Genomic DNA, 72,089 nt, shown 5'->3' with positions numbered 1-72,089 from the left:
GCGTAGTGAATTATGTGACATGTGAAAAACATACACAAAGGCTCATTGACTGATGCATTTGTTATTGCAAGTTGATATCACGTGACCAATTGAACACAGGGCTCTGTTAGTAAATGAACTTCAAAATAAATAAAAAAGATAGAAGAAATAGGACAGAAACAGAGGGAATGATTTATGAATACATTTATGAGTGTTTAATATAAACATACAGGAAGGGATCATCAGATTAAACTGTTGAGTTCTATCCTTGGCATTCAACCACAGATGTGAACACACAAATAAATGGACAGGCATGGATATTAACAAAAATATCCTCTTAGCTAAAACACAGGATTTGAGGTAATTCCCAGGATTATCGTACTTATCCCATTTTAATCTTCAAGTAGGAGTTTTGGGCGCTTTCTACTTTTCTGCGTGTTTGTGGAACATGGTGGCATCGCCCTGAGGGTGCTGAGACACACAAACACACACAGTTGCCCGTCTCCATGTGTCCCCTTTATCTCTCCTTGTCATGTTTTGCAGCAGTGTTACACTGACTTACTGTAGGTCTTAGATGTTAGAGGGAACCATCTAATCTTGCTATCACGCATCCATCTGGAAAGGAGGAAAATAATCAGGGAAATCAAACACTGTCATGACTGGTTGAAAAGATGATAAGGATTATTTGGAATGGCACCATGTGCTTTGTGCAGTAATGAGGCAAGGGCCACAACTTGAGGTCATTTGAAATACAGTTGTGCCATGTGGCTGTTGTTCCAGGAAGCTGGGGTGAGTGCAGAAGGAACGATTGGTCCAGCTAGTTGACGATGGATGTGTCTCTCCTTGTTTGAAGGCAAAGACTCTTTAGATTTTTCACATCTTTGTTTTATTCCCATTCATGCCTCATGCAAAGCGCTTGTGCACATATCATAGAGCTGCTCTCCCTGCTGCTAATCTTCATGCTAGTGTTGCTGGGCCTTTTCTGTCTGAGTTCAGCTAGAAAAACACACAGCCATCTCGCTGCTCCTGTTGTGCAAGTCAGCGCTTCCCCAAGGAAAGAGCCTAACACACAAAGACAGAGTTTGTTTTCACTAGCAGAGGTCAATGAGGATGAGGACCACATAGGCAGACCCAAGAGAAGACAGGAGACCTCAAAGAAACCTGCAATGCAGCAATCTGCCTGAAAGGCACCGGCACCAAAGCGACTCTGGCTCCTAGGCCAAAATCCCCCACCCCCAAGGGAAAAGGGAGACTTTCAACCCCCCCATGCTCAGCCGTGGACATTAACCTGTAAAGGCTGTTCCCAGAAGAGCCGACACTCCAGGTCCCACTGGAGCAGAAGAGGCAAAGAGAGCAAGGTGGAGACCTGAAGAAGAGGCAGGTGGAGAGCAGCTCAACATCCTCTCTGTCCAGCAGGAATTACAGGCTCCCAGATGAATTCTTTGCAGTTGCAACTAATTCAATTGTTTTTCCTCTCAAGCAGTTAATTGGGCAACAACACAAACACACATCTCACAAATACAATTGATACTTCTTAACAGTCAGTTTTCATTATATATTACTTAGTTAAGAATATCTATCTTGCTTCCACGTCCATAGATTTTGGCCAATGCCCAGTTGTAGATTGTTGACCTTCCCCGAAATGTTGCTGCGACTCAACTTGTGACCATGGCAACCAGAAGAAACGTTTAGAGGGAAAGATATAGGACCAGAATATAATGGTATCTGAGTACCAGCCAAAGTCGAGTAACATTACCTTTAAAGTTTGGGCCAATAAAATGATTTATTACATTATCATACGGTATATTAATCATGCCATAGTGCTAAAAAAAATAATTTTCTTTAAGCTGTAACCCTTTTTAAAATATTATGGAATGAGATAAGGAGAGGTGGATAGCAAAGTCAAAGTTACTTATGGTAAGTCTGCACTATCGGCTCCTAAGTAAAGACCATCATGCTGTTTGAAAGTTGCCTCAATTTAACTTTCTTTACCTGAATAGCACCACAGCTAACTTAATCATGCTTTGGTTGCAACAAGCAGATATCACAGGAAAACCAATGTCACAGTCTCCATGCGAATTTTGTTCCTGATTGCAGTGATGAAACATTGAAAATAGGCTACAACTCTGATTCTTTACCTCTGCTGTCTTTTCTTTAGCAACACCTGCTAAGACTCAAGGATGATGTTGTATTTAGAGCCCTCTGACATACCATACTTCCTGCGAAAATAAAAGTCAAGCCTTTGTAACCAGTGGCCATGAAATAAATAGAGAAATAGAGGATATTATGAAAAGAACCTTCAAATGCAAATTGACAATAGGGATAGGTGGCCTTTAAATACAGTGGAAAAAAATATCAATCTGTATGCAGAAGAAATGTGAAAAACAAGGCGAGAGTGGCTGTAGATTCTGTCAGTTTTTAACTCATATTTGGAGGGAAGTTAGCGTAGCATGATCTGTGGTCTTTTCTTCTCCTGAACTTCAGTTATCATAACTCGATTCAAAGGAAAGCTGTTAAAAGCGCCACAGGATAACTCTTCCATAACAAAAGCTCCAATTTTTAGTGTGCAGAATGTGTTTACTCTCTCCTTCTGTCTCTGCCACCCCCAGCTGTCTCTGCAGCCCAGCATTAGTGGTCGATGCTAACAGGAAGCCGACTTGTGCTGTATCCAGCTCTGTGACCGAGCCGCGGTCTGCACAGATTGGAAAATCAATTACCAATCACACACCAAAGTCCCTGAGAAACACACATACTTGCATGCACGCACACAACAAATCTGCAATGGTTCCAACCTACGCAATACACACACACACACACACACACACACACACACACACAACATCCTGGCCTTGTGCACACACACACATTGGTGCACAAACAGAATGGATCCACTTCACACACACAACAACCTAACCTTGTACACACACTGATGAAACACAATGGGACCAGCTCACACACATACATGCTACACTCCACAGCGGTTGCTCTTCAGGATGCTCTGATGTGCCAATAATCAACACTGTGTGTGTGTGTGTGCATGCGTGTGTGTGTGTGGGTGTGTATGTGATTAGACGAGGGGAGATGTGGTGTCGTCTCCAGCATAAAGATATGGAGATGTATGCAGACATCAATTTATCATCCTGAAACGGAGAGCAAGAAGGAGAGGAAGGGAGAGAAAAACAGAGGGAGAGGTGAGGAAGAGACACTGAAAGAGATAGATGCCTGTCACGTTCAGAAACTTAAGCTGTGAGTCAATATCAAACTTTTTTATGTATACAAACACACAGACACTGAGACACACCTCCGTCTCTTAAAAATGTAAATGGAATAGATTTTGTGGCTGCATAACAATCGGTGTAACCCATTGGTCATCATCAATCATTCGGCGGGCAAACACACTGCTGTAGGCTCCTTCATTTGTTTATTATAATGCTTTTTTTTTAATTAATACGTTGCTAATATATTCACCTGCAGTACTGGGGTAACACATAATAAAAGAAAAGCCTTAAGGTACCGAGTAAAAGTACAGTACAGTACTAGACGTGTTGAGTCTGACACCACGTTTGTATTTCCTCACAATCAAGCGTATCTCTTTGCTGCATTTTCCAAAAGTTACAAGGCTTGATTCAGAATGTCAACCGCTTTCACATCTTTATTGTAGTTTGAACATAGTATAAAATATTAAATAAATATTGCCAACATGCTGAAGTTTACACATTTAAACTTCAGGATGCATGCATTGTTTACTTCCAACTTAGAATCAGTTTGGGAAAGGTGAGGTCTATAAAGATGGTTTTCTGAGTTTGGCGAGGAAGACCTCGACTGGCCAAACCTTATGGTCGCTGCCCAACTTAGCAAATCCTGCAGCCAGTTTCCAAAATGCTGTGGGAAGCCTTCCCAGAAGAGTGGAGGCTGTTGTAGCCGCATACAAATGCCCAATGTGTTGGAATGAGGATTTTCAACAGTTGCATCTGTGTGTAATGTTCAGGCGCCCACACATGTTTGGCCGTGTAGTGTATTTGCCTACCTTCATACCAAAACCTGCACATGTCTTAAGCCACTAGATTTCAAATATGGTACGTAATGGATAAACGACATAATGGATGTAATGAAAAGTGGTAAAGCACTGTTTCCATGTGAGAGTGAGGTAATTAACACTGGAAATTGTGTTTGTGTTTGGAACATACACTATATATTGTAAGTAAGTTCTTTCCAAACATTGTAAACAAGCAGTATTGTAGTTCTATTCCAGGCAGTGTGATTAAAGGTGGAATGTATTGGATCAACTGCCATCAGCCAACACTTGTAATTAAGTTCTAATACAGTATCTGTCAGGGCTTTTTATTCCTGTGTGTTCATGAAAATGACCATTAAGGTTGGTCTATAAATGCATTGGTCTATTAAAGTACTATACCCTATAAATGCATAATTATACTCTTTTAGCCAACAATGTATGTAACACATCTAACATGGTTTATTGTTAAATAAAATATGGAATTTAATGTAATAGTGGTCTTGTCTCATATGAACCATTAGATGCTTATAAATGAACAGTCTCCTGTTTTATGACAGTCTTTAAGGCATCTGCCATCAAACTATCTTAAAAATGTGTGTCAAGAGTCACACATTTGTCACCAAATAACTTAATTTTGACGTTTGAACACAACGGCACAGCAGAAATAGAATTATATTCAAGCTGTGTGTTAACATCTGAACACGCAGTGATGCAGAGAAGGTAGAACAATCTTCTTTGACTGGGTTGGAATATATCAAATAGCACACGCACACACTTCTCTGAGAACAAGTTCAAAAATATTCTCCACGTATTTCAAGCAGTGACATTTGGTGCACAACACAAACACTCATTTGAATATCTCTGAGCTCTGGAAATATAGTTCTCCGTGTTTAAACCAGATCAGATTTCTTTGAAGTTTATCTCACATCGCAATATTTGACAACGCGGTTTGCAGGAGGAGGAAGATTAAAACATACAGCCCTCAATGCCATCAAATAAATGTCTCATTACAGTGGACTGAAGGCGCACTCTGCCTTCAAACACCATTCATGTAATCTTGTTTGTATTTCTACGACTAGAGAGCGACAGTGCGGACACGTCTAGTGGATACCAATGTTGGCTTAGAATAAATATGCTTTAAAGAGCCTTGTGAGAGAATACATGCCCTGACAGAAGTGCTAATGTGGTTTTGTTAGAAAAATTGTGGTCATAAATAGACACGTAAACTGATTTCCACACAGATTTTATATTTCCACTCATTTAGCGGTTGTTTCTCTCTTATTATGTCACTATTGATAGTCCATTGAAGTTGGGAAATGAGTGAATATGTGATTAAACTGCAGAATGTTTAGGATCATGCCCATATTGAGTACCTTTTTCCGTTTTATGAATGTGAATCGTTTTTTCTCACTAAAAGTTTTGATGTGAAGGAGATCAAGTGATTAAAGCAGCTGTATGTACAGTGGTATCACTTTCTACCGTGAGAAAGGTTGCAGTTAGCATGTGTTAGAATATGTGCTTTGCACAGGTACACCCACTACGGCTCTGTGTCTCGGGATGTGACATCACATCACGCTGCGTTAAGATTGTACACGACACGTCACTGCAGTCGTCAGTCCAGACTGTGATTGGCTGCTTAGTTCAATGTATTTTGAATGCAATTACTCTCAGAATCCGAGAGCGAAACGCTAATCTGCTCTGATTATGATAAACATATTCCATCCGCACACCAGAACCACATTTATTTTTAAATACATTTTAAATATATCATACAGTGATTATGGTGCAGCTCATTTTGAAGTATGAGCTGAGTGCCAGCGTGCCCCCCTGCCAAAAACAGAGGACCTGTACTGTTGAAAACCATTCAGGAAACTGGACAATGCACACACAACCTTGCACACTGACCACTGACAGCAATAACCTCAACCTTTACTGCCAGAAAAACATACATTTTTTCTTGGGAAAAAATACATTTCTACCCAGAGTCGGAAATTTAACAGCTTCATCAGTTTATTGTTTCTTTATCATAAAATAGGGTTGGTTCTTAATGGAGAAGGTTAAAGCAAAGAAAAACATTGTCTATTCATCCAATTAGAGGGTGAGTGTCTAGAGCGCATTTTGTTGTGTGCAAAGGTCACGTTAATGAGCAGCAGAGGGCCGAGGCGACAGACCCGTACGACTGTCAAACACAATCTGTTGGGAAGTGAGGGGAGCGAGGTTATTGGACTCTGCAGCTCTGACTGACCCATCCAGTTATTTGTCAGAACAGATTAGTAGGTAAAAAGTACACCTCAACCTTAAAGGGATTAGTTCACGCAAATCACAAAAATAGATATTTTCTCACTTATGGCGTCTGGCCATGCAGATACCACAAGGCTTTGAGATAAGCATGTGTAAACCCTTTTCAGGATCTATTTCTTTGGTAGAAACTTCCAATAAAAGCTGTTCACAACAAGCTCTGTGGATTATCCAGACTAATGAAGACATTGTTTATGGGAAGAGATGTAATGTAGTTTTTCAGTGACTTGAGCAACGCAAACAGAATTTGATTCACCTCCATTGTATTATCATTTTCATATCTCAAATGGATTCTTGCGATGAGGTGAAATGCTCTCTCTCACAGTCCAGCAACAGCAATACGCTAGAAACAAACAGCCGTCTCCCGTGTTAAGTCCACCCATCCACCCCGATGCGGACTTTGAAGCTCACCTGACTTCCTCCTTTGCTCCTGTCTTAAGTTTTGAATAGTCTCATTTTATCTTTGTTGGAGTTTTTATGAAGAGGTTAAAGCCATGTGACAATCAGGGAAACGGGGCCACTCTGGACTAAGGAGGACAAACTTGTGTTGTTATGAAAATATCAAAAGTAAACATAGATAAATGTGGACTGAAAGTATCATTCAGTCTTGAGCAACAAATGCTTATCCTGTATTGTGCCATATTTATTTAAACCTGGTAGTCAATGGAAAAAACCCATCTCTTTCATAAAGTTGAAGTGTTTTTCACTATCGTCAGTCCTGACGTTTCTGCAATGAAAAAAGAGATGAAAACAAATAAAATAAATGAATAAAGTGAATCAAAATTGAATTAAAAGATGGCAAGTTGCTTCCATATAGTTATTTAGACCGTTAAGGAAGTTTGTGTCTGATTTACTTTGGCTAAAGTACAAATGTTCAGTCAGTAGATTGATTCAGCTGATTTCATGCAAACAAACACTTGCTCTTTTTTAAACGCTGATATAAGTAAAATATACTATAGTATTAGCATGCTTCCTGAGTCACCCAATGTCTGTTTCACACTAAAAACATTGTGCTGCATATTTCACATCATTCTTTTATGTGAAGTCAATCCAACAAAGCCTGAAGGAAATACACAAATGGATTCCACTTTTCTCTGTGATTCTCTCCGTCTCGCTCTCTCACTCTCTGTGTAATGTAAATAAAAGTTTCAAAGGCATGTAGCCTATACAGCCTGCAGCCTGAAGCATACAATAAACATAGCATCGGTCCCACAGATACCTCTCTCTACCGGTCTTATGCCTTTATTCCACTTTACAATGTAAAATGAAAACGAGTACCAATGCATTGCTCCACTGCGTACAGTACATAAAGTACAGCTTTGCATACTATTAGTTGTTGCCTGAGACTTACAGGAGTTATTTTATAACAGGGGCTGAAGCTCTGTGAGAGCATTAAACTGACAGTGGAACCCGATGACTCCCCCGATCTTTTAGACTTTTAGACATCTTCATACTGTCAAGTATTAGTTTACTAGTTGTTACTTACAACCCAAAGTTGATCCTGCATTATATTTAAATTATTCCTCCCTTAAGGATAAAGAAATATATTTATGTGGAACTAATAACATCAACAATCCATGCCATTGAGCCAGAATACCAGGACCCTGAATCTTGAACACCAAGAAGGAATGCAGCCGTTGTTAATGTTATTAATTACACTTGTGCTTTACCTCCTATGACATATCAAAATGTCTGCTGTGAAAAAGGCCTACACTGTAAGGCACATCAGCTCACAAGCCAGAGCGGTTTTTTTCCCCTTATCCCAGAGCGACGATGGAGTCTCTCCAAAGTGTGCAGAGAGGTCTGACTGTGTGAGACCAGTATCTGATAGACAACAGTAAAAGAAGCAGAAGTGGCCTACCACTGCTCCGGGGTGACGTCAGACAATCTGTTTCCCAGCAGCCTTCATGATGTTGTCTCCTTTTTTTTCACGCCAGGTTTTCCACCTCACGCACACACACAAAGACTTTTCAGTTTTATGCACAAATGATGCATGTACAGATTTTATATCCATTATGACTTACTAGAGTGCCAGTTCTAAAGGGTTTGAGAATTGTTATTGGAGGTAGAAGGTTAGAACATCATGAGAAGCATTAGTTTCAAGCAATAAGAATAATCACCACCATTCAGGAGCTATATGTAGTGTGTGGGCTGCCGAAGTTCACCACGCATGCATTTGTATCTATCTTTGTTAGATTTCGGCCTTCAGCTTTGCCTATCTTAATGAGACTTTTGAATGTGTTGTTTTACCTTTTGTGTGTGTGCGTGTACTTTGACTGGTTCTATGTAGTATATATAGTAAAGGTATAGTAAAGGTATTTTGCTCACACACACACACACACACACACATATACACACAGGATGAATGGGACATTTGACAGTGGAGCCAACAGCCGTCGCTCTTTCATTTTCTCTTTCAAAAAAAAAATACACAAAAACACATTCTCTCTTCATATTTATTTCTCTGCCTTCAAAGGCGGCCATCAACAGGCAGGAAGAAAGAGAGACAAAGAGAAGGGAGGATGAAAGACATGGACACTAAAGTGCTGAGGCTTGGTTTTATTACAGGGGGTTGAAAGCCCTCCTGGCAGCTAAAACATGATGAAATCGCCCCATCTGATTTGATGAAATCTACAGTGTTATTTAGAAAAAAACACAGAAAACAACCGGCATGTGTAAAAAGGCGAGTAAGCGAGGCTGGAAAACCTTCCCATGATTTTTGTTCATATTGGATGAAGTTGTAATTTACATCCAATTGTGCCAATGTAGAACGTAACTTTCATATTACCACGCTGAAAATTGTCACCACAATCCTGCGCTGACTTCATCCAAACTATTTACAACCATACATTAACCAGCGTTGTTGAAGAAACAGTGGTTGAAAAACAGATGGTTTCCAAACAATGCCGTTGATGTTTACTGTCAACATTCTGTTTGACAGATGGTTGGTTATGTTTACCATGTTTCAATCTGACAGCTGGGCCACATGCCTCCCTTAACTTCCTGTAATCATCATTCACACACAGAAAAACATTAGAAAGGAGTGATTAGTACTGGCAAATACCAAGGGTAGACTAATCCTCTGCCATTATTTATTTGATGAATGTTCTAATGCAGATTTACATCAAAAACTTTTGTCCACTTTGCAGAAGTTGTTGCACTCTCCATTGACTTTCTTGATATCAGGGCATCGTCATCCCCGCATTTGAACACACTGAATTTAGAGGCTAGCAAAGGTGATGCTATGAAGTGCATGTGTTAAAAACAAGAAAAAGTATATTGATATTTAATCATTGTATGTCTAAACAACATCATATTATAAAATAAAACATTTCATACCACAATTTTCCACGTGTCTACAAATGTTATATTGTTACAGTGTCAATTAGTAGACCGTCTGCAGGTGAGCAGGTCATGGATTGTATATGGAAACATCTGAAATACCATCAAGTTATTGTGTCTAGTTTAGTTTCAAAACTATGTCTCAACTGTTAAGACTCATCTATTTGTCTGCTGTGCTGAAATATCAGGGATCGGTTGGTAAACTACCTGTCATCCTTGGTGGCTGCTAGCAATTAAAAATATTCATTTATCAAAGTATTTTATAATCATTTATTAGTTACGGCCAGTTATGCTCCTGTTGACATTTTCAAAGTGCAGACAGGCCAATCAAAATTGATGCTTTTTAAATGTTTTAATTAGATGAACTAATGATCTGTAATGCAACATTTGGGTGAGAACACGTCGCTAAAATCCCATGTTTTTTCAACCCAGTTCGCCTCTACTTCAACACGTCCTCTGAGAGCACTTCAAACTTTGCGAAATGTTCCACCTAAGATTTTATCCTTGCTTCTGTTTAACTGGCTGGACACGTTTTTAATTTAGTCGTTAAATCTAAACCTCTCTTTTATCTGTTTACCTCAAATGCTGACAACTGGTTTAAATGATTTCCCCCTGAGGATGTTTGTGTATGCTCATACATTTCTTGTGTTTGTATTTATGGTTTAGTGTGTTCACATGAGAGTGTGTGCGCGGCAGATAATGCAGCACTTGATGGCTCTCACTGTATGTGCATCTGAATGTGTGTACAGTATGTGAAGCATGGCGCTAACATGCCATTTCCGAGATACAGCCGGCAGGCAGGGAGGACCTGGCTAGCATCAACACCGTTCAATAATTCATATTGCACAGGCCTTATTACATACAGTTCTAGCACACACTGCTCGCAGGAACACTGCCATTATCTGCTCGACTCACATCCATGCACTTACCAAGGCATGCGAGTGTCATCACGGCTGCTATCATGGGTTCAAACAGCTGGAGGAGATATGGGTTGGAGAGGGATGAGGGGGCGGGGGGGGGACCAAGGGAGAGACAACAACATCTATATTTGCTCATAAGGGAATTGGAAATGCTGCAGCCAATTTTCTGCTAATCCATAATATATCACCAATTACTAATTTTCTGTGAGTCGATTGGTTGGGGTGGGGGTATAAGGAGGTGGAGAATAAATCAGAGAACAAAGCAGAGGACGACGGGTAGAGAGAGGGAGGAAGTAACAGAACAGAGAGAGATGACGATGGATGGACAGGCGGATGACTGACATGATATGACTTAGTTCAGTCTGGTAACTCAGCCATAAAAGGTATTTATGGTTTATCTTTACTGTGTTTTAATGCACTTAGGTGCACATGAAATAATGTGTTGCCAGATATTTGTGTTTTGCACCAGTGAGCAACTTTTTCTTCCACAGTATCAAGGTGCAGATCAGTAATTCCCAACCACGGTGGTGAAAGATATATCTGCGTTTGTGAGGGGATTAAAGGGATAGGACCGAAATAAAAAACAAGTTCTGCTACTTGGAATTACACTCTTTTTTTTCCCTAATCTCCAGTTTGATCTTTTCAAGACTCTTAATTACTTAAATTTAGCAATCTGAATGTAGAAAACTGCTGACTACTCATAGGCATATAAGGTCTCAAGTATTATATGTGTATTGTTGTGGTTTTGATTGTACTTTGATTGTACTTTCATGTTGCGTTCTTCATTGCTATGCTATATTTTTACTGCATAAGTGTTTGCCTGATTTTCTTTCCTTTATCTATGAGGTACAGTTAAATTAGAAATTGGGATTGTGGAATGAATGTCAACAGCAGCCTGCGGATGCTGGATTTCAAATCTCTACATACCCCACATGTGTTTTCAGTTATTTTATTAGACCTCCAGTCAGGACTGTGTGGGTGTTTACAGACTGTGCTTGATTGACATCTCCCTGACTTTCCTATTAGTTTTATGGCACCTGTTTGAATTCTTTTAAATCTATGAACAGTAGTTTGGGGCAGACTCCCAGCAGAGCTCTACCCATCTTCCACCTGAGAAGACGTCTAATCTCAGTAACTTAAAACACCTGTGTGGGTGTGCAGGGCCTTTCATGTATCAGCGCCCCTTTCCTTCAACAAAAAAGGTTTGCGTTTAGGATATCTCATTTGCTCAGAGGCTTTACGGTATTGCATTTTAATATTAAAGTTATATCCTCTCAAGGCACAGTTCAAACACTCCCGCTGCACTTGTGATGTACATGTTGACAGCGGCAGCCGACAGCTTCTGCATTGTCTGACTATGGTAGACGGCATTAGATAGTAGCAGATTTCTGGTGATTCAGAAAGATGCTGGATTTATTGCTCATTCAGTCACAGTGGGATATGGACGAAAGGATAACATGTTTGCCGGAAGGTATTTATTGCAATAGTAGAAATACCCATACATAATTACAGTAATAAACATCATAACAAGTCAAATTAAGATAATTGCTCTGGGCAGTGTGATAACAGCAGCAATGTAGGCCTAGAATGGCATATATATTTCACATCTGTTAGTACTCACCCACTGATTTTCCCTTTGCCTTCTTACCACATATATAGATAGCAGGGACTTTCACTACAAATGTTGAATTGAATTAAACAACTCATAATTATTTTATTGCCGGACAGGTTTTGGCATGAAAAGCCCAACACAAGTGGATGATGTGAGAATCCATCCAGATACGTTTCACTGGTGCTCAGATTTTCCTGGGCTGAAGAAAATGGAAGCATTTAAATTGCCTGACATTCTGCACTGCACAGCAATACTCTGTGAGATTACTGAATCACCCTATTTCCCCCCATAAGAAGACATTTCAGCCTCCTGCAGTTTAAAAAGTGCAACAGTCAGTGCTACGATTTGATGTTTTTTTCGATTAATTGTGAAGCCCTAATGGATGGACGGAGCGGGTTGATGAGCTACAATTCATTGTCTTATTGACTGTCACTGTCGGTAGCTGAATGACATCTGTTAAGGACATCTGTTCCAAGGAGAGAGGGCCATTACTGTCACAAACACACACACACACACACACACACAAACGCACACTAAAGTGTGTGAGGTAAGCAATAACAGCAGACTCTTGCCAATGATGCTCCAAGATAGGATCGCCTGCGGGTAGAGAGTGGCCATACTTGTTCTCCTCTGCTGTCTCTCTTCCCTCTTGTGTAAATAAAAGTGAAAATGGGTCATTCATTATGAATAGACATACAGATGTGACCACATTTCCAATATCCCGATTATCCTTGCTAATATAGATATTGACTCCATCAATTTGCAGCTTTAGTAAATTGCCATTTTCTTCCTCTTTCTTTCCCCCTCCCTCCCTCTCTATCTCGACAGTGTAAATTGGTCATGCATAATGGATGAACAGATATAGATGGAAGCAGAGCTCTTTCCATAGATACTGAAAGAGAGGTGGGAGGAAGTGGGGAAAACATGCCAGCCGTGTGCACGCCCTCATCTTCTTCCGCAGATCATCATCCCATCCGTGTATTTTTGGAATGTCACATTTGTTTGGTTTTTTTGATGGACGGTTACAACATTGGCAGCTCCAACCATCACATGTGACACCCTTCACTGTCACCCGGCTTTCAGATGGCGCGAGAGATCATAACTTTGCATTGCTAACAGACACACAGGTAGACTTTAGCTAGGTATCTGTAAACAGGTAAAATCACAACTGGACTGCAGACGTAATGCAAATACTTGAAAATCTGTTGTCCTCACATGAAGACAAGATCATTTAAAGCTGTCCACCTTACCAGCACTGCAGATCTACAAAGCCGTTTAGCCTCTTTTAGCTTTTCTAGCTGTTTTGGTTTTATGATGCACATTGAAGTGAATGAAACATCTTGCAGGTTCACAGCCGCTTAACTTTTCTCAGTAGTTTCCGGAGACCAAAAGGAAAAGTATTGTTACATTAAATATTTGACTGTAGCCAGAAAACATCACTTCATGTGTTATAATATCGGGCTCTGTATCTTTCAGCTTGTACGGTTCTTTTGCACCTTGTTTCTCTTTTCCAAGCAGTTTCCTTACTCCAATCGGATAGTTAAGAGTGGCAATTTGTCATCCATGGCTCAGCAAAGGGAAAAAGGATTGCTACCTTAACTCAAACTGCATCAATATATAGGAAAAAAAGGGGAAAGGGACATTAATTGTTTAAATTCGTGCAGCTGGCTGAACCAAAGTCCTGGATAATTCCTCAGTTTCTTGAGTTCCTTGATGTCTGGAATAATTCTCCCAAGATGTCAAGATATTCAACATGTTGATTCAATGAGCATTTAGAGAAGAGAGACAAAAAAAAGAGAGACTGTAGTTGAGAATCGTGTACTATAGCAACCGGTGGGAGTCAGTAAGCAACAGGTTCCTGTCTGTGTTTGATGATGCGTTCGCATAAGGCTTTAAAATTGTCTTCTGCTGAAGATTATTCAGCTCAATCTGCTGTATTATCAGCAGAGCAGAAATAACTTGCAGGCATTTGTGTGTGTGTGTGTGTGTGTGTGTGTTAAGCAGCAGGATAAGGTGCACATCAAAAAGCAGTGGAGGGGAGAGATAATGAAACACACCGATGAGGAGCAGCTCAAAGGGACGACAGTATGGAGGATTGTTATCACCGGTCATTTGACAACATTATAAGTATTTAGAAAAAACTTTACCCTTTTATATATGAAAATTCAAAAAAGCCTGGTCCCTCCAAAACATGTTGAAACAGAAGCAGGAAGAATTGATTTTGTTTAGATATTTTTATTCTGGAAATCGTGAATGAAAAGATGTATTTTCCAGAGCCATCGCTGCTTAACACACGGTCACATCGATTCACCCGCTGCTTTGTTATTGTTAGCAGCTTTCCATGATGCTTGAAAAGATAAGTTGTGTTAAGTTCAATGTCGTTCTTTTACTGTAACTGTCATTATTGCTCTCTGCACATATAAAGTGTATATTCTAAATAAGCTTATACCATAGAAATAAGACTGCGTCTTGATGTGTCAGTGGCACCTTACTTCCATGTGCACAGTAACCTTTTGAGCTTGCTGTGACACCATAAAGTTTTATAACCATCACATCTTGTGCCATAAATGACATCAGGCAGGCATGACAAAGATTTCTCCTTAACCACATGATTTGTTTTGGAAAGCACTGGCTAACAACCCATTTTGTCGAGGACTTGCCCAGACACAGCCAGTTTCTGTGGTGTCTTTCAGTAATTAAATCCCCCACTTACTCCTCCCCTTTTCTTATTATTTCTCAAGTCAACCTTCAGTTGATAGACAGAGATTGTTTGGGGGCTGTTTGTCTAGCTGACTCCTGAGTGACGGGAGGCAGGCTAAAGTTCTCTGCCTATTACTGACATTCACATATGAATGACGTCGTGTCATGTAGGACAGCAGGCAGAGCAGCTGTGTCACCCGATGCCACTCACACGTTGGCACATTGATGCGTTGCCCAAAGACTACACAACAGCAGTGGGAGACAGAGAGTGTTTCCCTTGCATTTATTAGTGTGTGTGTGTGTGTGTGTACCTGCATTTCTGAGCAAGAGACTGAGGGCTTGTCAGTGTGTGTGTGTGTGTGTGTGTGTGTGTGTGTGTGTGTGTTTTTCCTTGTGTGCATGTGTGTGTCTGGTGTCATTTGCATGCAGGTCATGATGACCCTCTCCTCTCATCTGAGATTCTCATTAATTCAAAGACCTGCGAGTGCACACACACACACACACACACACACACACACCAGTACGCCAGGCTCTACACAGGCCATCACAGTCTAATCACTGCACCCTGCCCCTTCAATCTCTCTTTCTCCTCATCTTTCTTTTTTTACTCTGCCACTCTCCACCTCCTCTCCCCGTCTTTGTTTCCCCACATATGTCTCCCCTCCCTCCCTTTTTGCCCTCTCTTTCTCCCTCTCCCTCCTGTCTGTCTCTCTTATGTCTAATTGGGGTAAACACTCAGAGCAGGTTATTAGGGACACCTCGGTATGCAGACACCTCGTTGTGACACCCCGCCATTATGTCCCCATTATTGTGACACCCTCTCATGCCCGTGTATGATGAAACCCTGTTGACCTCGTTATGTCCTCATTATGGTGACCCCTTGTGTAATGACATAATGACGTCTGCTCATTAATACCTTGTTTAAGCTCAGGTTATAATGACACCGTTCCCGCCTGCATTATTTGGCAAACCAGCCCCTTTTAGCATGTGACCCACAGTGTTGGCTGCTGACACTGATACTGACTGACAGCGTGCTGATGGACAGTGGCAGACTGGTCGAAGTGACTGACTCATATTAGAAAGTTGAGAAGTTTGATCCCCATAATATCCATCTGTCAGTGAGTGACCTTGAACAGGCACCTAACGCTCACCCTGAGAGACCAAGCCACTCAGTAATCTGTAGAAAAGGAGATAAGCAAACAGGAAAGACACACATTTTATTTTATTTAATCAAATAACTATAAAACATACATTATTTCATTGAATGTACAGATGTAGAGACTACGGTTGTCCATTTTTCACTTCATATTTACTGCACTACTGCTTTTCATCGTCTCCCTTTCTTTTTTCAGTTTATAGATAACTAACAATGTTGAACAGATTTTCTACTGTGTGATTTGACTTGACAATCAGTAATGTCAAGAAGGGCTTTAATTTGACTTTTCATTTTAGAAATCAGCTGCCCAAAATGCTGATTTATTGATTTGTACAAACATTTGGTTATGTATTCCCTTTTCATACCAATCACAATAGATCACCTCTACAATGTAATGTCATGCAAAACAACATCCATGCAATAAAGGTTGTGATACTATTAGATATTACTAATAATCAGTATTTACTTCCATCATGTGATGCATCTCTTTTTGAATTTTAAACTTTAAAACACTGAGGTGTCGGTCTTAAGTGTATTAGTTAAGGAGAGAGCGGTGGTTTGAATTGATAGAATACAGAGAGATGTGGCATGGTTTAAAAATATGTGATGACTTTATACAATTTCAGGGCAACAACACCACAAGCTACAGCACAGATGACCACAGTGAGAAATCAGCACCTGTCAGACACACTAATGCATATACCATGCTTCACAAAAGTAGAATTTATTGTAGGACTCTGGGGCTTTCTCACTGCGGACATTTTGACTTGTCAAAGCAGGATGTGATGTGCACCATACAAGGGCCCTGCTTATGGAAAACCTAAATGAAATACAGCTATTGTTAATAATATAAATTACACCTGTATTTGACAAGTCAAAGTGTCCACCGTGAGAAAGGTCTCTTGTATTGAATTGTCAAGATGCTCAGTCATTGGGTACCTGTAATACAGGTTATATAATAAGGACATGACAATGACAGTGTTCCTCATAACACACCATGTACAGTACTATATAATAACATAATTCCTGCCACAGAGTTTAGTCGTTACCCTTTTGCTCTGATTCAAAGAGACCAACTGATTCTGGGCAGCTTCATGGCCTTGTTATGTTTTCTACCTTACGGACTGCTGTTATGTAAAGAATAATTTGCACAAATCGCACATATACCAAGGCAGACACTGTAGAAATGACCCCTGCAGATCCATAAGCCTATAATGAGCTCCTATGGAAACTCTGCCTGTGAAAAGGGGCAGAATTATAGATGATTAACCGTAAAGTAACCCTATTCAGATCTATTGTCATAACATCTGTCTCCTCTCCTTCTTTGTCCTTCTTTAATTTCCTCTCCTCCTCATCCTCTGCCCCTCTCCTCCTGTGATGACGAATTTATAAACCTGTCATCTTCGCCTTTCTCTGGTCTTCTCCTCCCTGCCTCGTCTCCTATCCTCTTCCCTTCATTTTGTTCCTCCTCCCCTCTATTCTTCTGTGCTCATAATGTCTTTGATAAAGCCTGTCAGATTAATTAATGTGATTAACTGTCGGCGTCGTCGCTGATAACAGACCTTCACATTTCACTAAAGGACATTAGAGTGGCTGACTAGCTGGTTGGATGGATGATTGACTGACTGGAAAAGGTGATGAAATGGATGACTGGCTGACTCACGCTGTAGGTGCCTGTTTAGTTGGCTCATGCGCTATTTGATCTGTGTAGCTAAGATTGTGCATATAATGAGTCTTTCGGGACGGAGGCACAAATGTAGCAGAAGGTCAGAGAAAGAATAAGAGCATGATGTATCACAATTTTTCAGAAAGTGTACAAGTGCATTATCAAAGAGTAACTGAACACCCCCGAAAATCTTGTTTTTGCTGACCTCCAGTGGTTTAACTTCTCATCTTGCTGCAGTGATGTGTAAGTGTACTCCAGGACACCGTGACATCATTGTTGGGTGTGGTTACAGGTTCAGTGGAGCTGACCACACCCTAAGTTACTCTTTAAAGTAAGGAATGGATTAGTTGAGAGGTAATAAATATTGCGTCTGTTTGTTAAAAGTAAAGCAAGTATTAGATTAGATTTTCTTGTGATTTCTGTGGACTACAAAAATTAACTATTAGTCATCTGTTTGTCTATTAACTATTTGACAACTATTTGTCTTGTTTTGAGGGCAACTCAATATACATAGATTTTACGTTCTTTACTCTATCTGGTATTATATTTGCTAAGAACTCTTTTAATCTAGATTGCATTAGAAATTCTAAAAATAAGATCACTATGAAAACAGACTTTCTTTCAAATATAGTGAATGCAACAAACAATGTTTGCAACACAAAGTGCTTAACATAAAAACAATCATGACATTTACAATACGAACAATAAAGCAAGGAAACAGTGACATTTAATTTAGTTAAAAACACTAAACTAAACACAAATTCTTAAAAGACGTGTTAAGATTGTAAAGTTGAAGATGAATTTTACAAACTGAAAGCAGTTGAAGTGTCAGCTGCAGTGAAAGTGTTGTATGGAGTCAAAGTGTACTTCAAGTTATAAGCACTGAAAAGAGTGGAAAGTCAAAGAGTAAGTGCTGAAAGGAATTAGTGTCAGTTGAAGTGTAAACACTGAAAAAAACTAAAAGCTACAGAATTGAGGAATCAAAAGAATAGGAGCAAGACTAGAGCTGGATATAGAAGTAATGTGCAAGAACAACCGCCATCTACAGCAGGTGAGTGTGTGGGTGACAGCCTTCACAGACAGAGGTGATGTTCTGCATATTCATCCTAGCAGGACGCAACATTTGATCAGACTTCATTGCAAAAAGGATCTGATAGGAAAAGATCACCTATGGTCTTTCACATTATTCTTTGAGTCAGTCCAGAGCTTCCTATCCCATTAACCCTGGGCGACCATTCCCCTCTGCCTTGGGCTAAATACGGCTTCCTACTGTTACATTTTAAATGGCTTTACCTGGTATCAGGCTGAGGCGAGAGTGGTGTTCGTCTCAACTTTGCAGATTTAGTAATAGGCCCCAAAGCTACTTGGTGCATTGTGAAAAGGGGATGAATTCGCCCTGGGCCTACTCCCAGGCTGGCGCACAGATATCCAGAGGCTAGGAATGTGAAACGCGTGGTAGGGTTAAAATTCAGCTCTCCAGTGTAGAGCTCTCATGTTCATTGTCTATACATGACAGGTGAGTGTGTGGGCAGCAAACAGAGGAGATGGCTGACTGTGCGGCAGACAGAGCAGTTGGGTGATTGTCAGGTTTTTAGTGTAGAGCTCTTATCTTCAGTGGGTGAATCCATAGGTGACTGGCTGTTGAATGCAAATCTGTAATATTCAAGCGTGGGGGGCAACTGCCAGGTTGACTGAGTAGTAAAACAATGGTTTAATACTGAGACAACCAGTAAGCTCACAAACTTAACTGACTCTTGAAAAGACCACATATATGTACTGTACAGTACTGGGGGTAAAGCCACTCCTCTGTTCACTTGATGGACAGTTCAGCAGACAGAGCTGACTGTTTAATTTGACCATGATTTAAGTGCAGTTGAATTTTTACTGACAAGCCGACTCAGTGGGTGGATTACTGTTGGTTTCATTATAAACACTTCATCAAGCAGGTGAATGGGACTTGAATTCTGGCTTTTAAAGCTATAGATCACTCATCTTTAACACAGGTCTAAGAGCTGTAACATTTCAGGTGCCAGTAATGAAGGATAACTGCACCAGGTGGTGGGAAAACAACTCACACGAAACTCTCAGCAGATTTGACCCAATGAAAAATGTAGTTTGAGAATGAAGAAGACTATTTAAATGGATTGCTCCCATCAGTTTATTAAACCAGTGCATTCCTAAAAATCATGTATAATTTCCTGGGAATCAATTAAGTATTTCTGATTCTGATTCTGATAACTTCCTGGTGTTACATCTCACCTTGAGAAACTCATGAGAGAATAACAAATATGGGACAGTGTGCCCAGACACTTAATGAATGGAAAAACATTTTGATTCAGTAACTTGACTGAGAAACATTTTGAATACACATGCTAATAAGATTGGTAGCAAGACCTGTAGTCCTAAAATCAGGAAGTATTCCCTCGACAGATATGCAATTTTGTTTTTTCCCCCCACAATTTATTAAATACAACATTGGCTTACAAAAAGCACAATTGTGTGTTTTGGTGCACTGTCATGCTTTTTCATCAGCTTGCAGGAACCAACAGGTCGGCCAGCACTGACCCCTAATTAAGAAGAAAAATGAATAGTTCCAAGAAACACAATTTCCGTTCTTCATTAATACAGACCTTCTCCATCCAAGACAAGGTTAATCATTTCCTTTTGTCTCTGGGACACAGTGGGTCAGTAAGTTGGGTATTAAATCAGGAGAAATTTGTAAGAACTCAAAAGCTGGAGCCGAGTCAAGTAAAAATTCAAATTGCAAACTCTCTTCTGGTAAAATGTCTGAGTGCTTTACCCGTTACTACAAAACACTATTCGGTGGATTAGAATCACAAAATTTACACCAGGAAGAGGCAAGCCAAACCTGCAATAATACAATTTGTGTAATCACAGGCTCCTTTCTCCTGCATGCTGCTATAAAACAGCTTCCCCTCTCACCTGGCACTTGTACTGCATTCAGTACTTACACTGTATTGTGCCTCAAGTGTTCTAATTGGAAAATAGCAACTGGCTTGATTTACATAAGTGGTCTTAATAAATCAGGCACTGAACTGGGGTAAGCTGCTTGTTAAGTTTTGCACACTGGAGTAATTAACATGCCTCTTAAACACATTCCTGAGTGATTCGCTGACTGATGAAACCAGGTTTCACCGGTCCGCGCTTATTTACAAGAACGTGTCTTTGTGCATGTGTGTGAGTGTGTGTGAGTGTCTATGTGTGTGTGTGTGTGTGTGGCAACTGACCTTTTCAGTTTAGAGCACCACATCTATGATGGATGAAATTGTGGATGACTGGGTGATGGCTATAACCAGGTTTTCAGTGCAGAACACTCATATATAACATGCGTGTGTGGGTGTCAGTCTGCAGAGATGTGCTGAATCTTAAACACAACTACTGCTCCTCATAAAGGCTGCATTCACCCAGGAGGAGAAAACACAGTTCAGTTGCCACCTAAACTGCATCAACCAGATTAAATGTTTTATTAAAAGTTTAGTAAACTAGTGATTTTATATAAAAAAATGATAATTTGATAAAGCATAATTTCTGATGGCAGGTGTCCCTTAAAACTGTAAGAGAGAACACCTCAAACATGGTGGTAGTCAACAGTTTAACTACTGTACTAAATCAACGTTAATGCAACACTATAAAGGTTAACTAAACTAACCAGTTAACTCTCTCTGGAGAATAAATGCAGCTTGAGTGATGCCCAAGATAGCTCGCTTTCTACTGGAAAAGGGAAGTCTGCCTCACTACATTCTGTGGACTGACTTCTCATTTACTCCTGGAAAAAAAAGTTGTAAAATGTGAGACATTCGGTATCCTGGAGACCGCCACCATCAACAGCTTTTACGGGTGTTCGATAGGAACATTTGCACCATCAAGAGTCCAACAGAGATTTTTCTTCTGAGGGAATGGAGGAAGCACAATGCCTTGCAATTAATCCTAATTTTACAGATCAGTAATTTAAAGTCTAGTCATTTAAAGTCCACCAAGCAGAAAGTATTGGCTCAGAAGTTGTTTCTTTGTCTTCCTCCATCTAAAGACACTGTTGGCCATTAACAATGCAGCTTACAATATAATACATAGATGGAGTAGAACAACTGTAAAATGTATGTAGTTATAGTTAAAATAATGCATGGAACTTCTCTCTGACATCGTACTTTTTCTATTGTTTAACTAAAATCCGCTGCTAAGGGTAACTGTTCAAACCCTGCAATGCAAACCGCGGCAGTTCACACGGTTCAACACTGACAAGACTTTACTTCAGTTGAGCAACGGCACCCTAGACACCTGAATTCCTGTTTCTTTCTCCACTGGGAAGCTGCATACACCTCTGCTCTTCTGCTGCCTTTTACCAAAGTCTACAAAGACCCTGAAAGCCTTTTAACAAGTGAAAAAAGGCAGAAAGTCTAACGTCTGTTTTTTAAAGTTGAACGTGGGAGCGGTGTCAGTCAGTTGGTACCGTGCGACTTGTTCAGAAAGAGCAAGGGAGCGTGGGTGACAACTCTCTCTGTCATACTCTTTCACTCTCGCTCATTCTCTGTGTCAATTTCCCCTCCTCTCTCAATCTATTTCTCTCTCTCTCTGACTAAACCAGGGTGTGATGACTTTGTGACAGCTCCACAAAAAAAAGGCCCATTTTGAAGTTGAAATGTGGGGTTCTTGTCAAGGGGGACAGAGTGGGGGGTCTTTGTCTGGAACGAGTCCATGTGTGTGTCTCTGAGCGTACGTTTGTGTGTATATTTGAATGCGTGATGCATGCTTGGAGTGACAGGTGGTGGGCCGAGGGAGGGGAAGAGGAAGAGAATTTACAAATGGCATGACTGATGGCTTGATTGCCAAGGCTGATTTAAGCCATAGAAGATATAAAAAGCGTATATAATCTTAACTTTCTCTTCTCAAGAACTTTTGTGTTTGACTATTTTTGGAGTTGCAAAATTACTCACTCAGTCGGAAAGCTTTTGAAAAAGAATCCGGAAACAACCTCTGATTCTATTCTGATGAAGACAAGATTGCTGGAAGCATTTAGGGAATAAAGGTATGGTATGTTGCAATGACTTCCTGTGAATGCATGAAAAAAAAACATGATTGAAAGGCAGCCCAGCACCTTCACACACTTAACTGCAGTTCATGACGTCATACCAGGACCACTCAACACCGCCTCCTAGTGCCAAGCTGCGAACGACTGGGTTGACAAAATATGTCCACTAGAATCCGACAGTATCTTTCAAATTCAAAATGGTACTTTTAATTTAAGGGCTGAAGCTTCAGCGCAGGGACACCGCTGATGGGGATTAAGCGCCTTGCTCAAGGGTACTCGTCCATCCAGCCAGCCATCCGTCCCTCCACGCCGCCCGCCAGCCAAAGAGCCGAGCAGTCCTTGAACCAGCTCGCCAACTAGTCATCCCTCCATCCATTTTGGCCACAGCTCCAAAAAGTAATTGAACTGTATTGTAAGAGGCCTGAATGGCAAACACATGCACATACACACTCCCTCTCTTCCTCTCTGTTTTGCTCTTTTTCACTGTCCCTCTTTGTTTCATCCTCCCTATATATTTCTCTTCTCCCAGTCACTCTCACGGAGCCAGCAGTCAGGATCTGCTGTACAGTCTTGGACTAAGAACCGTCCCCTCGTTCCAGTGAGAAAATGTGTTAGTGTCCTTCTCAATACTAGGAGGCTTTTTGTGTGTGTGTGTGTGTGTGTGTGTGTTTCTGTGATTTGTGTGTGTTGCAGAAACAGATGTAATATCACAGAGAACATCTGTCTCTAGTGTGTTGAAGGGGGGAAAGGATATGCAAAGCTCTGCACTTGGCGGTGTTATGATGTGTGTGTGTGTGTGTGTGTGTGTGTGTGTGTGTGTGACTGTCTCCGAGAGATGAGCTTTTATTGCTTCATAAATCTGCTTCTGGGAACCGGGTGGAGGACTGTGAGTGTGTGTGTTTGCATAGATCCCATACATACATGACTACTGTAGGTCACAGATAAAAACAGTTCATTATAGCACACACACATCACTGGACAGAGAGACTAATGAAGCCTTCAAGTGAAGTCTGATATAGTATTTTTGACAAGTTGTGACATATATTAATGGCAGTTGCATCTTGTTTAATAATTACTTTTGGTGGACAGTGTACACCATTTTCTTGCCTCCAGGAACAGTGTTCTCACAACTGAATGCACTTATGGCAAACATAATGTGTGTCCAGCTTTCCACAGTGAATATTCAGTATCTTGTGTGCCATTTGAAGGGCGTGATGCTTTTTTCCATCTTCTCTTGGGGTCAGAAAATCCAAATTTGAATCGAGCCATTACAGCTTAATGTCCTCTTAATGAAAAAGTAACTTTTGAAATCGTCACTAAGTCACACATCAGATGAAATGAGGAATGAGCTACTACCTGCAAATAGGATAACTCCACCTAAAGCACCTCATGTACTAGACAGTTACTTGATGACTTTCATATGACTGTATTAGACGTCACTGTTGACTTTGTCTTCATTAGTATTTCTATGTTGAAACAATGTGACCTGACGAGTCCTCTCAGCCCACAGTATGTTTGGTGGTGCTGTAAACAGATAAACGATCAGGATTGAAATCTCAAGAGCTATAAACAGAACAACCATTCAACCTACTTTTCTCTCAGCTATTGTTGGCTATGTGTCCCTTAACGCACTATAATTAGAATGCAGGTGGTGAAAGGTTGTTTTTAAATGCCATTTACTGAAGCCATTGTGTAAAATGCTGTATTTACTGCACATTCACCGCTGTCACTTTAAAACGTTTAAAAGAACGTTACAGTAAGTGATGTGATGTGATCAAGCTTCCCACTAAAAAGAACCATCAAACGTTTAAACCTCAGTGTATGATTTTAAATGCGTGGTTGCCAATCTAAAAATAGCAGTTTAACCTAATTTCTGGAATTCATTTTTGTACTGTGTTTTTCATCTCACAGCTGTAATATGTACGCTGATGATTTAAGTACGTGAGATTATGAGGTGGTTTTCAAGCCTGTCTATTCTTGTCCTTTCAGTATAATTGGTATCATGCTGTGCTTCTTTTGAACACGATTCAGTTCAGTTTCTTTCATATCCGAGGGTTTCCCCTCTTGAAATGCTAGAAACACATTAGTGGCCAAGAGGATACACAAGTAAGCTTTGGACTGGAAGGTTGCGGGTTTCAATTCTGGACTGGCTAAGAAGATCTTAGTATTGAAAGGAATCCAGAAAACGTTTCCCCTTCACCTTTAAGCAGTGGGGTTGTCCAGTGCACACAACACAAGACTTAAGTTGTACAGGGAAACTAGAAAATGGTGAATCTCTGTGAATTCAAAGTATTACATTTCAGAAAAAGAGCAGTCCTCCCTGGAGAAAGTGATACAATGACAGTGTGACACCAAAACCCTCCACAGAAACAAATCCTTTGAAACAGCATTTGCAGCTCATGCCTCTAAAACTCTCCTACGAAAGCTCTTGTGGTGCAGTGGTTTTCACTCTCTCTCACTGTCTCACGTTCTCTTTCCATTTAATTTTCCGTGTCACTTTTTAGAATATGATCTAATAAAACAGACACCACAATAAATATTAATCTTAAGTCTTACATATTACGTCCAAGAGTATGAAAAACCTTTGATGCAGTGTACTTTTCCCAACGTATCATTTTCCTTCCCACATTCTCTGCAGTTTCAAACATTATGCTACTTTAAATAGCAACATGCATTTGCATCCCTGCACAATTTTCTATATGTATTTTTAAAGGTAATTAAAACAGCCAGATCTGATGTACTGAGACTGTACACGATAATCTGTGTTTGTGTGCATGTTTGCGCAAATAGCAGCATGTCCCTTACTATTAACTTTGGACGTAAGTATTCCCTTCAGGTGTATTTTCCCCTCCTCATTTGCAGTGAGGCCATGCATCTGGCCATGGTGATTAAAGCTCCACTTCTGTAGGATGATTATAGCTCTAACTGTGTCCTTTACTTATAGACTCACCACAGAAGCCAATCACAGGACGCACATCTTCAGGTAAAAACGTCCGTTCACTCCCTGCTTCGCGAATATATTTGAAGAGGATATTAATGTAATATCTGATAGCTACTGATGTATTGAGATGGTAGGTTTATACAGTCAACACACACACATTTCTGAAAGGTACAATGAATTATCTGTTCTGGTTTTTGACAGATGTATTGCAAATTAACATACCTTGTGATTCAATTCTGCTGAGCTGTGTTTGGGTTGTCTCATTATACCATTTTTACAGACAAGGCAAGTATTTTTAAAGTTGTATACTGAATCAGCATACTGACTGGCAGGTACTACAGTGCATCTACACCTGCAGTATTCAGCATGGCAGGGCAGCTTACTGGTCAGCAGGTACGTGGGGTTGTAGTGAAGCAGCAGATGTGCTGTTTTTTTATCCCCTTTCAGGGTGAGAATGGTAAAGGAAAGAAGAAAAGAAATATAATTGAAATATGGAAGAGAGAGCAGATGACAGCAAATGAATGGAGAGACATGCAAGGACAGATATACAGGCTAGAAGTGGAAACGGAGGGAAATGGAAAAAAAAAGAAATACTTGAGGTTGTCACAGTTTGATTGTATGTCCATGGCAACCATTTGATTTGACAAAACGTTGTAGTCCTTAAGAAACAAATCCTCCATCAACCCAACAAAGCAGATTCTTGGATTAAGTTTGGAAAAAATGCAAAAGTGTTGTTATGGTTGGGCCTCTGAAATTGTATCCCTGGGGACATGAACACTACCACGCTGCTGCTGGTCTACCAAATGTGCTTGAGGGCTCTCCCTCGTCAGTCCAGCAGTTGCTGACTTTACACAGGCTGCTGGATGGATAGATGGTCTCTTTAAATCTGAGACACACTACAACATGTTTCATTTCACATACGTGTTGTACAAGACAAGGGCTTATCTCATGAGGTTTGCATTGTTTGAAAGGAAACATCAGATTTAAGAGTGATGCGTCATCACAGCTCTGGTCCCCTCAGTCTGAAAATATAGTACAAAGAGTACAAAGGAAAACTGAATTATTTAGCTGAGGGGATATTTGGGTATTCTGAATTACAAACTATTGTTTGTTAAGCCTCAAGCTTGTAGATAATTATGCCTTTAGGTAGCAATGAGGAATGTCAACAACCCAAACTGTTTTTCTCAGACTATACATCTTTCATCCTGTTTTTCCTGGTTTTTGGTTGTTTTTTTTTACAAGAAAGTATCAAAAGCAGCAGCAGCTTAAAATACAGGCCATTAGCCGAAATATACCAAGGCTGAGCGGGAGAGAAAGGGGCACAGAGACAGAAAGATGGACCAGGAAGCAGCAGTTAAAGCCATTTAGGATCCTCTTTTAATGCCAGTGGAAATCAGACCCCCCTGTTAGATGAGTCTTCAGTGTACAGCCTATGAAAAGCACAGAGAACATTTTGTACTGTAACCGCTGTGAGCCTTCTATCAGCATAAAGCATTATTTCCCCAGCCGGCTGCTTGTGATGTGTAAGTTACCGGCCAAACAGAACAGAGTCTTTGGGGTGTTTTTTCCCCACACAAAGGACCGCGTGATTTTTTACTACTATGTGGAAGTGTAAAGTATAACTAAGAGGCACATTTAAGTGGTGACAGATCCTTTCTTCAGCTGCTAAGAAGACCTGTCATTACAGCTACTGAGATACAGGATAACAATACATACAGCATCCTTATAAAAGCTGATGTTTCTGCTGCTCCCTTGCATTTGCTGGTTGGTATACAAGATGTGTCCAAAGAAAAAGCTTAACAATGTAAAGGTTTAGCAAGGTTTGAATGTCACAGATTGGTAAACAGCTTTGAATTTATATTAGAAACTCGTAATCCTGAACTTTAACAGCAGAACAACGTTCTTTCATCTGCTGGAATATTAAAATGTTGAGAGAGCACTCTGGCAATAGCTACAGCTGCCGGCTACGTTCAGGTGATCAAAAACACAAATCTTAAATTTAGCCAAACTCCTACTGCTCCTCTAATGTTCCCCCAGGATCTGTAGGATCAAGTCCACAGGAACAGGAGCAAATAGGATTTCCTTTATTTCTGTGGTTAATAGTTCAGTTCCACAGGCTTGTCTCTACTCTCTTCTGATTGGACAGCAGAAAAAAAAGACAAAATTAAGGATTCAACTCAAGGAGGTCAGGTTGCTCTTCCAAAAACATTAGGTGTGCTAGACGGATAGAATGGCAACCAGGGTACATGAGGAACACACAAACCCTTCAAACCCATTGACATTAAGTAGAAAAGGAGCCCTTGACTGCTAAAGTGCACACAGTGTGATTGCCATCCTGCTTTTATGTCTCATGAAAAGCACTTTGAATTGTCTTTGTGTATGAAATATACTACTACAAACTAAAAAAAACGTCTTTCCCGTACAGTATGATACTTTCAACAGGAACAGAGAGTGAATAGATAGGCCAAACATAAACGTCTGCAGTATTTCATATTATTACTGGGAGTTTTGACATAAAGTTTGGATGAAGGGGGTGGGTTAAAGAGAGGCACAGAGAAATGTATTGAGACTTAATGTAAAGAGGAAGGAAAATGCAAATACAGACTGGGCGAGACAGACAGAAACAGAGGGTTTGCTCCCGCTGCCCATCATCTAACTCTGTGGTTGAGAAGCTAATCAACTTAAATTTAATTGCAGTGCGTGCATGCATGCGTGTGTGCGTGTTACCAGTGTAGAACTGCAGAGATAAGGAGGACTACAAGAGAAAGTAGGAGAGGAGAAGGAACATGCGAGTTCAAGAGAGGCAGGAAAGAGGGAAGATAAGAGAGAAGGGAAGGATGAGGTGATGGAGGGAGAAAGGGCACGGGGGGTGGGGGGGTGGGGGGGGGGAGAAGAAAGGGAAAAGGGAGATGGTGCCAGGAACGGATTAAACTGAGAAAATGAGGACGAGTAGACAGGAGAAGAGTGAGGAACCTTGTTTTCACTGATAAGCACATATCAAAGCTGTCTTGGCTGTCAGATCAAAGACTTGGCATCACCAAGGAGTTGACCTTTTTAGGTATCGTATGTCCAGTTGGGCCACTGGGATCAGCAATCAGTGATAAGGGGTGAGCTAAACCGACTGGGGTGTAAAACAGAGTTCTTTTGGACTCTCTGGGAGATACAGGCAGATGGGTCAAGAGCTAAAAAATGATGTTGAGACAGTACAACATGTTTTTTCATCTTTGTATTTCCTCTTGCCTCCTCTTCTAACCTCTAAGTAAACCAACCATTACAGAAATGTCCCACAGGAAAACCCACATCAAAGCTCAAACTGGTTTTCATTTGAACTTTTGTTGTTTTTTTTGCATTGTCATGCTTGACAGTTTTCTCTCCAGCTGTGAAAACATCATCTCATGTGCATTGTCATTTTTTGTCACATATGTTGACTGAACCACAAATAATCAACGATCAACAACAGTGAAGATGACAGTGTTACCTATCCTAAGGAGGTGTGGGACCAGGACCGGTGTGGAACAGGTAGAACCTAAAAGCACTGAGACAGAGAAGAGTAGAAGAATCATCAATCCAGGAAACAGGCCGGGGTTCAGGCACACAGCATCAGGCAGGCCGAATAAACAAGGCTGGAAAGATGGGGCAGATGCAAACTAGACAATCTGGCAGAGCACTAGTGGGCACGAACCGGTAAATATGCTACTGGGCTGATTTGAGGAAATGGGAGTGGGTGAGTGGGTGGAGAAGGTCTGTTGGTGGAAACAGTGGGAAAGGGGTCACTGCAGGGCAGGAGGGAGTGGCTGGATCTGGAATAACATGAGAGTTAGTACTTGGCAGAAAGAATGGAACAATAAACAGACCGAATGTTGATGATCTGGCTGGAGTTGTGACAATTTCTGCATTTCTTTAAATTTCTCGGCAGGAAAATTTAAAGAAACCCATCGTTTCATGCAGTTGTTGCAGTTTCCACTTTTTAGTGATGACTTATAAGTTGTTATTTAAGATGACATTTTTGTAAGTGGCACTTCTTTCTTCAGTTGTTCAATAACGTTGTGTTTCGCTGCTCATGCTAACAACCAATCAATCAGTTAATTTGTCGATCAAAGGTGTTTGAGAATGTGTGTGTGTGTGTGTGTGAGACAGAGAGAGAAAATATAAGAGGCCTCAAATTAATCCAAAACACCAGCTATGTAATGCTTTAGAAATGTTGTCAGAGGTTCAGTTAATGATTAGCGAAAACACTTCTCTGCCCCTCTGAAGCTTGTCTTGGATTTGATGTGAGGATTTAACTACAAAAGACCAACAGACAGACCAGTTAAAAGAGCGGCCCTCAGCTCAAATAAGCCGCTTTCACACGACGCCAGATTTATTACATTTCTAAAATAAACTGAACAAGAAATGGAGCTCAGATGGTGTTATTGGAAATGATAGAGGTCAGTAAGAGTAATAGAGGCAAGGCAGAGAGACTTTGGTAGAGAAGGATTAAAAGAAATAAACACTAGCTCTCCATGTTTTATAAGGGAAGAGACAACCAGCCAGCAAATCAGCCACCATGAAATGATGGCTCTCACCAGCGTGGCAACTACTGAGAAACTTTCTTTGGTTAAAGTCTAGTGACATCTCAGTCAGACATTAGGTTGTTTTCAGTGTTTTAGACCATTTTCTCTACAGCCAGAAGGTGTTTTTGTGGCAGGGCTACCGATGGAGTTCAGTGACCATCAGGTAGCAATAACAGTAAAGAACCATGATAATTTGGACAAATTACATCGATGGCTGAGTTAACAACAAGACATTCTCTCCCATTTTATGGGACAGTTAAGGAAAAAGTAATCACATGAGAACGAGCAGTAAAGCTTACACAATATAACAACAGCCACAACATCAGAAATTCATTATTATTTCATAATGTATTCCTCTAGATCTCACCCTACAAATGGAAGCCATTATTCTCTTCATCACTTTTGATCGGTTCACCTACGTAGTCTTTCAAATAAAACTGTGAAGTAGGGTTTGGGTTCATCAACTTTTTGTCCATTATGATCTTGCAGCAAAAAGTGTTGTTCATAAAGCTAAATCACTCAGTAGGAAAACAAGGTTGAATAGAGATGTGACAGGAAGGCTGTGAAAAGTTCAACAGCAGCCAACATTTCTTGGCTGCTGTTGAACCTCAGTGTGTTTTAGCATCCAGACACTGAGAGAGCTTCCCTGGTAGCCCAGTGAGCCCACAGGAATGAATGGACCTCTACTGACTTGTTGATTGTGTTGCTCACAGTGTGAACATAATGATACAGACTCTGCCTGTACTGTATAGTGATCAGTGTGATGTAATGGTGCTGTAATGGCGCTATTCTTTCAAGACAGCTGAATACATTTGTTTAGGTTGAGGTTTGTTTACAATCCCAAAGGCTAAACATTACCAAAAAAGGAAGACAACAAAAAGAATGAAAATGCAAGCTGACAGACACAGAAAACAAATCTTAAGTTAACAACGTGGAGAACTGAAGAAAAACAACATGCAGAAATAATGAAAGCCATAAAACAATACAGCCGCAGTAGAGGGAACGTGATTGTGAAAGATCAAGTGATGGGGAGTCACAGCCACTGAATAGAAATGGTAATTGCCTCAGGACCCTTTACAATATTAATCTTCTAATAATCTGACTACACAATGACTAATCTCTTGACAATTACAGTATGGTGTGTAAATCATTATTATAAGATGAAACCAATTTTAGCATTTAGATTGAGATTTTGAGAAAACTACCGCAGTGGAGCTCGTTTTTCAGTTGGGGATTTATTTTGTCAGTGGATCAGATGCTGCTGCCTGCAGGTCTGGTGTAGGTCAGCCGTGCAGAGGAGCAGCCACGGGGCTGGTGGGAACTCAGTGTTTTACTTAAGGGTGCTTCAATAGTTTGACAAGATTGAAGCATTATCTCCCGGTTGACTATAACTGAAGAGCTTCTGTGCCCTTCTGTTATGCATATTTTCATCTTGTTAAAACAGATTTGAAGCTTCAAATCTGTTTTAAAAGAAAATGCAACTGATACTTCTATGTAGCACTGCCAGGGAAAAGGAAAGTGAGCCAGAGGGTAAGACAATGAGTGTGTGTGTGTGTGTGTGTGAAAGAGAGAAACATGGCCAAATTTTATGTGTTTGAGTTAGCCAACCGATTTAAAGAGAGGGCACGAAGGGGCCACATCCACAAATGAGTGAAATGGAGAGGCATAAACAATGAATACAAGACAACGTGGTCTTTGTGTGTGTGTGTGTGTGTGTGTGTGTGTGTGTGTGTGTGTGTGCTTCTACCTCTATAAGAGTGATATGTGAAAGCCTGTGTGTAAATGGCAAAATGGGGAGCATAAACAACACAACGTGGCTCTGTCTGTGTAAATCATCAATTTAGGGTAGTGAAAGTCTGTTTATACATGCAGTGACCCACATATGCTCCCCAGAAAGGCCTCATCAAAAGCCTCATTGTCCTCCTCTCGCTCCCTTCACCTCCCTCTCCCTGTCCCTCTGTCCTCCCTCCCTTTTTTTCTCTTTTCCTCACTCGCTCAATCACTCTCTCCGACTCTCTTGGGGTCTTTTTATAAGCCGGTCTTGACAGTCTCAGACAGCCCCCCCCCCCCCCGCCCTCCGCTTTCTCGACTTCCTGAACTCCATGGTAAAATGAAACCCTCGCTCCAACACATGCACAGTAACGCACAGCAGCAGCAGTAAAGTGAGAGTTTGATGTCTGCAGTCACTCAGCATAGGGACTCTACTCCATCTCAATCAACCTGCTCAGAACTGAAAGGTGCCCCTAAGAGCCTTGGATCAAGCAGAGTTCAGGGGGGAGGTGGGGGTGGGGGTGGGGTTACAAACATACAAACTGGTTAACTAACCTTGGTTTGGATTATAATCAGTTTTCAGATTTGTCACAATGACACATCTTGGGACTTGATCATTTCTGACGAATATTTTACACAAATATTGGTTCATTCATACAAGTTGGGAACATAAGAGTTAACAAGGCAGTTTGCACTTTACACTTATGATGTACATACACTTTCATCCCAAGTGGATCCATTAAGCATTGATTTGATTTGCAGGTCAAAAGATGTAAAATACCTGGATTAAAAATGTGGTTGAAACATTGAGTTTTTGAGACATCTACATCACATATTACTATTGTTTCTACAAAAGTTTCATGACTTTATTTCAATGTGAAGCAGGTCAGAACTACATGTTGACATGAAATGATGGTTTATTGTAACCGGAACCTCTAAAATACTTTTACTTTTACCCAGTTTACTAGACATCTAGCCATCACCCAAACTATTCTTACCGTGAACCAAAGTTTACAGGGTTTAGGTTGTCATGATGAAATCAGGGAAAAAAGTATTTTGTTGAAGAATCTTGAAAGTTCTTGTATGGATTTGCAATCTTTTGTCTCCATCTGGCTTTTCCAAAACAAATCTTCACATTTTGTCAATTTCAAAAGAAAATAAACGTAGTTTGGAACGTTTGTCTGCCTGCTGTGATTTATTACTTACTCTCTTGAACTAATTATGTTGCCAAGGAAACTCGGCCAAAGCCACCGGTTTGGCTCAAGCTAAAGGTCTGATGTATTAATGAAATTAAAAAGGCCTTTCAAAATAACTGTGCAAAAAGCCCTCGTCGTGGCTGTGATTGTATTTGTTGCCAAGCATCAGATTTGAAAAGTGCTGAAAATTACAGATGCCTGTGACCCACTGGGCTCTGGGATATATTTGGCATCTGCTGTACCAGTGTGGGTCTAACTGTTGTGGAATTCCCATAAAATAAATCATACTTTTTGTCACACTGCTATATACTGCTCTTTTTCTCCACATCGGGGGTGGAGTGTGAAGAAAATTCAAAGTTTGTTCCATTGAAGGCTAAAAGAAGGGTTTGGCAACAAATATGAAAAAAATAAATGTAATACATAAGCTTCAGGGAATGTAACAGCCTTGACAGGACAGATGCTGGCCTGAGGATTTTTCTGATAGCGGCTGTTTTGGGAGTCTCAGCCGACTTCGGCTGCACTATCGAGACAAAGGGCTCGAGCCTGACAAAGTGTATGAAACTACCTGACAATATAGGATTGTCTTGGTTTACAATTTTCCATAATGCAAGTCAGCTGTGGGGGTTTTTCCTTTCAGGAGCGCCATCAGTATGTTGTCCCACCGGGAGGCAGTCCAGTGAAAACAGAATGACAGAGCGAGCTGAGGAGGGATGGAAAAAGAGAAGGAGAAATGATGGTGAGGAGGGAGTCCAACAAAAACACAGTGGATTAACTGAGAAGTAAGAGGGGTTTCTCATAAATAAGAGTAAGCAGTGTGATCTTGTGAGGAACTCTTTTAATTCACTACATACCGAATAAAAGGAGTCAGCATCTAGCTGCAATTTGACTACCTATATCTCAAGGCACTTCCGTACTGGCATCAACAGTAGAGCCAGTATTCCCTGGATCCCTCAGGAGGGAAAGTAGGCCTGAGAGAAAGTACAGTTAAGTTCTGGATACTGGAGCAGTTTGTTTACATTCTTCCTTGTGGCGCATTTACATCTAGCATCCTTCCTGACGACTTAGCTTCTCCCCACTGCGCCCACCTGATGAATCCTCATCGCTCCGGGAACACGTGACATGCTGACTGGGATGTTTGGCGGCCCTGCCTTTGTGTATTGTCATAGGAACAGCTTCAGTGCAGTGCTCGTCTTCAGGAGAGCTTGACAGAGAGTCCATTCATGTGGTAGGTCACCGCACTGACTCACCAACTGATCAGCCTGTCTTTTCTAACAACACCCCCCCCACACACACACACACGCCATCAGGTGCTGCCTTGCCACGGCTGGCCTCAAAGAAATTTCATGTACCTGAGAGCTTCTATTACTCAACTCGCTGAACAACAAGAAGAAATTACCTCTCTGCCTGTGCTGTGTACATGGTCCATCACTAAAGAAGTGGATCACTGACACATCTGGATGATTTCTCTGCACATATCACTGCAGCACTGAGTCGAGATGCTGCCAGATGGCTGCAAAGCCTTTTTGTTTTAATGTGAGGTGGTCCACTTATAACCACTCTGCAATGCCTTCTGTTAGTTATAAACTGATAAAAGAAACTGAAAAGCTTTAGACTTCTCTTCCCTGCTTGCAGGAGTAGTCTACATAATAATCAACACAATAATAAGAAATAAGTTAAAGAGTGTAAAAGTGTAAAAGAGCCAAGAGCTGGTAGGACCTCCACCACAAAACCTCCCATTTTCTATGCGGAACTTGTGAATTCTTTATCAAGTAACTTCACTGCTTAAAGAAACACTCCACCCCCAGCATCAAACGCGTAACCCCCTCTGGTCTTGAACGTTGGCTCTGAAGCGTTTTCGTCAGCTTGAAAAAAACAGCAGTAACAAAAGATTGAAATGGCAACCACGTTGCATCATTCGTTCATAGAAACGCCCCATGCTGCAGGAATGGTTTGAGAGGTTTCTGTGGACGGTTTAATACTTTTTTTTTTTGAAACTTGGATGGATGCCATACGAATCCATTGTAACTGTTAACTGTGAATCCAAGCTGACTTCAACTGCTGCAACGCAGAAGCTACAAACCTCAGTGTTTGATACTCCAAACATAGACTTTTGGTGGAGAATGTCTTTAAAGAGGACAGTTGCTTGTATAGAAGTAAATCCAGCCACTTTCATGACTTTCACTCGTCCGCTTTACTTTACTTTTACATTCTACATTTATACAGCCACTGCTTTCATAGTTTGCAGCAGCTTCATTTGCTTGAGATTCCTCACAACAAAGCTGGGTTTTGATGAAACTTGCTCATGCAGTTATCACTATGGCGGATTGTTGGCTGCATGAGTAAGCAGCATTTTCAGTCAACATCCTTTGAAGATTCTTCTTCATGTCATTAAGAAATATTTCATGCATTTTTAGCTTTGGCTTGGTTTTAGTCCATTTTCCCCTCAAGTGTTTTTGCTAATACAATTGTTCCTACTCTTCTCTTTTCACGTAACCTATATTTTCTGATGCATGGAAAGTCGTTTTTCACATGAATGGTGGAATTTCCTCTTAAAAATCTTTTAACAGTTCAGTGTGGAAAAGCTGCTGTCTCCTCAAAGTCTTTGGATACAGATTTCTTTTTAACAAATGAAGGAATATTCTCTTGTATCTCACACAACTTTTTATTCTTTGTAGCACAGGATCCCTGTTTTTTTCTCACACACACACACACACACACACACACACACACACACACACACACAAAAATAACAATTAAACAGTAGTCCACCGCTTCTCCTGCTCTCCTCTCAGCTGCCCTTTTGGCTATCTGCTCTCTCCTAAAGACATGCATGGAGAGCTTCCTCCTTGTTGTTTTACCTGTTTCACACTGATGTGGTATTCATATCTTTACTGGTGTTCTCAGCAAATCAACTGTTTTACAGCTGCAGAAATATTCATCTTCAAGGAGATAACACTGAATCACATACGGCTAAACACTGCTGCTGCACAGCTCTCTATGGGTTGAAGCCTTTTCCGCATTTTCATCATGTTCAAGTAATTTACTAAGGAAGTATTTTAGAAGAGGTTATTGGTTAAGATAATGCACAAACAAAATAGATCATTAGACAACAAAGTATACTTTTACATATATGTACGAGTATAAGCTTTAACTATTTAACACATTCTGCTTTCATTAAGTAACAAAACGTAACTGTATTTGCCTTAAATGTAGATTTTGTGAGCAAATGACGGTTGTAGTTTAATCTGAATGGTGTTCATTGTACTCAAAGCATCACAACTTGAAAAACAGCAGTGAAAGATGCATCCTTAAGAACTTATCTGGTGAATCGAGAGTAATGGGCTGTACGTCAAAATGTATTCACTCATTTTCTTTTGTTTAAGAGAGACACAAAAAGGCAATTTTACAGTCTGTCCAGTGACCCAGAGGATACAGATTAAGGTAGGGAGAGGAGGGGTAAGAAAGGACAGATGAGAGCCGACGAGAGGTAGTGGGAGAGAGAGGGGTCAGGAAGAGGTTAGGAAGGTGGACAGGTAGAGTCAAGAAGCAGAGACGAAGATAAGTGATGCAGAAAGGAAGAAATATAAAGAGGTGAACATGAGAGCGACTGAGACGGAAGGAGCGCGGAGAAAAGTAAAGGGAAAATGTTATTCAAGGAAGTCCAAAGAAAACAGACTTGGGGATTTCAGAAAGCTGGGGAGTAATGAGAAAAGACTGAGGAAGAGTGGGCTGAGAGTGAAAGCAAAGAAGCCAATGAACAGAAACTAGAAAAGATACATGAGGCAAAGTGTTATAAATATGACTGAGAGGGGTAACATAGAGACCAGGGAGTTACTAACCTCAGATAATAAATACACAGATTACACTGACAATAAAACAGTCAATCATGCCAAGTTAATAAAGCACAGCCAAAGAAAAACAAAAACAGAAGAGAAGTTCACCATAAATATCAAGGTTTTCCTCTCATTCTTCCAAAACCGGCCAAATGTTCAGGTTTTCTGCCAGCGGCCATTAAAACTCCCGCTGAGCGTTGCCAGTTTCTTACCCAATGATGGGTCCAATTTGTCCAAATTAGTTTGCGGTTTCCTGTTATTAGTGGCACGACGTAGTACAGCAGGTAACAATAACAGAAACCACAGTAAAGCAGGATTTGCTTGTAAAAGTCTTCTCTGTGGAGATCTCCAGTGTAATTCTAAAAGGTAAAAAAAAATGACCAGAGGGTTAAGTTTGACAACAACAACAAAAACCCATTTTATGTTGTGCTTGGATAGTTGTGTGCATGGTGCAGGAAAAAGAATCCAAACCAAACAAGCAGTGGAACACAGGGTAGAGTTCAGGCTTAAATAGTTTAGCAGACAGTCAGACCAGGTGAGCCAAATTCTCCTTGACAGCCATGACTCCGCCCCCCAGGCTCCTGCATGGGGAAGCCACAAAGTATGAAGTATGAAAGGCCATACTGTAGATGGAGGATTGTCACAATATATTGCAGAAAAACTGCATAATGTGATGAAAGTAACACAGTCATGAGCCTAGCAGATATGAATTGTGACTCTATCTAACACTAGGTGGTCGACAGAAAATTAGAAAGTGAAGATTTTTCTGCTGTCTGACTGTAAATTGAATTTCTTGGACTAAACAAAACAAGCAATTTGAGGAAACCATCTTGAGCTCTGGGAAATAGAACTCTTTCAGACTAAATGATTGATCCACTCAGCAAACACATATTCAACAAATTCAACATATTCACCAAATACACAGAATTTAAGAAATATACATTTTATGTGTGCATGCATGCCTCTTTGTTTCAATCCTGCATTACATGCACCGTGCGAATGGACAGAAGCTAAAACATGTGGTTGAGGTTAAGGACTGAAGGGAGTGCAAATGCAACAAGAAACACCCGGGCAGAAAGGTTTTCAGACCTGCAGTTCGTGCACTATGGACTTTAGTGTCAGAGTCTTCCGGTGTAAATGCACTGAAGGCTGTAACAAAGCAATTTATAGGTAGATTAAGTTTCACCCATAAAAATGATTATTTAGTCACAGCGGTAGCTAAAGTGAAAGACTCAGTGTTCAGCGCTGCTTTATTAAAGCATTAAAGTCTGTTACCCGTCGTACATGGAACAAATTATGTTCTGTTAGGAATGCATTAACCTTGATATATGGCAGTGTTTGTGTGTGTGTATGTGTGTGTGTGGTTTTTAGTACTGATTATACTTCCATATACTTCCATCTAACTACAGAGCGCAGTGTTCTTTTCAGTAAGACTTAACAATTCATCTCTTTACGGTTTCCATTTCTTTCTTGTCACTGTACCTTCACACATATCGCTGTCTGCTCGTGTCACCTCATTTGCTGCCTCCTTTTCCGTTTCATGTCAGTATATTTAATTTTTTAATCTATACTCTTTTTTTCACCTATTTTTTGTCCAACCACAAGGCACCTTTTCATTTCTCTCCTTTCTGCCCACTCACACTGTTTAACACATGAACATCTGGAAGCTACATATTTGTGGAGACATATTCGTAGTGGCTCATTGTAGTGAAACTACAAATTATGTTGAGTCATTTTAAATTAGCTGATTACATTGTATTACATTGGATTTTATTAAGCTATAACTTCCAGTGGTGGAGCTTTTCAGACACTTTGGCAAAAGTTTGTTGTCATATCTGTTTTTGTGTTCACCAAGCAGGAAATATTGTAGCTCGTTTTCCCTCACTCTAATATTTGTAATTACGCCTGGTTTGATGTGATGTGAAGTGTCTTGCTCAAGGGCACCTCAGAGGTGCTCTTTCACTGACTCCACTTCGGGGATTCATATCTTTCAGCCACAAGCTTTGTTCTCTAACTTTTAGTACACTGCTGCCTCCATTTTGAACTGTAAATGAGGAAAAACAGTGGGAATTCTACATATTCTATGCCTGTGCTTGAGTGTGTGTGTGTGTGTGTGTGTCGGGGGGGGGGGGGGGGTTAAGTATGACCTAGCACCAGGGGAGGCTAATAGGGTGTGATTTATTGAGCGGCAAAATCTGACTTCTGGCTCTGAGCCTAATATCAATCATACGCAAATGCATGTGCAACACACACACACACACACACACACACACACACACACACACACACACACACACACTCATGAACTCAAAAAAGTGTCATGCACCCTTGCTTTGTTATGTCCGGATAGAGTTTAGACAGGATTAGTGCAAACACACACACAGACACACACTGGCCCTTAACAACAAGGAAACAATTAATCTCCGATTAGCCAGGCCAAGCAGCACCAGGTGTTCAATTAGTTACCTGTGTGCGTGTCTGTGTGTGTGTGTGTGTGTGTGTGTGTGTGTGTGTGTGAGGCTCTCAATGGAAATTGGGTCGAAACTGATTCATTGGCACATCAAGGCAAGGGTGGGTGGCACCTGGATGTGTGTGCACGAGACAGAGAGAGAGAAAAATTGAGAGGCTCTGTATGTTAATTGGGTTGAAATTGACTCATTGGCATACTGGGGCAAGAGAGGATGGCACCACTGTGTGTGTGCATGTTTGTGTGTGTGCGTGTGACAGTTAATAGGGTCTAAATTGATTCACTGGCAGGCCCGGGTAGCACCAGGGGCGAGTCTGCACGTCTACTGGGAAAGAGACAGACAGATGGACTCAGGAAGACAGAGAGAGACTAGGTGGGTCTCACTTGACACTTCAGAGGTGGGTTTAAGTCCAACCACCACAGCTGCTATATGTGACACCCAGCCTGTGTGTGTGTGTGTGTGTGTGTGTGTGTGTTTATGGAGCATCTGGAGTCTTTCTGACATTTTCAACTCCTGTCAGTTCTGGCTTGACATCTCACAGTTCAATGGTTTTTAACTCACCAACACACACACACACACACACACACACACACACACACACACACACAGACAGCTGCTATTTTACAATCAGCTAATAGTGATAATGCTAGCTGAAAAAATAAACACAGCTTGGTGAGGACATATATACACATATACATAGTTTTTTTTAATTATTTGTGTAGTACTCTGTATTAGCACACCAGCATTGGTATCTGCCTTCTAACGGGTCGAACTACAGCACACACTTAAACAAACAAACAAATTCTTTTACCGTTATATTTTTACATGCTTGTTGTCTGTCAGATTATATGTTAAATGTTCAAAAAGATGTAGCACCATCAGACCATGGCAAATTCCTTATAATGTATGTTACTTGGCAATAAACAGTTTCTGATTCTGATTCTGAAACAAACAAACAAACTAAATATAAATGTCTCTTTTGTAGATGAACTGAAGAGATAAGAACAGAGACAGATAAGAAGATGAGAGCTGGGGCTAAGAGATTGTAAACACACTGTTACTAACAGGTATAAAGAATGTGACTACAGGAGAAGAGTAAATGGTTTAGGGGATGTTTTGCTTTGTCTAATACTAAAACTGCTCCTCCCAGCTGTTTGCTGAGAGCCTAAATGTGACCATTTGTTAAGAAAAAACAATCAGTGCAAAATTGATGATGGTTATATTTCTGCCGTGCTTCAGGGCTCACATCAACATGTCATCAGCCAACACAGCATTCCCTTCTCCATACACTCAACCTCTTCAACAAAATAATGATGTTACCACAGAAAAATAGTGAGATAGACAGAAACAGAGAGCAGTCATTACACACGAATGTGCATCCAGGACAACTGGGCTGTAATCAGATGGACTGTGTCTATCCACTTTTTTTTCTTTCCAGCTGTTCAACAACAAAGTGTAAATGCACATTTCGCCAAACCATAATTACACGCTGTGAAACTTAAAATAAACTTCTGCATGTGGAAGCGCATGCAAAACAATAAAGAGACAACCCAGATTGTCAGGATACTTGTGGATGGGTGAAAGGTTCAATTTGTAACAGTAGTGACCTTCAGTAAAGAACTCACACAAACTACTCCAGAGAGACACCTGCAACATATTTGTTTGGTCTTAATTGATTATAAGATTATTGATTATAGCCATAAGTGATGAATTACAACATTTCTGACTTTGCTGCTTCCTAGTGGTAATGTTAGAAAGGACACTTAAAGGGATGAAAACAACACCTAGACTGCACTTTTTTACTGGGAGTCTTTTTTTTAAATTCCTAGTCATTCTTAGTCATTCAAAAGATGAAAGAAAAAACAAATAGTGGCTTTAAAGCAGCCTTTACTCCTGTGTGTTTCTCAATGACTTAAAGTCAACTTTATTTGAATAGCCCAATGTCACAAATCACAAATTTTGCTCACTTGGCATTACAATCTGCACAGCACATGACACCCTCTATCCTTAGACCCTCGACAGGGTCAAAAGATGCTTTACCCAAACACTAATTTCCACTCTTCCAGAGCCAATCTGTTTCTTTAACATTATACCAGCCACATACCACCTTTTAAAACATGCTTTAAAACATGCCATGCTTTAAAACAGTGGTGTAAACAGATAAAACATACATAGAAGTAATATACAATATATAGTGAATATACTATATACATCATGCCTGCTGTGGTATAACAATTCCATATGGAGATTCAACAGATGGTGACCAATTCTGGGGTCTTGACCTCAAATTGAATACGAGGGCTTCACAGGTATAGAGTAGCCAGACATAATATGCCTGTAATGTTTTTAAATGGTTTAGATTTCCCAATGAACTTCCTTAACCTGCGAGTTACAAACTCCAGAGTCATGCACACAGCAAACACGCACAGCTAATACCCATTTGTCTTGATAGACGTCATGTGGTTCTTATTCAGTCGTGTGTAATGAAGTTAGCTCAGGACCATATTACATTTATTATGTGAGCGTATGTTGGAGGAGGGAGAGGGTGAGTGACGGGTGGAGCTCTGGCAATAATATGAAGTGACCTGATTGAGAACATGAGGATTGCATCTGCCCTCCAAATAAAGCTGCTGAACTCTTAGTGTCACCTTTCTGCCTTTTTGCTTTTTTATTCTGCACAAACAAAGCAAGAAGGAGAAATGGTGAGTTTAGAGTGACTAAGAAAGGGAACAAAGGGAGAACAGAGAAAAGTGGAGAGATACTGTAAAGGCCGTCTCCACATTAAAGCAGATTCATGTGAAAACAGTGTGTACTAGTTCTCTTTTTCTCTCTTTTTCTCTCTCTACCCTGAAACACCAAAGCATTAGAAAATAATAGATTCTGCTTCCTCGTCTTTATCGTTCACAAGAGCAAAGAATGTGCATTACAGCCGTCATCTGGTGAAGAGTTGAACATCCTGGTTACCTTGCAAGTCTCTAAAAGTTGTTGCATTTCTGTGATCATTTATTACATTTTTCAGTTTAGTTCTTCTCACTTACATCTTTTTCTACGTTAGAGTGTATATAAAAGTGCATTCAGGATGCATCCTGATCAGACGCTGAACCACCATTACTGGCTACTTTCAATATGAATGAATATGAACAGCGGTCGAACCTGAGCTGTTTCCAGATTTAGCTGGTAATGTTCCCATGTCGCTGTATTTTTTTGTAATGAGTTTAAACAGAAAGGTCTGTTTGATTTTGCAGAACTTCAGTCTTATATTTTCAGAAAACTGTGGGTCCTTGGAAAGGTTTAACAGCCTGAAATGGCTATGTTTCATCTAGACTAATTACACATCAGTCTAAGGTTTATTGGATTTAAATGACTGCCATTAAAAGCTGCCATGATTACAAACTTCCTGAAGAATTCTTGAGCCACATTAATGCCTTGGCCAAACTCAGCTTCTGTGACAAGACTGTAAATAGGATTTTTAGCCTCACTCTTGTTTTGGGACAGCTAACGTGGTACTAAATCTTAAAACCTGCACAAGCAATTTAAACTTGGAAAAGCAAATGCATTTGATGATTTGTGCCAAGAAAAAGGAGAATCACGATGTCTTCTCATTGCTTAAATTGCCCCAAGCTACAAGACACAGAGGAACAGACTCCAGACGCTGAAAACTTTTAAAGTCTATCTGTCTCCATCAAAAAATCTCTCTCCAACCAGAGCTGGACATTCAGACTCCAGTATTCTGAAGACATCTTTACCTTTTTTCATCTTTGTCTACCCTTTCTGTCTTTACTCCATCAGGGAAGGCAGCGTATAGATAGCTGCTGGGATGTCCTGTCATATTCTGCACCCCCACCCATCCATCCACCACGACTACCATTTTCTGTAATCTGCCGGCCCAGTAGGAATTGAACGGTTCCCTCCTTCTGAGAAAACCTTCCCTCCAATAGATGCGTTCTATCTCTGTGCCCCAGCACCATCATCTCCACTTGCTTTCCTTTTTGTAGTCGTAGACTCTGATCTACTGTCAACTCCCATCAGACAGGTCAGCTGGAAGACAAGAGGAGGAGAAGGAACACTGCTGCTGACCTCTTCCTCTTCCTCTCTCTTCCAGAGTGTACAGAGGGAAACTGAGATGGTGGAGAGAGAGACTTCAGCTGTAGATAGCTGTGTGTCTGACTGTACATGGTAATGTAAAGGCTAATTATCAAATCCTGATGTGTCAATATTTCTGGCCTTTGTCCTTTTGAAAACAACTCTAGTTTGAGATGGACTGTATGCTTGACATTATGTTCAAAATCCATTCAGTCAGAGATGTTGTTCTTCCCAGCTGTGTCAACAGCTCTGATTCTCTCTGTGAAACTGGAGTTCAGGCTGCCTGTGTTCTTTGGAATTGTTTTTTTTTTTCGATATAAAACACAGTTTTATCAAGAAAAAACAGAGCTGTGACCACCTGAACTCGAGTAGATCGCTCTATGACTCTATGAGAATGGTGAATCTCCATTGGCCAGTTCAGGGCCAGCATTCAGGCTGCCTTCATACAGTAAATTATTCAGAACAAGACCTGTTCGCTGGTATAGACAGTAGTACAACCAGGATAAAACAAGAAAGTCTTGAATACAAAAGTGTAAAAAGTACTGAAAAATATATGTAGATACCACTTACAGTACACTTAGATTTACATGTGTACATGCTAGCCGATCAGTAAAACAATACATTTTACCGCTGGTTGAGACTATGTGCCGTGAATCATCAATGTATTAAGACAGCAGACGTTCCAAGATGGCGCCCCACTCATTCGGAATGAAAGTTGCTCCTTGCTAACACATGCTAAAACGGTTTTCAGGCTTCCTCAGGCTTCAGTACTTTTGGGGCTCATAGAGCACGCATTCCTCTCTGGCTTCATCCTTCTTCTTTCTCAGTAAGTGAAGTCATCTCTAGGGTTCATGGGAAAGTTTAAACTCACTGTTTAGCAATGTGTGCAAACATAAGATGAGAGCAGATGTGTGTGTGTGTGTGTGTGTGTGTGTGTGTGTGTGCGTGCATAGGAGGAAAATGGGGAATTGATACCATGCTGTCAGATTATATTTGAGCCCTAATAAATTGTCTCACTGAACTGAAGAAATAGCTGATTGTGTCATCTGAAAGACTGTGTGTTATAATAGCTAAGACATTGTCACTAATTACCCTATCATTAGCTTCCACTTCAAATCCCACTATAAAACAGATAAAATCACAAATGAACGCACACACTCAGACGGAGCTCATTAGGCACAAGTTTCAGGGTCACACAAAGAGAGAGAGACGGGACAGATTTGAAAAATAGGTGTAGAGAAAGGCTTGATGAGAAGATAACTAACAGGGATAATAGGACAGAGAGAAAGATGAAGAGAGTGTGAAATAAAAGACAGAGGAAGAGCAACAGCATGAGAGGAGAGGATCAGAGGGGAGGAGAAAGTAATGTGAACGAGAGCTTTAAGAGAAGGACTTGTGAGGTTTACAAGCAGCTTTAAGTAGACTTTTGGGGGTGTTAAGGGTTTTTAAAGCCTGTTGTTTAATGGTTGAGTACAATTTCTGTGGGTGTGAAAGCCACTTTGGGGAAATACAAGTTGCACACACACACCTACAAAAACCAAGGACAGCAGCACCATAGAGGACAGGTATTTCTCAATTATTATCATTTTGACCTCAGACATCACATTGGGCTCTCTGCTATTCTATTTACTGAGCGCTGTAATGATACATGATTTTGTGGGTTTAATTATGAGTCTCACTGTATCATGGCTGTGGTGCAGGAGGGTAACCTGGTTGTTTGATAGACTATCCTGTACATAAAATGCTTATTCTGTGTGCATCTGGTTTAGTTTAGGGGCTCATACAAAGAAGACAAAACACACACATAAAAATCACCTGCATTTTGGAAAAAAACAAGGGTAGATTCATGTATACTTACAACAATAATAGGCAAAGATGTTTATCGTGTGGTCTCCTCTTGAAAGTTTCTTGTTGTTTATTAGACGAATAATCACCCCTCCATTACTCTGCCATCAGTGTGGCATACAGGACACATGAAGATGTGTTGCAGAGGTTACATACAGAGTTGATGAAAGAATGGCGATTCGCTCTCGGCTGTACAAACTGGGGCAGAGACGCATCTGCGGAAGTGAAACGTGTTTCAACTTAAGATAAAAAAATTGCTCTTATCCAGATGCTGTGTGAGTCCACTGGAGGAAAACAGGAAGAACTTGAGATCCTTGTAAGGTTTGAGATTAACCCAAAGCTGACCTGCAACATATATTTGTGTAATTGTGATTGAAAGTGTCCAAGTAGTCCACAAATATGTCCTATAAATAAAATCTACAATCTTCAGCACAGGGAGCAAAAGGTGGGGTGGTTGCCCATGTGCCTCGTCTTATCTTGTGAACACCACCAGTGATCTGACCTGCCATCATATTACAACAGGCACTGTTTCTTCTTTCACTATTGACAGATTCTTCTCAAAGTGTTGCCTGCTTGAAGTTATGCTGTTCTCCAAACAGTTCTTCATCTATAAACCATTAAACCTATAAATCATTTTGAGTGCAGCTAAATACAAATGCAGCTTTGCCATTTTTTTTATTCCAATTTGTAATAAAAAGGTTTGAGCAGAAAACAGAGCAACAAAGAAAGCGAGATAATCAAGACTATTTCTTCTGGATCACAGGCTGCAGCTTTAAGTGTGGTTATCATATGAGGTGGACCTAATCCCTTTCTACTCCTCTCTAATAGGGGCAGATAGACACAGTAAATGAACTGTGGCTGTATTACAAGTACCCTGGGAACTGGACAATTAGACTACTGTGAGCACACACACATGCACACACACACAAACACACAGTAGCAGTTCTTTCCATTTCTTCGGGGGAGAGACACATAAATATGCACCAGCTTACATGTATCTGCACACACAAGGTGACAGTCAGCTACAGGTGAGGGACACTTAAAGGCGTTTTGAATTATACATACACACAATGGCAGCTATGAGTAGAAGACAATTCCAAGAAATTGCCTATAAGAGCACACACACACACACACACACACACGCACACTCTCACACAACACCTGAAACCTGATACAGCGATACAGCAGGGCCTTGTTTATGTGATGTGTTGGACAGTGGAGCTGGTTAAGCAGCCTTAATGTAATCGCCCATCAGATGCCCACAAGGCAGGCAGTGTCAGCCTGTATTGAACCTCCAAACAACCTGTCAAACCACCGGCGCTGAATTATTTCTACCATGTGCTTAATATTTAGTTTGCAATGTTTCTAGTTTGTTTTTTTTCCCCTTTCACTGGCGAGAGTGTTCAGCATCTCGACTCACGTTATGTTAAGCTGCTCTGCACTTTTCCTTCAGAGACAAAAGAAACACATATACAGGTTTAACATGTACAGACCGATTACCACGTGATGTGGTATGTGTTAAACCTCGCAATGAAGCATATTTTTCACACCTGAACTACAACAGAATAATGCATCTGCAAGCAACTGTTGAAATGATTTTTTATCAGAGATTATTTTAAAAGGTAAAATAACATTTCCACTGTGCACTGTGCCCCTTTGCTAATGCATGATTATGCAGATGAATTATGAATGTAGCCTTCATGTGATAAAATAATAAGAGATATCAGAGAGCACAAATCTTTGTTGGTTGTCTGTAGGAGAAAAATATTCTGTCTGACTGTCTGCATCAGGGAAACAAATGGGAAATGGTGTGCAGCTTCATGCATGCAATACTCAAGGGTCATTACCAAGGAAAGGAAAGACTGAGTCAAAGTTGTCAAAATTGTTATGGAAATACATTCTGCAACAGCTGACCACCTCTGCTGGTCCTTTGACAGTCCCCCCTCCATGTTTCCCTCTACCTGCCCATCACCCCATATTCCTCTGTACCCACATTTCTCCCTCACTGTCTCTTCCAATCCCTCTCTCAGTAGGCGGTCTCCATGAAAAGGTGGTCCACTTTTGAGTCTGCTGCTTCTTTGAAGTACAGCCATCTCTTCTCCTCTCCTATGCAATCTACCTTTCCTCTCCTTTATTTTCCCTCTCGTCTGCTCACCTCCTCTCTTATCTCATGGTCTATCTTCATCACCCTCCCCTCCCGTTTTTTCCCCCCTGCTCTACTTCTTTCCTTACCAAACTTTGGGTCCTCGTTTTCTGCAACTTTTCTTCTCTCTCCACCTTCTCTTTTTTCATCTCCTCTGTTGTCTCCTTTCCCCCTTTGATCCAGTAAGTTCCAAGTATTTCTCCATTGGCTAGGAGGCATTTCTCATTGACCTAACTTGACTTTGACATTGCACAACTTTTGTACACTTTATTAAAGCTTAGACTGCCTACACTCAGCAGAGGTCTTGCACTGGAAATGTTGAAGAACCCCTGCTATCTCTCACCCAGCAGGTGCATTAAAACATACTTGTACCAATCTGCCCACCGTGGAGGAAGTTTTGTGGTACAACATTATGTATGTATGTGTAAGCCACACATTGTGGGAGTGTGCATGCTTCAGAACATCTGCAGTACGGGTTTGTTAAATTATTTATTTATTGATAAGATGTACACTTTTGGATGCACCTAAAATACTGAACGCTTTACAGAGGCTGGAAATGAGCTGGCAGTAAAAAGTTTACACGAATACCTTTTGTCAGTTTTCACTCATCATGGTAACAGTTGCATTTAACAGTTTGACCTCATAAAAAAGGTTCTTAAAGGCAAGGTGAGATTTTAATACTATGATGTTTTTGTGTAGGTGCTATAGTTTCAATTTCTATTAATTAAGACTATTAAATGAAGGCTCCAGTCATGTGAACTGTAAAGACTGATTGACCGTTGCACAATTAAGTTCAGTTTAAATAATAAATAAGACTGTTGTTGTACAACAGCTCATAGAGACACACTGTTCGATGTCAAATTGTGAGGTTTCGTGTTGAGAAGAGGAAGACGTTGGATGTGTAATCCCATAGCTCCTGCAGGATTCCTGTGGGACAGCCGGGCGAGCACATCATGTCTTCTAGATTCAGACAGGATGGGGAAAGTCAATCCTCAGGGGCGGACAGAAGATGGCAGGAATTTATATCAGCTATATGGTTGTTTTTTGGTTACTTTATAAATGGCAGCCGTTTCAATAGAATGTCTTGTTTGATAATTTTTTCATCATTGGATTAAAAAAGGTCGTACTATGTAAAGTTTGAAATGCAAATGAGATATTTAGTTTTTTTACATTTATTTTAGAAATGCATTGTTTGGGTGATTTCTTTCCTTTAGATCTTTAGACTTTCACAGTGTTTGTACTTCATCTTTTAAATCCTCTCTTAAAACACATACTTACATATACTGATTTAATTTACATTTGAAGGTCTTTGGGTTTTATTATTTGCTTTTTCTATTGCTAGTTTGTATTAGAACTTATTAACGTAATTAACAATATTATTACTTATATATTCCATATTTCAGTGTCATGGCACCCTGCTAAAGTCTTAATACTGTGGTGCCTTTTTAAATGAAAAATAAGAGGAAAAAGAAGGAAGCGCTGCAGAAGCAGGTACCTTGGGAGCAGGTAGCCTTTGTGCCTCTGGGTAGCTTTAAATATGTGCTTCAAAAACTCTGCTAGTTGACTACTTTCAACACATGTATTTACTTGCAGCAGTAAATATGCATCCTTTGCATGCTATACATCTTGTTGCAGTGAGCCGACAATTCTAATTTTAATTCATTAGACTCAGCTCATTTGGCTCACAGCAAAATATAGCATTAGCCAGACAGCACCATGTGTTAGAGAGGCTGAGAATAACATGTGTAGATGCTGCCTCAGCATCCAGAGCACTGCCGCTCTGCTTCTCAGGCTCCATGCATGTAGGGATTCGACTTGGACGGGGCCCTTGGCTCTGTATGGAAGAGCATGTAACATATGCACATGTACATATAAGAACTCACATCCGTTTGGATTCATTTGTTTATATGACTAAGAGGTTGAAAATGTCGGGTCTAATCAAATGAGCAGGTTCTTTCTCTGTGCTCTAATTCAAGCACAAGTATTAGTATATTAAATAGTGTTAATGTTGACATCTCTCACCATCCAATACTAATAACCTGATGGACGCCACCACCCTCGGCCTACGTTATGTACGTCATTAGGCAACACTGCAGACTGACAGCCCCAAATGACAAGAAGAGTCTCCCATTTGCATCTTGCCCACTGGAGTTTAACTAAGAACATATTCTTATTTACAGCAACAACCAACTTGACTGCAGAACTTCTCTATTCTTAATCTCCTTCTTGTTCTTTCTGCATTTCTCCTCCACTCCTTTGTGATTCCTTTCTCAGTATGATACAATTACTTACAAGCTACAACATGCAGTTCACACAATGAAATATATATACATTCAGACACAGTATGCATTGGATGCTATGCTTCTGCACGTTACACTTTCACAAAACACAGTATCTGGTCACTTCCAGCTGTTAAGGGGGGTGAAACTTGTTTTTCCATTACTCTCTCTGCACTCTTCTCCTTTCTTCTCAGCAGAGCCCTCCACTTGCAGGTGAGCTCTCCCAGGAATAGTTTAACAGCGGGTGCAGGCAGGGTGGTCACGGTGATGCATGGGTACACAGCATAGCAGCGAGCTGGGCGGCTACATGGGGTGAGGAGGAGGAGGGGAGGGGAGGAGATGAGAGGAGAGGTAGAAAGGAAGGCATGAGAAGGCATCCTCAGAGGTGATAAAAGCCGAGGAAAGGAAACAAGAGGAGAGGGTGAAGGATGAGAGGAAGGGGCAGAGACGAAAAGAGAGGTGAAGAGTGAGAGGAGAGGAGGGGAAGGGGAGGAAACACGGAGGGGAGAAAAGCGAAGAGGAGAAAGTTGGGCAGACTTCAAAGAAAAGCAGGAGATTAAACACAGGACCACCCCAGCATGTGGGGGATCCCACGGGGGAGGGAGGAAGTCAGACAGAGAGACAGTAGAGAAAGAAAATCTGAAAGCCAGCAAGGGAAAGGGAAGCAGACAGCACATGTGTGCAACACAAGACGTGATCATTTAAATGCACTGCAAGCAACTTGGTTGATGGTTTGATCCATTCCTGCCAAATGTGAGCAGTATTCATTTCCATCTGCTGAATGGTTTCTTGGTCATCCATTGTGTGTTTCTCCCACTGCATGTGTACTGCTTATCATAATGAAACATCATTTTAATGACTTAATTGCTAAGAGCTAATTAGCATTAATAGAATATGAACAGAAAACAGTAATAAACTCATGCTTTTTGGCAGTTTTTGTTTTTCATAAAGTAAATTCAAGAAATGCAGAAATCTGACTGCCTGCTGATGATCAGTGCCAACTTTTTTTGGCCGATAAGCTTGTTGACTGTCCACACATTGGCTCTACAGCTTTACGGGGAAAAAATAATGTTTGTTTCTACCAAAAGTTGCTTGTTATCATTCAGAAAAAGAGAGAGAGAGAGAGATGAAAAGTACAGTATGAGGAAATATAGTTCATAATTAATTATATGATTAATATTTAATCAATTTGATGCTTTGAAGGCAGAGCAATTCTAGTTCCAATTAATATTAGGTTACAAAATACAATATTTGCCCCATTTAACGTGACTTCTATCCGAATGCAGATACAGAGACAGATAATGACGTCTCTGTACACCTCCACAAATACAAAATTCATCACAATAAACATCAAGTCTACGTATTTTTTGTCAAAGTTAAATTATACTTATGAATTACGTATCTACAGCAAGTTTAAAGAGCCTGCTAATTGATTTTCATATTATATGGACAGCCAATGGCTACCTGGAAGGCACGAAAATACATTTTAAATATCTGACATTTTACATGTTTTCAAGGTTTCAGCAGTAATGTGGTTTGCAGGTGGGGATATAAAACTTAAACACCAGTGTGCTCACAGCAACTCATAAGAGATAACAGTGTTACGTACACAAACACACAGTATATTTCAGTTAAACTCTCTCTCTCTCACACACACTTTGCAGTCACGAAGGATTTTATATATATTGACAAAATCACACATATGCATCAATTTCGACATAAATACCGCATGCAAAACCGCACTCATGCAAACAGGATGTTAATCTCATTACTGCAACACTGCACCCACTCACTCAAGACCATAATCAGGTTTCGGCCCCCTCAGTGCATCTCCCGGCTGGTGACATCCATCATGGCAGCCAGTTTGAGCAACTGTATGATGAAGAAGCACAAATCTGATAGCTGCATTGATTCATGCCATTATGAGATTACTGGCAGGCTTCAATCCAGTAATGTAGTGTTCATATTCTGTCAGTTGTGACTGGTGTTATAGAATATCGCTGTTCACCTTCATATAGTCCTTTATTAAATCAATAGCTGGAAATATAGTCTGATTTTTATATTGAGTCTCAGTTCTCATCAATAATTGCTAAGAAGGATGTAAACTCAGGGACAATCAATAATGAGTCATTTAATGAGATAAGCAGACAAAGTCAGGCAGAGTGGAATTTTAATTTTTGATATACTGTTTATTATTTGCAAATAATAAACAAACCTTCTCTGCATTTTGTTTTACAATTTAAGGGACGATTTCTATCTGAGGTTAGGTTGTTTAAATGTTTAATAAAGTTAGGTTGGGTCTTAAGTTGGCCTGTTTGGGATCATGTCCTTGAAAGACACAAGACTTTTTCTTTATAGGACCCTCAGCCCATTTAATTCCACCAGGTGAAAACGTTGAGTGAACTCTTATTTACAGCTGGTAGACGTGCCTTGCTTAAGGGCCAGTTTCCAGTGTTGGTGGGCACTGTAGAATTGCTGCAAACCACTTCTGGAAAAATACTGCTGATGTCCTGCTACAACTACACCTATTATTCCATAATGTGAGTGTGAAAACAGCCTATTAGCCGGTGAGGCTGCACTCTGTAAGGCTGATATGCTCCTAATGGTCCCTCTGGGTGTATTGGAGAGTCCCAGTATATCAGTCCAGCTCCCTCCTCACCCGTCTGTCTTCGTTTTCAGACCCTTTTTTCTGTGGCAAGGACGGCCGAATGACAGAGTCCCCGCTGCAAAGATCATCTGGTTAGAGGAAAGGTGCCTTCAATTTACCAGAATATTGCTGTAGGTCAGAAGGGGCACACTGTATTTGAAAACTTTTACTCCCAAACAAGTTTTCCACCATTTAAAAACAGCTGCCTTCTCTTAAAATGGCCCACAGCATAAACTGACGACAAATTATAATATGTATAACATAATAACAACAGGACAACAAAATGTCCCCTTGTTTGATAAAATGACAATATCTATTATTTTACAAAATAAACATAATATTACTATTACTGTTTACAGATTTCACAGATGTCAAATTATGTAAACAATAACAATCTAATTCTCCAGATTGCAGAGGCTTAAAAAAGTGAATTTATTTTTGAGTTCTATAAACAGTACAGGCCCAAAACTGACTTTTAGAAAGCCAAATATCTTTCTGCCTGATGAACATTGTCGGAGTTATGCGACCAAATGTTTCCCCAGTTCCTTTTGGACCTGGTGGGCTCACTTGTGACAAACTGCTGTAATTTACTGAACAAACAACACACATTCCTGTAGAACCCACTCTTGGATTCTAAGATAAATTGTGTTGCTGAGAACTGCTCCATAATCCACACCTTTCGTCCACACACGAGCTTTTGCATGCATTAAGCACACGTAACAGCTGTGGACTGAGTGTATTCACTTCTTTTGAATTAGATATTTCCCGTGAAAAAGGTGTGCTGTAGGCAGGAGGTCGAAAGCACACTGTAGTCAAGGTAACTGCACGTGAACACAACAGCAGCTTGGATGTGTGAGTGGTGCTTGACCTAACAGAGACAGAACACTTGCGGATGCACACACGATGAGGACACTCAACACAGATATTTTCATGCCGCGCAAATGTTGTAAATATGCAAATGTATAAGGCTCAACGCCACAGAAGAGGGACACGTGTGGATTTACAGACCAGAGGAATGATCTGCTCGTTGAATTTGGAATTGTTTGAATCCAGCTTGTCTGTGTGTGTGTGTGTGTGTTTTTGGGGATGATGCTTATGGAGGGGCTTGTTTGGCTTTTTCAGAGTTTTTATGCACTTGAAAAAGGTAAAAAAGTACAGGTTTCTAAAAGTCCGTGTTTATTGATTAAGCCTTTGAAGAGATTCTCCAAAGCAGCAAGCCCCAAAACAAACAGCTCTGACCTGAAACTTAATTCATGAATAAGGATTTCTCTTATTTCATGGGGCTTTGGTGCTTGAAAATAAACTTTTATAATTAACGTTGTCAGTGTTAGAAATGGATTCAGTATAACAGACTGCAGACAACACTGTCCACAGTGAATTTGCTTTTATCAGTCGTCTGTCTCACTTGCATCTGACAGAGAAGATGTTCTTCTATTTCAATCACACAGTAGCTACACATCTTTCCACAAATCTTCCACAATAAACTCAAATGTTTCTTTATGGACTTTAATGCACGGAGGAATTGTCTTGCTGAAACTGTTGACATAAAGTTGGAAGAACACTGTTAAATAGAAAGAAAACTATACGCTCATTGTATGATGTTGACCAAAAGTACACAAACATATCAGGACAGGGGTTAACACGAAAAACAAACAAACAAAAAACAAGTATAATTAACTATAGCAACAAACAAAAGAAAGGAACAGAACATTCCCCACTCAATTCTTGTCACCTCCATACTGTCTTCTATCCAAAAGAGAAAATGCCCGAAACATACTTCACTGAATCAGTATTTGTATCTTTAGATCTTTAGACAATGTGGAAGGTTTTATTAAAGGGACTTTACATCACATTCAAAGTGGCATATTACCCATGTGGATAATAAACAGAAAGTCATGCCAGAAACTGTGGCAATAAGTTCAGGCCACGGCTTTCCTCCCACCCACTCGATGATTTCATTTGAAGCTCAGCGTCAGTGTGAGTCAGCCGGTCAGGATCAATACTCTCATGTGAGTCTCTATGGGTAGGGAGAAGTTTACTGCTCGAACCTGTGTCAGGTGTCAATGCCAGCTGGATCGCACATCTCAACATTGTATCCTAGCAACGCCACATGCACTTATGTTCGAAACGTTTGGTCTTTTAAAAGCCTCTGAATTACATTAGCACGTCTGTGTGTCTCTGTGTTAATTTCTAATTTCAACCGAAACACAAAACCAGTCGAGTGGCCACTTGAACACACAATCTAAGAGGCCACTTGACAGACTGTTGAGTGGACGAGTGGCCGGCTTGAGTTTAGACAGGACATTAGCTTATTGTGTGCTAACACCGAAATGCTCCACAGACTTCCCTGCATGAGCAGATCGCAGTTTCCTTTTGCTCTGGCTTCTGGGTTCCTGATTTATTCAGTGAGAGATTTATGCAAATGAAGTTATGGCACATCTTTGAAAAAGGAGTCCCACAGGTATTTATAGTGACTGTATTAACTAAGAAAAAAAAAAAAAGATGAGCACCGATGCCAAGAACTGAAAGTTGTTGGCTGCAACAACTGAGACCTTGGCACATGATTAACCCAAAGTCATTTCCACGTTGTTGTTAACCGGCAGTGTCTCAGAATTTGCTCAGCTTCTGAAGGTACGAAGTGAAATATTCTTGGACACAATACTCAGTTTGTTAATTACCTGATGTGTTGGCCGTGAACTGTTAGCAGCTATTCTGATCGCACAACTTTGCTGCCAAATTTCACAGGATGAGCTGTGCCAGCTGCACTCACCGCTGTGTTGGGCAACACTGCTCTCTCCCTAGAAAACCTAGAAAACAATGGCACACAGGGATGTTACCGCTCATCGTGTGTTGTTATCGCACATTGTTCTGTGGAAAAATAGCGAATAGAGAAAAAAAATTAAGTCAATTAAGAGGTTGAAGACTGGACTGAGCGTTCAGTGACAGAGAGTCATTCTTTAAATGGTCTCCTCCCAGTTCAATATGCACGTTCATTTTCAAAATGACTTCATAAATCAAACCTTCATTCACTTGAGTCCATTTTAAGTGATAATAATTGTGCAATAAAATATATTTTGGAAGGCAGACTGACAAACTGTACCACTGAGCGACAAGAAACGAATCACTTTACATTATTACTGTTAATTATGGTAACTTATAACCTAAATCTAATGACAAATGTAAAATATATTATGATAAATTATGCTATGCTAATGCAGATGGCTGATGGGGGGGTGGGGGATGTAATGATGTGCTCTGGCCAGGTGTGTAGAGCTGTTGATAACAGCAGTTATGGGACATTGCTTTAAAGTACTTAGCCAGATGTGTGCATATCATTACTCGATAATAATAACTGCTAACGTTCCTTACAAAGTGTGTGTGTGTGTGTGTGTGTGCGTGTGTGTGTGTGTGTGTGCGTGTGTGGGTGTGTGTGTGCGTGTGTGTGTGTGTGTGTGTGTGTGTGTGCCTAAACTTCCACTTACTGCCATGAGATTTTTGTGCATGCACAAAGTCTGTCAAACCAAATGTTCTTTAAATCCCTTCCACACTCCGGATGATCTCTTTATCCTGAACACACACATGTAATTAATACATTTTACATTTTATTTTCCCTCAGCGTTGCTCCTGTTTCCCACAGTAAACCCCTCTCTGTTAGACGTTGATTTAATTTAATCTTAGGATTTGAGGTCAGGGCTGCCCTTGCAATTGTGTTCCCTTACGAGTATTGCAGGGGCACCTATGTTTAAGGGCACTTTGGATCAAAACATCCATCACACTCTACAAATTATTACTCATTTCATATTCATCAGATGCTTAGATTTTTCATCAGGTCATACATCTCTGTCTCTTGTGTCAAAGGCTGAATTTCAATAAGCATACCAATACCTGTGAGCTTTGATTTAATATGCAGAGTATTACACTTGTTTCCCCTTTCGTGTCCCCTCTGTAATTTAGCATAAAAAGCCCCACTATTTTAATGATTTCCTTGTTTTTGCATGTAATTAAGTGGAAGCTTTGAGGGTTAAAGACAGTTTCTGTCTATCAATTTGAATATCTAAATATCTTACAGTGAGGGGTGCTTTTTGGATTATTTGTGTATGATGTGAAGCCCCCTGAGTAAAAGACCTGCAGTGCAAGCATAAGCAGGGTTAGGGGTTCAATCCCCCAGCGTGGTCGACTCAAAAACATATCCACACTAGGTACAATAAGGTCCTTTGGATCAAAACAACCATCCTTGATTTATATTCAGTTGATGCTTTCATAGGCCCTTAAAGTCTATTCCTTTTGTTAGAAGCTGAATAGTAAGTATGCCAGTGCCAGTAGTTGTGATTATAACCCATGAGCAGCCACTGAATATGGATTATGAATGTTTCCCTCTCTCTTTCTCTTTTTGTTTGTAAATGAGTCTGAAGCCTGCCAACACCACTGGGTAAAATATAATATCAACATGATTACACAAAATGCTAACTAGTGCACAAAATGTTCTAATCACATTATCTGACACTGCCCTCACCACAAGAAAAGGCACACAGGCGTTGACAGATCATGGTTATGGCAAACAAGTTATGGTTAAGGTGTGGATAAGTGTAAAGAACTCAAATACTTTATTAATGTATGGTTAACATCAGACAACTGATATGCTTGATTAATGTTACAATAAGAAATATTAATTGCAAGAATGAAAGTCAGTTGTCCTGCATACTGCAAAATCTATTCTTGGAACGTTTGGACACACCAGTAAAAGTTAAGCATTCATACAGAAGGCTACTTCACATTCGTACAAAGAATGATGGACTCACCCACAAATGGGGACAATAGATAGTGTCGAGCTGCGCTGGCGCTAATCGACAGGACCAGGACCACCACCATTCACCAGCCACCTAATCTCAATCTGTCTCCGAGGGTTATCGAGGTGCCACTGTCCATCACGTGTCTTTTAATTAGGATTAGCCTGATTCTCAGGTTTTCTTATCTGAGAAGGGCCAAAGTAAGGTGTTAGTTAGTTATTGCTGTGGAGAGCAATTACCTACTGTTGATTGATTGAATTTTCCCCTTTAATCGCTCCTTTGTAATAAGCGGCTACTGGAGGCAGCAATGTAACAGTCTTTTGATAATCTTTCTTTACTCTCATTTGATGTCAATGGACTCGTGCAACGGCTGCTGTTGTTAACTGCCACGCCCCAGTCAGTGTTTCAGAAACTGATGTTTATCAACATCATAGGGTGACAGGGGTTTCAAACCATTAGACATGGAATCTACAGAGCAAGTTTTACTGTTTTGAGAATGTTTTGTGGTCATAAAAGGAAAAATTATAAAATGAATTATACTTTAATGCTAGGATGAGAACTAAATCTACTGTCAAAAAGGGCAAAGAAATGTGTGATTTTGTCAAACTTTAAATTGGCTATAGCTAAGCATTTTGGTGTATGTTGTCGTACACCCTGTATCATTTATTGTTTCATACACAATACCAATGTACTCTCAAGAATAGTACATGTGTACAGTGCATTCTTTTTTAAATATATACAGTAATATTGAATCGGGACACAAAATCAGCTTCAGATTAGTTCTTTCACTGCTAGCGAAGGTGTGATAAACAGTGCTGAGTTATTGGTGAACATCTACTGACAAATCTGAGCCCCTATTTTATGTTTGACAGCTCCCATAGTTTCACCTGCAGGATCAGATCTAACAGGAACATGTCAGTGCATTGATGCAAAGCTGACCTAATAATGGACCCAGACACTTTGACAGTGTCCCACATCAAATAAACAATCAAAGAACACTTGATCACAACTTGGACTGACAGGGAAGAGGCTCTTTAATATGTGAATCCAGCATTCCCTCGAGCCCATACTCGACTGTCAGAAAGTCAAGTACAACCATATGAAACAAGTTCCTCAAGTTAATGTGTTTTCTGATGGTCTCTGTCAAGAAAACAATGAGTGGGTGGAATATCCATTCCCAAAAGCTTAGAGTTACTACAAGATACATAATCACATTCCTGCTAGTGTATAGTTTTGTAAACATTTGCTCATATTGCCACAGGTTTGATGTCTCCTTCCCACTTCTGTGACTAAATTAACTGCCTGTTTGAGCAGCAGCAAATCAGCGTCTTACTCTTTCTGTCAATCCTCCTCCTCTCCTCGTCTGCCCTCCTCGTTGATGTTCCTAAATGAGCAGGCCATTGCTGTAGCAGCAAATCATTAAGACAGAGCAGAGAAGGTCAAGTGCTTTATAAAGACGAGGGACAATTAAAAACCCACAGAGACAATGTAGCTCTGAAAAGGTTAGCGTACCCTTCTAGCACACACACATTCACACAAACACACACTCACGCGTACGCGGAGGAGGCATTCATAGGCAGGCTGTAATGCACACATGCCGACAAAAGCACCAGAGGGAGAGAAAACACACACTGAAGTACAGATATACAGACCAAAGCATGCACAGGGCTTACAAACAGGTACACAAAAGATCGCACTGAGACTGACAACCACATTCACTCTCATCCACAAACCCCAAAGAACAGGCTTATGAGCATAATCTACATGTTAATCATCAAATAGTTTATGTTTCTTTCATACCAAGGGTTATGCACCAGCACACACACATTACACAGTATCTGCAGCAGCGTGAAGCTACGTCGAAGAACATAAGAAAATCTTAATCTTAATGAGCACAGAGGACAATGTTCCCATCCTGCCAATTCGCAAAATTACTGTAATGTTACGAACAATTTCCCCAGCAGCAATTTGTTTTATGACGCCTGCTAAGTATGAGTACTGTTCTACAGTTGCAGCACTTATCCAGAACTGACTGCTCCAACACGTTGTCCTCTTTGCTGTGTTGATGAGGATGCAGAGCACCTAATTACTGTGTTGGTCAAATATTCAAGACATAAAGATTGTGTGTTTTCTTGAGATTTGAGAGTTGGCAAAATACTGTAGCTGGCGAGCTAACTGCTAACATACTAGCCAGCTGGGAACAAGCTCACACAATAGCTCTCTAAGCTAGCTGGCTTGCTAACTGTCTTCTTATTCATGACAAGTATTTACACCCTCACTTCCTGTCTCATAACTCTTAACGGGGCAGTTTTCAGTGCTTGTGTGCCATTTTGCATGAATTTGATGATAGTTGTGGTTGCTTTAATAAATCATTTTATGCAAAGCTAGCAGCTGGAACCTTCCTAAAAATATTACATAGAAATCAAATCAAAACAAAGCAAATGCAAACCCTGAATGCATGGCACACCATGACAGCATTACTATTCTTTTTTTAAATGAGTTCTTAAGGTATTCTGGATACACTCTTCACTAGTGAGCTCAGAAAGCAATGTACTATCCACATGCCAAAGTGCATATAGAAACATCAAAGTACAAACATGTTATCTGACTGAAATAGCAGAAAATGAATGTAGGTAGCAAATAATGAGAGCGAGCAGGCTCAGCGCAGTTGTTGTGTTTGGTTTGAGCAGGCATCTTATCTCTGTCTCCATAGTTAAAAGGCAATTTACTGTAACTATGGTAAAAAACAAAACAACAACAAAAACATTCAGTCAACAAAGTGAGAGCCGGTCAACCCAGCAAAAAGAATGGAAGACGGTAAAAAGCTTTCAAAAGTTAAGGGCAGTCAATGGGTAAAAATGGATGCAGTTTACAGAAATGGCTAGACACATTGACAATCTGGAAGAGGTAAATGGGGAACAGGTGAGACAGGAACTTGACTGATCGGGTGAAAACTGAGGACAACTGGAGAGTTGAGACATGATTAGAAAACTCCAGAGGACATATTGTAACTAGAGGGGTCATCGTGGCAGCACTGTTAGTGTAGTTAGCAGCCACCTTCTTCATTTGAAAACCTGCTTTCATGTGATGAATGTTACAAACTGCATACTGCTGCCAATGAAAGAGGCAGATATCTCAGAGTTGCTTTTCAAATATGTGATAAATACTTGACTTACTACTTTTACTACATAATGCAGAGCATGAAAGTAACCACATCCTCCCTGAGTATTTCCATGAACCTACAGAAGACACAAGCCCATATTTTTTTCCTGCAGGACTGATATACATTTTCTCATTCGGCCAAATACTGTATACAGAGGTAAGAAAAAGAGATCTTTCCACGCACTGTCTTTTCCCCTCTTCATACTTGTTTTCTCATCTTCCTCTCCCGTCCCCATTATTTGCATTTGGACCATATATCCTGTATCCATGAACCTTCAAAAAGGATAAACCCAGAATGATTTCCTAGGGGCTGTTGTGCGTGTTCTCATTCACAAGTGATAGCACTACTTTAATATTGAGCTCACAGCAATGTGAAAGTTCAGACAAACATCATAGATTAGAGTCTTGGTTCTCTGATGTATGGCTTTAGGGAAGTATTGCTCATGTTCAGGAATACAGATGAGGCTGTGACTGATGTGTTGGTTGAAACGTCACATGTACAGACATTACTCATTTTATATACCTTGGGAATAATTTGTTGTGTGTAGACTGTTCGTGGCCATATGTTTAAAGTGCCATATTTCATGTTGCTAGCAAAAGAAAATAGTAATGATTTTCACTTTTCAGCCTTTTCCAGGAAAACGTCAATCCATGTGTTGTCAGCCCTTAAAGCTTTCTCCTGAGGGAGTTTAATGGTCCAGTTAGATAATGACTATGTCTACCACACACAATGCTTGCAGCTATCCATAGAGGCATTTTGCATAACACACAAAAAACTTGCATACACATTTTCATACAACTGACACAAGTGTGTGTGTTGAACTGAAAGCCTGGCTACGAATCACAGATCTGCGAGGCGCCCTGCAAACCATCACGTTCCTGACTACACTGAAATAAATAAACCAGAAAATCTTTGCCTACGATGCCATACAACGAAAGCTTCCTTCACTGAAGCAAATATCTGTACCGAGTAAATGTTGACTCATCCTTTTTTTCCCCTCTACATGAGAAAATGTAGGTCTGGCATTTTAAGACCCATTGTTCATTCGTGTGACATGTGAGGTGGTGCTCTTCGAATGTTAATTCCACTTCTCAGCAGCCTAATGACAACACAAGGTGTGTTTGTTATTGTACTCCTGTACTTATGAGGAAAAAAGGTCCTCACAAGGACATAAGATGAGGAAAACCCAGTGGCAACATTTTCCCAGTCCACACTTGAGGTACATGCCAAAGGAAAAAGGATCATTGATCAATCTTGGTTTACATTATTTACCATAAAGTGGTGTAATTCATCTTTTGGTATGCCCACCTTCCCTTAACCTTCCTTGTCTACAGTGAAAGAGAAAAATGCATAAGCTTGTTAAATTCACAGTTTTTAACAACAACTAAATTTGGAAACACTTTTGTAATACTTAAACGTAAAATTAATATTGTTATGGAACCTGTGGAAAACTATTTTCTGTGAATGGGGTTGCTTGACGTGGTGACACCAGAGAGAATTATCATCCAACTTTGCAGCTCTTCAGAGCTTTTTCTAGCCTCTTTTAGCTTGTTGTTTTGGTTTACGTTACATTGACTGTATGGTTCAATTTCAGCTATTTTCAGTAAAAAAAAGAAACTGATGAACCCATTGTACACTACCCAACTTTTTCTCAGGAGTTGGTGGAGACCAAACCAGAGCTGAAAGTAGAGCGAATATTGGGCTTACATTCATCAGGTGGACAAAATTTTGATAGAAACATGACTTGAATGTGTTATCATCACTTAAAAGACCACAATATGTAATATTAATGACTTATTTAAGGCTATAATGTGTGTTGTGGAGTTATATTGCCCCCATGTGGCCACAAATCAATAAATGTAGCTTTAAAGTTTTAGGGTAAGAGTAGGAGTTAAGTAGTAAATGTAGTCGATGAAGTTTCATAAAAATACAGTGTAATACGAATGTATCTGAAACAAACTATGACATAGAGATGAGACACACAAACAGCTCCAGACCCTCCAGGCTGCATGTTCATAATGTTTGCAACGGTCTGTTACTCATGGATGAAATGTAAAATCATCTATCAGATCTTGGAATCTGTTCCTTGTCTCTTCTCCTCCTCCCTCTTTCTCTCTTCTCCTCTCTTTATCTCCCTCTTCTGCTTCCTCCATTCATTCCCAGCGCTCCCCTCTCCTTATGTCTTTCACCCCATCTCTCTTCAGCTTTTAGTTTTCCTGTCACGTGTCTTTACCTTTTCGCTTCTGATTGTTCCATCTCTGTCTTTCTCTCAGTCTGTCTTTCAGGGTCATGGTATATTTCCCTGGGTGTTCGCTCACAAGATTATCTCATGTTGGCGAGCTGGCCCTGCGGTAGAATTAATTGCATCAAACGCTGATAACAGAGACAAGGAGAAGGGGAGGGGAAGCACCGATTACATTTGGCTTCAGTCAGATAAATAGCCTCAACTAACAACAAACACCATTGTTAATATCCATCCAGCTTACTTTGCTTTCTCTTTCCCTTTTGTATTCAGCTCACCGTTCTTTCTTTTTCTTTCTTTCTTTCTTTTTCTTTCTTTCTTTCTTTCTTTCTGCTGTGAAGAAATAACAGTTCTCTCTGAGAGTTAGTTCTTTCAGATCTCTTTCCCTTAACCTCAAACAAAGAAGTTGTTTGCTTCGAGTTATGTGTCAACATCTAGTAACAGTATCTTACGCATTCATACACGCTAATTCCCTGTCTCAGCGCCTCTTGAACACACAGAAACATTAACCTCACCAACCATATTCATATCCAATCACTGGCTGTCTGTCTGCAAACATGCATCCCCAACTCATGCATGTGTTTTCCTTCCAAAACACACAATATTAGCATATGCATTTAATACCATAACACTTGCATGAATGCACACACACACAAGTTCATGCTAACATCTAAATGCAATGCCCTTTTCGTTCTACCAAACACACACACACACACACACACACACACACACACACACAGCGTGGAGTGTCACATTTCATTTAAGCACTTTAGTTCTTTGTGTCAGAGGAGAAAAACAGCAACTCCAAATGAATTGAAATGCCTTTCATAGCAACACACTGCTAACATAACTTAACAGCACTGAAGTCGTTGGGAGAAATCGACATCGTCATTGTCTCACAGAAGAATTTATCTTCACACTACTCTGGCTTCAACATGTATGAATGGATTTCAGAGCCTGTGCAAGTGTTTTGTCAGTTTTTATTCATTATGGGTCTTGAGAAATCTTATCTATTGAGGTGTTTTATAAATTTCTTTCAACAATATCCAGATATGACTGTCTCAGCGTAACATACTTCACAATTAGCAAACTTGATCATTTGCTACCTGAATATGAAAACAGCCTCATTCACACACTTTTGTCTCATATCCAGATACATTTCAGATGCAATTCATACACTCATTTACACATAGTCACATACATGCATCTCCATTAGACAGATATATAACTCGATGTTTTACCATGCTAGACTGAAATGTTGGTAGTCTCTAACACACTGCAGTCCAGAAGGGGGTTAATGCACCAAAGCTGTAGTTCAGATGGGAAAGGAAACATTGCATTTGCATCTTGGAGAGACAGATGCATTTACACCTTTTCAAAATCTGACTAGAACGTGTCAAACCACAGCCTGTGGTAGTTTGAGCACTTTGATAAGAGTAGATAGGTTGTAGTTTCGGATGCGGCTGTTTCGTATTGGCTACCTATCCGGTCTGCCCAAGAAGAAAAGTGGTAAAACTCAACTCTAAATGGAAGTTTTAGTGGGTTTTCCTTTTCAAATTTACAGCCTAATCTCCCACAGCATCTCATAATACAGGACTGACATCACTCAGGTACTTTTCTTATACTTTTCACAGTTCCCTGTAGAGCCATAGAACACTTGATGAAAATGCTATTTCATAATCCCCATGATAGGAAAACAAATTCTGATGTCTAAAATCAGTGCAGTTTAAGCACTGTTTTTCATCATGTTGCACATAATCCGTGATCATTGATTTGGCTTGGTGAGACATTTCCTCTCCATGGGGCAAATCGTCTGATAATTATACATCCTATCATGTCTGACCAGTAAACAGGTTTTGAAGTGCTGCAGCTTCAATATGAAGCTGTCTTTGTGCCCCAGCAGACAGATAGACAGTAATTACTTGATATTAAAATCCCTCTCATAAACTGTAGTGATTACAGTTGCATATCTGGAAACTGCTGCAGTGATATCGCCAAAGAAAGTCCAGGTTTTAAATTTGCAAACAGGAGAATTCAAATGTGTGTGCCGCAATATATGTTATTGCTAAATAATAAAGAGAATAAACATATAAACAAAAGGTAATAGAGGGACAGATTGACTGCACGCATGACTCCTGTTTGACTTCGGTATGCCATTGTAGGCTTTTATCCAGCTGCTTCTTTCTTGTCATTCTTGTCCTTGATGGTCTGAAAATCCCCTTAAGACTAGACCAGAGTACTATGTAGTGTGCAAAAATCAAGAATTAGTTTGACACTGATGTCCACTTTTCTGTTCTGGTCACCATCTTCATTTTAGTCTCCCAAAAATGAATTCAACTACAACTCTGGCTAGGCATAATCCAGAGTAGTGTTTTTATATGTTCCTGTGAAAACATCATGTCACGTTTCCATATTCATCTACTGCATTTCCATTCTTCAATATCAGAATCCTTGTCTTACTCTTTATCCCCAGGGGCAACTGCAGCTGACCTATAGACAGGCCATTCATATCAGCAAGAGGTCATCACAGGAGTACAGATAGAAAGATGTATTGCATTGTGCCAGAAATTAAGGTAAATGTAATTAAAATAAAATTGAAATGTGGCAAGAAGGTAGATTATTTGACTTAATAAAATATTGCTTCTTGGAAGGATTTTAAACGTTACTTATCTTAATCTCATTTGTAGGTTATTAAAAAGCCTAAGGTTGATTAATAAGTAGATGTACTGTATGATCACCATCTTGAAATAATGCATAAATGCAGGATGTTCATGTTCTTCCCATTCTGCTGCCATGGCATGAATGCAGCATTGCACATCAAGGATTGTAGTAATTATAAACACAAGAAAATGAGACACTAAAATGAACATTGACATCAGAATTACCAAAACAAGTTGGTCTGTGGGGAAACTGCAATACTTCATCACAAAATAACTGGAAAACACTGAACATCACAGATTGGTGACATGAAGCTGTATCAAAGGTATGGATTTTTTAAATTTATAATCTGAAATTATTTCATATTTTCCAACGCAGATTATTTATTTTGCAACTCTGCAGTCGAAATGCTTCTTCATGCTTGAATGATCTGGCTTCCTTTGACATCAGGTATGTTTTGGAAAAAAAGTGACATTGCATAGAGTCTAATTTAAATGCTACCCACACTTAGATTTACTTTATTTATTTATTTATTTATTTTAATTTTGAACATGTTGTCTGAGTAAATAGGCTTAAAATCTGTTTAAAATGCTCTGGCAACAAATACTATCAAGTTTTAAATACTTTTCTTCAAATCTATTCATCCCAGTTATGCTCTTTTTTTTGGCATGTTGATCAAAATACAGTCTTTGACACTATGACAGCATCTTAACCAGCCAATAAATATGATAAATTATGATAAACTGTTGAATTACTTGACAGATTCCTTGATCCTGAATGCCTTGCAGTAAAATCGAGTTCATACATATTACCATAGGGAGCTACAGGGCTTCACTTCTATGAACCTGGCTGCATGACTGCATTTTCTAGCCAACTGAGCTACACAGGGAAATCCAGTGTTTAAATGTAACATTTGAACTGTGGACAATTAATTATGTAGGCTGAGTACAACTACACCCACAGCACACAGAGAGAGAGAGTTATCAAACTGGCAGCATGCTCTTTTTTTAACTTGACACAGTTTAACACACACACACACACACAGATACCGTATCTCTCTTGATAATTGCCCTTGCTTTTACATACACACAATTCAGTGTACTGTACTGTAATGTATATATATACATATATATATATATATATATATATAACATTTTTAAACTGTGTAATAAAGACCAAAGGGAGGGTTCACACTGCTGTGACAGCATGTGGAACGACGTTTTAAAACTTAACATCTAGCTAATTTGAAAACTGTTCCCTCACTCATGTTTCTATACGTTTCTAAAATATTAACTTTCACAAGCAACCACAGCACCAACTATAATTCTTATACATTTCTTCTAAAATTCATCCAATCAACAAAACTAATTTGGTGTGCAGGTAGAGACAAAGTTGATTATCCATGCTTACATAATGTTTTAACAATCATATAGTCTCTGCATGCCCAACCTGCTACAGGCAGCTGTCAGCAGAGAGATCTGCTGGAGTTCACAGCTATAGAAGCGAGGTGTTTCTTTGGTTGCATGAAGCTAATACGAATTTAATTGCTAATGTGAAGTGACAATAATCTGCCGTACTGGGAATCATTACAACACAGTTTTGGTCGGATGTTATTTCGCTAAAGGTAAAGTGTGTTTATCTTACATCTGTCTAACATTAGTGCTGTTATATGTTATATGCTCATGGCACACAACACATCTTAATTCCCACAAAATAGCAACCAACAGCACGTTTGGATTTCCCCATCTCCTCCTCTAGGGGCTGGAACTAAAGTACAGCAGCACGAAAGAGCATACAGTAAAGAGTGGAACTCTAACAAGGGCTGTATCTGTGAGGCACTGATTTCTGAAACTGAAGACAACAGCTGGAACAGGCTTTTGTTAAGTTAAGTATCTCATGAGACACTTGAATTCTGTCAGTTATGGTTCCTACTGAAAAGACGTGACCTCATTTTAATTCTCCGCTAGGCCTTCAGTATTGCTGTTGCTGGTTAAATTACACTCCAATGAGACCTTTTGCTTTCACTTCTATTCCTTGTTGATCATTTAGTCTTAATGTTCTTTATTCATATATTGAAAATGATTTTAGTCCTTATATGAATCAAAAGCTCGACGACCTCGAAAACTATTTTTTTCCTTTGTTTCAAAAGAACTGCAAGAAAAAGAGCTGAAGGACAGCCAGGCTGACCTGATGATGCTGAACGGCAATAAATCTCTACAACCAGACGATACTGTAAAGAACGCTTCGACAACAGCAAGAGGGAGTTATGGAGAGTTAAGGAGAGTGAGTCATGACTATTTGTCAAAATCTAATTCAGGCTTTTTTAGCCCTTCATACCACAGGCCCAAATGGGAAATTTAGCGTGCATCCTGGGAACCAGCCTTATTAAAACACACAAGTATTCTTCAGGGGACCCACTAGCCAAAGGCCCGAGACCCATTATAAATCTCATTCCAACTTTAAAAGGCCTTTGTTTAATATAGCACCACAGAGGGTGCTTTTTGTAATGTAAATATGGGTACAATGGTGATGAAGGAAGTGGGAGGTGAGTATTTGGCTTCACTACCAGTAATCAAAATAATAACTTTAATACAATTGTAACTGTACTCACAACAGAGGATGAGAATAAACCATTATTAACAGGCTCCATGGTTACCACAAGAGCCACTCCCCACTCTCTGCTATGTTGAGCTTGACAAGGTCAAAGCCTAGATGTAAAGTATCAACAATGTACATATTCTACATTCACACAATAATCCTTTCTACGTTGGCTGACTGAACTAATGAAATGTGACAAGCCATCAGTAGTGTAGTCGTTTTTTACTTGAGTAAAAATACCAGTCCAACAACGTAATAAAATCCCGCAGGGGTTGTGAGCTCAAGGACAATCTGTGTCAAGCTTGCTCACATTCGATCCAGAGCATCACATGAGGAGAGCCACACTGCCAAACTACTATATATACTGTTACAATAAATGGTTAAAACCCGACTGAACTAACTATGAAGCTTACGTTCCAGTTAATGATCTCATTTAGATAAGTGGAGACACGAGAAAGTAAAAAAAGAACTGAGGAATTTAAATTCTACAGCTGCTCATTATCTTAAAAGCTATTAGCCTAATTGAGAAACAACTTGTAATAGCCTGATAACTATTATAGAAGTACAATGTTCAATGCATGTTTTTTTTGTGTGTGACACAACTACCACAGGTAGCTGATTCGCTGACGCTGTCAGGCGGGATGTGCATGCGTGGGTGTTTAATTTACAATCTTGTCTGGACATCAAAAACAGACAAAAGTGCTAAGTAGAGGACATTTGTAACATCCGCAGCACTAATGCAGATGAAATAACAGATGCAGGTTTGTCTGTGTTATACCAAAAGTATAACTGGAGAGAAAAGAACTATGAGACAAGGAAGTGATGGAGCTCATTATCATATACAGTATCTGTGCTCCGCTGCATTTTACATGGCAAAGAATTGCAGAACAGAAAACAGTGACCTACAAGAAAGATCTTACCTTCAACAGGTCAAAATTCAGTTGTTCATTCCATCAATGTCAAGTCAAAAGTGTTTAAAATGTTTCACAGTGACTCCTCTCTGCTTGAGGTCAAACCAAGAACAGTGACACTATCTTTGCCTTTTAAAATCACACGCTTACACACTTTTGTGAGTTAGATCCAGCAGCTGATGCACATTCCACTCATTAGCACTACGGGCAGTGTGAAAATGCGATGTAATGTCTGCACATTGGAAAACACTTGCTATTTCTGTAATACTGCATACCATTTGTTCCGCGGTCATGTCATCCGCTGAGTTGGCATGTCCATTCTAGTGCTGCATTTAAGATTATTAGATCATCTCCAAATCAAGCGCATGATTGGTTCCCTTTGCGAGGGTGAGATCATCTAGCGCATGCACATCTCTGTGATTTGTCCACTTCTTATTATGTGTTGTGACCATGCCATGTAGTCCTCTGTGACCTCCCATATGTGCACACATCCCTGCTGTCTCACTTCGAATTTTAGTTAATTAGCCACTAGGAGAGTTGTAAACGAGTGGGGACACACCGTTGATTAAAGTGTTATTTTGATGATCAGAGCATCTTCAAAGGGAGCTGCACTTTAAGCATTAGCAGAATAATTACCACCCTGCTGGAGTAGTAGGCCCCATGGACAAGCAGAAAGAGGACACACACGCAGAAATGCAGCGGGCTTATACACTTTTACATACGTACAGAGATTTTCAGGTAATCTCAGTGGATAAACTGATCTTTCATTTGTACCTTCAAATGTAAGTTGACATTTTGAACAAAAAAACATTTTAATCCATAAGAGCATTATTCATCTGCATGCTGACACACAGACAAACACATACTGTAAACAAGTACTAACTCACTGCAGTGGGTGTTTGTGGTAGACTGGAGTGTAATAAGACATTACTTCTTCATTTGGAGCCTGCAGGGACACCAGTCGCTCCCCTTCACTCGTCTCTCTTTTTATTTCATCCATCATTCGTCACTGTTTGTCAAAGAACAGAAAAAACAACTGAGAGCACTTAAAGGTCTCATTCATCTTCCTCTGTTCTGTCTTTGATCTGTTTGTCTTTTTCTCTTTGCTGTCCACTCCGAATCTGCCTCTTTCTTCTTCTCCTACCAACACATCTTTCCCCCTTTTCTTCTCTCCTGTTTGTTTGTCTTTTCAAACCCCTCTCATTTCTCTCCTCTCAGTATGCACTTATTTCATATAAGGAACAAAAACAGATAGTGAAGGTGAAATGCAAGGATTGTATGTCGCTGGCTGATCTGTTTATACAGAAGTCTGTACGGCTACCTGTTAGTCTGGCATGGTTGTTATGATTGTTATGAGTTCTTGCCAACTGTAAAGGGCTTTTGAGTTGAAAATAGAATGGAAATGTCATTATAGAAACAAAAGTAATTAACTGAGTGCCTAGGTGATAGACCTGGCTATCATGGCTCCCCGCTGAAGAACCTTTCTGCATATCTTCTCATGCAAAATACTTTCTATGCATCACACAAACTTCCTGCACTCCCACTGCAAACTACCAACTCTGAGAATTATTATAAAGCCTCTTGTCTCTACAGGAGGCGGCGTATCTCTGCAGCCACCTTCAGCGTTTTGAATTTAGATTCAATATGTAAAAACAGTAAGTTCTGAAAAACCATGACTAAAACAATTTTATGACAAGAATGTCTTTACAAATCGTTAATTTCTTCATGTTTTATTCTTTTATGTTAGCAAACAGCAAAAGGTTCTTCTTTTCAGCCTTTGACCAATGCTTTGGACAGTTGGCAAATGGCAAAACATCACTTGCAGATTGTATCAGCTGCAGCTAATTAAGATTAATTCGGTGAAGTAAATTGGCCAAAGCACCAAAGAAAACTTTTGCTGTTGTTTGGCTAATGTGTTAATGTGTGAATTTGATAAAGGAAGTGAAATGATTCCCAACTCTAATGACACCAATGTACACGTATGTAATCAAGCCATTCTCAGACAGCCAGTGTTTCATTAACGAAAAAGGATCATTTTTACGCTGCTTTGCCACAAAACAGTGATCAGTGTTGGGGAGTGATGAGCAGCCATCTCTATCAGTCCAGAAGTCAGGAAGGGGGAGTCAAGGTCAAAGCAGTGCAGATCAAAGCTCCCATCAGCTGAGAGGCTGCCCTCTTCAAACATACTAGAGCCAGCGTGCTGCACACAGATGACTGAAATCACATCAGACACGTTGTGTAACGTATGCCTGCAATTGAGGCACAATAAGCAGGTAGCGATTCTTTAAATGTTGTTATTCAGTGCAAACTGTTGTATTTAAAGGGGTCCAATCACAAACATATTGCGTCTGTCATGATTTTCTTTTCTACCTTTAAAAAGGGTTCTGCAGCCTGAATGCGACTGGTTAGTTTTAAGGTGTAAATGTGATCAAATATAAAAAATTACACTTTTTTTATATTGTACTTTGCATGTGAGATATTTTACTTCATCGAGTATGTTTTCGCTGTATTCCAATGACAGGTTGTGCAGTCATTTTTAATTACATGTTACGGTCAACTTGTGCAAATTAACCTCATCATAGCATTGCTTCCCACTCACACATTTTACACCTTCAGTCCTGTGAGCTGTCCGTGACACATCTTCCTGTTCTTTCCAAACTCTTTTGTTACATAACGAGAATGACTCTTGTTGATATTGACGGTCAGAGCTACACTTTTGTGTTGGAGCAGCAGAGAAAAGCATCACAGGAGTACTCCTGTCTCCACCGCTGGAACTCCAGCCTCATCCTCAGGCTTTAACACAATCTGAAACTAAAGGACAGAGATGAAGGGAAGTAAATGGGAATCAGCTGCCACTTGTCCCATCAGGCTGCCCCTTACCTTGCCTCCCCCTGACTCGTGCTCAGCTGTACTCCGGCTATCATATAGGTATTTCTGTTGTCATGTAGTTGAGAGTGACAACAAAGGGGAGCAAAGATGACAAGCAAGGTCATGAGCTGAGTTCCAACCTATTACCTCTGGAGTGTGTGCCTGAGCCCGGAGAAGAAGCCACGATGCCTTGAGGTAGATTTCTCTTTTTGTTGAAGGAACACGGTTTTCACTGGAGTCATCTGGGGTTAGAGTTGTCTCACCGGGAGACAGAAGAAAACATCACTGCCTCGAACACTGTCTTCCACAACATGCCCAACTGTCAGCTTTCTGCTCTCTGTCTGCCAAGCTGTCTCTGTTACAGTGTTT

This window comes from Enoplosus armatus, chromosome 12 (assembly GCF_043641665.1).
Source record: "Enoplosus armatus isolate fEnoArm2 chromosome 12, fEnoArm2.hap1, whole genome shotgun sequence".
In the NCBI taxonomy this organism is placed as follows: domain Eukaryota; kingdom Metazoa; phylum Chordata; class Actinopteri; order Centrarchiformes; family Enoplosidae; genus Enoplosus; species Enoplosus armatus.
Note: the sequence above shows the minus strand (reverse complement) of the source record.